General features: G+C 35.8%; 1 protein-coding gene and 1 pseudogene across 2 annotated transcripts; both read right to left on the minus strand.

Annotated features, from left to right (window-relative positions):
* Positions 1-12,704: 12,704 nt before the first annotated feature.
* On the minus strand, positions 12,705-37,340 carry LOC141492803 (TRPM8 channel-associated factor 2-like). Of its 2 annotated transcripts, none has more exons than XM_074193475.1 (8): positions 37,204-37,340; positions 34,425-35,061; positions 19,749-20,737; positions 19,285-19,376; positions 18,238-18,451; positions 16,675-16,914; positions 14,608-14,945; positions 12,705-13,574 (listed from the first exon to the last, which is right to left on the minus strand). In XM_074193475.1, the coding sequence occupies exons 2-8, from the start codon at positions 35,045-35,047 to the stop codon at positions 13,320-13,322; spliced, it is 2,751 nt and encodes a 916-aa protein (XP_074049576.1). In that variant the 5' UTR covers positions 35,048-35,061; positions 37,204-37,340; the 3' UTR covers positions 12,705-13,319. The 2 variants fall into 2 exon arrangements, with proteins under 2 accessions (XP_074049576.1, XP_074049575.1); XM_074193474.1 differs by having other exon boundaries at positions 34,425-35,064.
* Positions 37,341-70,901: 33,561 nt separating this feature from the next.
* The window catches only part of LOC141493758 (TRPM8 channel-associated factor 2-like), a 12,147-nt pseudogene continuing 10,959 nt past the window's right edge, over positions 70,902-72,089 (minus strand).

Raw genomic sequence — 72,089 nt, forward strand, 5'->3', positions numbered from 1 at the left:
GAGCTTGAGATGAGGAAGTAGAGTACTGAAGGTATTAAGGATAGCCAGTGCAAATACCTCAATGTGGCAGATGGAGCATCTAGTTCAAGAAACATACAAGAAGGTCATTAGTCATGGATTACAGAATATGAGGAGAAGAAGAATAAAAGAGAAGAGAATGTTTAAGAAGATCAAAATGGGGGCAGAGCAAGATGGTGTGAAGGCAGGGAATTCCCAGAAACTCTTTTTCTCAAAAACTGAAAAAGCCATCAATTATGACTCTAGCCAAAACTTAGAGGGGCAGAACCCACAGAAAGACTGAGTGATACAATTTTCCAGTCCAAGACAATTTAGAAGTTCTTCAGGAAAGAGTCAGTTTCACTGGGACGGGGTTGGAAAGAGCCTCAGAGCAGCTGCTCCACAGAGCAGCCGAGCCAGAGCAAACCAGCTCCAGCCTTCCAGGAACAGGCTGTGGGCCACCTGGGTCCATGGAAGAGGAGGAGATTTCCAGAACTCTTGGCCCACGGATCACTGGTGGTGAGAGAACTCTGCCACACTAGGTGGAGTGGAGTAATGGCCTCAGAGCAGCCCTACAGTGAGAATCTGCAGCAGGAATCAGCAAAGCTACTCAGCACTTTCCAGAGCTTCCACCATCCTCTTCAGGGGAAAAGATGGACTTTCAATGAAACTTTCAAACTTTCCTATAGAAACAACCAGACCTGAATAGAAAGTTTGATCTCCAAGTATAGCACTCAGGTTGAAGCACAGAGGGAGTGAATAAGAAGGACTAAATATAGGAAACTTAATTATGTGAATCACCTGTATTCCTGCATAGGAAGAAGATACTGATAATTCATGTGAACCTTCACATTTATAAGAGAAGTTAGAAGGAATATATATATATAATATATATATATATATATATATATATATATATATGTAAGGCACAGGAGTATAATGGTATAATATAGCATAAAGATGGTGATATGGGAGATAAAGGAAAGTACTGGGAGAAAAGGAGAGGAAGAAGGGGCTAAGAATATTTCACATAAAAGAGTCAAGAAAAAGCTTTTGCCTTATTTATTTATGCCTTTTTACTTTTAGTTTTTTTGCAAGGCAATGGTGGTTAAATGGCTTGCCTAAGTGTCTGAGGCTGGCTGGATTTGAAGTCAGGTACTCCTGACTCCAGGGCTGGTACTCTATCCACTGTGCCACCTAGCTGCCACAAGAAAAAGCTTTTGCAATGGAGTGGAATGGGGAGGGCAAGGGGGAATGAGTGAGCCTTCATTCTCATCAGAAATGGCTCATAGAGGAAATAACATACACACTTAATAGGGTATAGAAATCTATCTTACCCTAAAGAAAAATGAGAGGAAAGGGATGGGATAAGGGTGAATGGGGGGAGGGATGGAGGGAGTAGGTGATAGGAAAAAAGGAAGATTGTGGGAGAGGGAACTCAGATACAACACACTTCTGAACAGGGACAGGATGAAAGGAGAGAGAATAGAATAAATGAGAGCAGGGAGGAATAGAATGGAGGGAAATTCAGTTGGTAAAAGCAACTGTGAGAAAAATATTGAAGCAACTTCTCTGGTGGACTTATGATAAAGAAGGGAACTCATCCCAGAGACAGAGCCATTGGAATCTGAACACAGACTGAAGTACACTTTTTTTGTCTCTCACTATTCTCCAGGTTTCTTTATTTTTTTGGGGGGGGCAGTTATGTTTACTCTCATAACAAGATTGTTGTAATAATATAAAATAAATGAACTAAAAAAAAGCAAAAAAAAAGCAAAAAAAAAAGATCAAATGGTAGGAAGAAGACAAGCTATAAAAGGCTTTTAAAGTTCAAATGACTCCATTTTATTTTTGATCCTGGAGACAATAGTTAGTTACAAGTTGATTGAATATGGGCCAATATGACCAGATTCTAGTGAGGCAGTGGATTGTGCTAGATAGAGGGCTAAGAGTGTCAAGGAGATGTAGGTTCAAAGCTTGTCACATTTTAACTGTATGACTATGTTCAAGTAATGGTTTTAATTTTTTTGGAAGCAAACAGGTTGTGACTTCCCTAGTGTCTCACAGTTAGTTGGTTTTTGAAGCTGGATTTGAACTCAGGTCCTCCTAATAGCTATCTATTGTGCCATCAAGTTGCTCCAAGTAATGACTTTTCTTTTTTTTAATCTTTTTCTTTGTTTGATTGATTTTTTTTGGAGGCGGGATGCTTGCAAGGCAATGGGATTAAGTGACTTGCCCAAGGTCCCACAGCTTAGTAATTATTAAGTGTCTGGGTTCACATCAGGTCCTCTTAACTCTGGGGCTCATGCTTTATCCCCTGTATCACCCAGCTGCCCCACAAGTAATGATTTTTCAAGAAATACTTGACTAAGTAGCAGTTAAACTTCTGACTTCATTGGTAAAATGCATTTCCATACCAAGAATTCCTCATGTTGATTAAATTACAGCTCTGGAATAGATTGTTTAAATTCACTAACATAACAAAATGAAGGGAATTTAAAAGACTGGGTATTAATAACTCCTCTTTTATTTAAGTACTAATCGGCACCATCACTGTTTTGCTTCTCAGGAATACTTAAAGTCATACAAAATAATTTATAAGAGACTTCACTAGCTATCTATTCTAACCCATTCCTGGAAAGAAATCACTTCTCTGACATACTTGGTAAACTGCAATCAAGATTCTCTTAAATGTATGTATGCCTGTATGTAATACATTGTTAATGTATATAATATATTATTCACTAACAATCTGTGAGTTTTTTCCCCATTGTGTCAAATGACACATTTCAAATTCAGTTTCTGCTGTTTACTGCTTTGGTGACTTTAAGTTAGACACAGTTTTCTTCTCTGTCAAATGACGTGGCTGGACTTGTTCAGTTATTTTAGTCATGTGTAACTCTTCAGGACATCATTTTGAGAATTTTTTGGCAAAGATACTAGAATTGTTTGCCATTTCCTTCTCTAGCTCATTTTTACAGATGAGCAGACTGAGGCAAAGTTTTAAATGACTTGTCTAGGATCACAAAGGTAGTAAATATCTGAGGACAGATTTAACTCCATAATCATGATTCTCAAGTCCAGGGATCTTGAAGATATTTATGAGAATGTAAACTCTGACATGTTCAAGAAGGCTAGATTTTGATTTTCACTTTCCAAAGATTGTACTTTCCAAGGTCAGTCTAATCTACCTGAGTTTGGAAAGACTTAACATGACAGTCTTTAAATTAAATACAAATATCAAATGACCATTAGTAGTGCACAATCTTCCTCTAATTCTTCAGAAGTGATGGAGACAAAAATCAGTGTCTATATCAACTTAAAAGAATAAAAATGAGAAGATATAACATGTAATTAAAGATAATTTTAATCTTACTTATTTGAACAAGTATAAAAAATGAATATCAAGAGAGATTATCATCACTTCTCAAGGATATTAACTGATATAAACCAACCACCAGAAAAAAAAGGTCAAAAAAAATCTAGAAACCACCTTACTTGGCAAATAAGATTACAAATTTATTTATAAAGTTGAAAAGAAAAGGATGTGGAAGATATAAGCACATAAATGTAGGAAAGATATATTTACAGAAAGTTTAGCTAGAATCGCAAGTAATAATAATATATTAGTCTTGCAATATAGTTGTTAACATTTATCTGGAACTTCCTATATCCTAGACATTGTACTAAGTAGGTAGTTTAGAATTATTATTTCATGTGGAAATATATTTTGTATGACTTCATATTTATAATTCTTAACACATTCCTTGTCTTCCCAATGTGTTAGAGAGGGACAGAAGGGAAGAAGAGAACTTAGAACTCACAAATTTTAAAAATATTATCAATAATTACAGCCTATGATTACTGTTACATAAGGAAGTAGAAAGGATATGAAGGAAAACAAAGAAAGGAAGAGTAGATAAAAATATACAACAAGAATGGCTGTGCTGGATATGATACAATTTTGAGAACCTTGAGACACAGACTGTGAAGATATCTGAAAGGATGAAGGATATCAAATTCTTGGGGAAAATTATGAACAATGCTATTAACACAAAGACAATCAAGAGAACATCAACCTATATACTTGATTTTCCATCCCTACAATAGCTCTATGAGATGAATCTACATATTATTGAAGAAATAGTGAAGAAAGTGAATCATGAGAGGAAATATCTTCAACTATAAGACCACAAATCTATCAAAATAGGAAAATCAGAGGATCATTTATCACTGTCAAATTTGTAGTAATTGTTCTTCTAATTCAGTTCAATTTAATTCAATACGTGTCTATTGATATTAAGGCTTTGTGTATTCATTTTCTTTTAGTCTTATCTCTTCCATTCATGTCTTTGGCAAACTTTTTCTTCCTGGATTATTCAGGAAGCCATTTTAATCTAGCTTTGGTACTACTTTTGATGAATTCCAAATAAATAGTATTCATATAGTCAAGTTTTCACAAATGTTATTCTACAGAAAAATCACATTTTATAATCACAGAACTGAATTAAAGATGCATAGAATAAAAAATCCCATTGTACTTACTTTTTTGATTAGGGAAAAAAGTATTATTTGGTAGGGCAAAAAGTCATCTTAAAAGATTTCCTCTAACAAAGAGTCTCTCTCATGCAAATTTTTTTTAGGTTTTTGCAAGGCAAATGGGGTTAAGTGACTTGCCCAAGGCCACACAGCTAGGTAATTATTAAATGTCTAAGACCAGATTTGAACTCAGGTAATTCCTGCACAATCTTCCTCTAATTCTTCAGAGGTGATGGAGACAAAAATCAGTGTCTATATCACCTTTAAAAGAATAAAAATGAGAAGATATAACATGTAATTAAAAATGATTTTAATCTTACTTATTTGAACAAGTATAAAAAATGAATATCAAGAGAGATTATCATCACTTCTCAAGGGGTGGTGCTCTATCCTCTGTGCCCACTTACCTGCCCCTTCTCATGCAAATATTAAAATAGCATGTGCATCCTTGAATGATACAACAGATATATGACCTGTTATTTATTTCTTTCAAAGAAGAAATAAGAAATAAGAAAGGGAAGCACATATTCACTAATGACTTTTACTAATGACTTTTACCACCAAATCAGAAATTTTTCCATAGATAATGAAATCCAAGATTCTTTTGTTTGCAGAGGATATTATGCTAATTGCAAGAAGTCTCAGAACATCACAGATGCTCCTGAAATTTATGATCATTAAAAAAGATTTGACCTAACTATCCCTAAAGAAAAACTGAGGTGGATAAATAGTGCTTATTTTCCAGATAATTATATCTATTTTTTAATTCTTCAAAGACAGTTATATCTATGTCTCCTACTGTACAACAACACCAGTAGAATCTTGACATTAAGATGGGGCTTTTCACAGGAATCCTGAATTCTTTTGAAAAACTTTGTAATTTCTCAAAGACAATTCAGACCACTCTCCTCATGATACTGATTCTATGTAAGTAGTAGATAGAGGACATGGTAGATAGTGTATATAAGTGCAGGACCTGGATTAAGGAGTTCAAAACTAGTCTCAGACATTTCCTAACTATGTGAACTTTGGCAAGTCACTCAACATCTGTCTACACTGATTTACTTATCTGTAAAATAAGAATAATGTGAGATTTTGGAAGAACTATATATATGCTAGCTGTTAGCATTTTTATGTTTTGGTTTTTCAATATAATTATAAATCATAGGCTATTACAATCTCCAAGAAATCAAAATCATTCTAATGATAATGAATAGACATATCGCTCTCTATTTAAACTCAAGGAATATTATTAACCTAATTCGATACAAACAATATTTATGATATATAAAGATAGTTAAACATAATAAAGATATTAAGATGACTTTAAAAGCAGATAAATGAGTGTAAGGAACAACATTTGTATAGCTCTTATGCTCAGTTTAGATCTATATAACATCAAGACATTCTAAGGAAGGCTCCCATAACAATGAATGGACCTCTTATGAAGAACTTATGGTAGGATGTGGACAAGAGTTGTATAGGATGAGAAAATGTGGTTGGTTCCATTATGAATCATGAGAGGAAATATCTTCAACTATGTGACCACAAATCCATCAAAATAGGGAAGTCAGAGGATCATTTATCACTGTCAAATTTGGTATAATTGTTCTAATTCAATTCAACTTAATTCAATATGTCTTTTAGTCTTATCTCTTCCATTCATTTTTTTGGCAAACTTTTTCTTCATGGATTATTCGGAAGGTCGTTTTAATCTAGCATTGGTACTACTTTTGACAAATTCCAAATAAATGGAATTCAGATCTCCAACTGGATTCTATATCCTCATCCCCCAAAGGAATCTCCATATGCCTCACATACTCCACTAAGTTGTCTCAAGGTATTCTATTCCTTATGTATTTTCCCTTGAAAGTCTGCAGAGTATTTCTAGTATGATATTTTATTTCTCAAAACTTCCTCCCTTTTGCTCTTTCATTATCAGGAAACTTCTTGAAGACTTAACCACATGTTCTTAGACATAATATTGTAAACCAAGAAAGGAGGAAGCAACAGAGAGGATCAAATGGATCCAGTGGTCCAGATGGATTGACTAGGAATTAAAGGAAGGATGCAATCACAGTTCTTACCAGAGTCAGAGAATTGGCAACTATTGATCAAAAAGCACACAAAACAATTTGGAAGACAGATTTAAGACATTCAGATGGGCAACACTTTTATCTGTCAAATGACCTTGAAATTTTCATCTTGTTTAGAGGGAAAACCTCAAAATTAGTGATTGTCCCTTAGCCATGTTCCAGCTGGAAACTTACAGACTGACTATATTAACTTGTTCTTCAAGTCAGAGTGGTCTCTGTATGCAGCAATTCAGCACAACTCTCTTTCCTTTACTCAGCCTTCTTTGATTATCTTTGACCCTCTTCATAATAAACATAGTACATCCTTAGGTGATCTGTTTAAGTACAAGAGATCATGGGAACCTGAATTTCAAAAGAACCTAGAAATCATTTAGCCCAACATCATCATTATACAGATGAAAAAAATGCCTGTCTAAGTTTGTTTAAGCCCACAAATGCAGTGACAGAGTTGGAAATGGAACCTAGGTTTTCTGACCAAATCAAATGCCCTTTCCAAATTATAAGACTTGTTGATCATTGTAAAAGATACTAATTATGTACCATACATGCATGTATCATATATATGTAAAATTATTGTCATACATAAATAATAAAAATATCCCACATGGTATCAAACAATAATATCTGACATATCTATGCTATTTGAAATTATACCATCCTATGAAGATACCCCTACCATGTCTTTTTTCTACTCCATCCTTCATACTGTAGTTAAAGTAATCATTCTTATGCATATATCTTGTCATGTAAATCTTCTCCTCAGAAAGTTTCAATGACATACTAAAGTAGGGTTCAAGTCAATTGATCATTTGAAAGAAAAGGCTCCCTTAATAGTAAAACAAAATAAAGACTCATTTTACTCCCATTGATAGCCCCTCCAGATTTACCTTTGCCATAAAGGTCTTTAGATTCTCCTTTTACTAGAATGTGACCCCTGCTTTCCTACCTCTTCCTGGATTTCCTCAGTCTCTTACAAACCTTGCCCCATCCCATCTCACTTTGAGGGGTCTATATCCTTCTTTGCTTGGAGAAGCCAGAGGTTTCAAAACACCATCCAATGGCCAAATCCCCAAATGTGGGGATCTGACTCTTTGGTTAGGTACATCTCCTCTCCTTCCAATACAGGCTAGAGATATATCAATAAATGTGCTTATTAACCTAATTCTTTTTCTCTTTCTTTCCTTCCTTCCTTCCTTCCTTCCTTCCTTCCTTCCTTCCTTCCTTCCTTCCTTCCTTCCTTCCTTCCTTCCTTCCTTCCTTCCTTCCTTCCTTCCTTCCTTCCTTCCTTCCTTCCTTCTTTCTTTTTCCCATAATTCAGGACAGGTTCATTGACTTTGGTTCTCACAAATGTCCTCTTCTTGGTTGAACAGGTTGAATTTCTAGTTGCATCCGAATGCTTTTTCCTTTGTCTTCCTTCTTCTTCTGATCATTTTCTTTTACATGCTTCAGGAATCTATCTCTGCTTTCAGAGTGTTTAATATGCTCAGTACACACATTAATTCCCTTGGCTAGAATCTTGCCCTCAACCTGTTTGTTTACAACAAGGCAGGAAGGATGTTGTGGAACATTACAGACCTGTTTAGTCTTGCCATATAAGCTTTCTTATATATGGGCATATACCTAGCCCATGTTTCCAAAAGGGCCTCGAAAACATGTATCAAGTCCTTCTTCCTTTTTTTTAATGTTCATCACTTTGGCAACTCACTGGAATATGACAGAGCTGGTAGAAAGGAACTGTTTTGCTCTTAAGACCAAAACCTTTGGTAACTTTTGTCCTTGTTTAGGACAAATTATAAGGGTCAACACATTTATTTCTGACAGACTAAAAACTCAATGGAATTATCTCCTCATTTTGGGGAGCTCTCTCTTTCATACTATATAGTTCAGTTGGGTCTTATTAACTATCCAAAAATATATTTTAAAATAAAGGGTTTTCATTTATCCTCCTTTTCAATCCCATAGGGACTGTTAAAAAACCATATTTGTTTTTCTCTTAATCTCATCTAAACTGTAAATATCAATAGTAAAAAAATCAAATTGATTTTTTTTGACTAGGTAAAAGAGACCATTCTTTACTTCATTTCTTACATAGCCTTGAATGAATCATTGAATGAGTATTGCCTCAGTCAAACTATCTTAAAAAGACCAGGGTCTCCCACTGCATCTTGGGCCAACTCCAGGATTCCTGATCTATATCTTGTCACTGGGGTCAGATGGCTCCAGAAGAGAGAGTGAGATTGGTTTGTTTACACAGACCTCCCTTACTTAATTGCAATTAATTTTAAAGCCATGAAATCATTTTTCTGATCTTGGTCTTCTTCTAGAATAAAGGATGATCAATATCCCTGGGCAAGTCACTTAACCCTGTTTGCCTCAGTTTCCTCATCTGGAAAATAAGCTGGAAAAGAAAATGGTAAACCACTTCAGTATCCTTTTCAAGAAAACCCCAAATGGGATTATGAGGTAATAGACAACTGAACAATGCCAAAAATATCTATCCTTGATTTCATAAGAATGATACATTAATCAAACCAGTTGTTCTATCCCCAAGGAAAAAAAAGAATTATTTTTCTTCTCTCACCCCTCCATTTTCCCCTTGCATTATATTTCTCTTTCTTTTGTCCTTTCCTTCCTTCCTTCCTTCCTTCCTTCCTTCCTTCCTTCCTTCCTTCCTTCCTTCCTTCCTTCCTTCCTTCCTTCCTTCCTTCATCAGAGTTAAGTTATTTGACCAGGGTCATGGAGCTATTAAGTGTCTGAGACCACATTTGAACCCAGGCTCTCTTGATTCCAGGGCAGGTGTACTATCCATTATACCACTTAACTGTCCCACTTCAATAATATTTTCTGACTGTCCTAGCATCTTTGTATCACAAATCCATTTTTTGACTATTGTGATAAATTATAGGAGATAATAAAAACTTTATTGAAAGTAGAACTCAATATCTTTATAGACTTCTGTTACCTAACTTGTAACTTGTTTGTTTGAATTTCAAGAGTAGAAAGACTGCTGATAGTGAGCCAGCTAACTTACAAAGGTATGTACATGCTCCTGAAACCATTGAGATCTTTGAGAAAAGTCAGCATAGTTAAGGACAAAAGAGTCAATAATATCCCTGTATGCTAAAGTATTTAATTAGATGATTCCATATTAAAAATGGGAAGGTGGAATTCAAAGGACTTGGATTCACATTTCCCCTCTGCTTTTTCCTGTGTGTTCGGAAAGTCAAAACTCTTTGGGACTTCATTTCTATAGAAAATGATGGAATTACATAGCATTGATTTAAAGATGAAAAGGATCTGAGAGATCATCCATTTAAGATCCCTTCTAGTTCTAAATTTAGATTTTATTCAAATGTAGACTTAGGGTAATAAGAAGGTGGGGGGGAGAAAGATTAGTGCTGCCATGATGGTAAAATGCCATTGTTAATTAATATGCTAAAACCCTCTCATGAAAATAGTGAGACCTCCTCTGGGAGTAAGAGTTACTAGAACATAATGACAAGAGAGCCAGGAAGCCTGAGTTATTTTCCTGGCACTGTTATTATCTAGCAGTATGATTTGGAGCAAGTCATTTAACTTCTTGAGGTCTCAGTTTACTCATCTTAAAATGAATATGAATGGGCTAGATTTTCTTGAAGGTCCCTTTCAAGTCTTCCATGGTCTCAAAATATCAGGTTTAGAGTTATATCAACAATTCAAGCCCTAATAAGTAACAAGGACATAAAAATAGTAGTAGATGTAGAAGAAAGCAGTAGAAAAAATGAAATCAGAAGAAATCAGATGAAACCAGAATCATAGAGTCTTATAAACTCAGAATTGGAAAAGATGTTAGAGCTCCAACTTCTGATTTTACAGATGAGGAAACTGGGATACAAAGAATTTAGGTTTAAGATCACACAGATACTATGTAGTGATGCCAATGTTATAAAATACTGTATTATATGCTATATTGTAAAATACTATAATAGTAATAATTATATATTATTCTATTATACATATTATATTACTACAATACTATATTATATAAAGAATCAAAAACATAGACATTATTATAAAAAGTATTATAAAGCTCAGGAACTCTGCATTGTCAAATTGTACATTAATACTATAGTTCAACCCAAAAAAGAAATAGAAGTAAACAGAGGGGAAAAAAAGGAAATGGTAGAAATAATCACAAGAAACAAGAAGAAATAAAAAAACTTTCAAAGCAGTTCAGAAAACCGCAATTGTATATTTAAGATATAAATGAAAGAACAATTCTCTTGATTTCATCTTTATGAAAAGAATGTCTTGATTTTCAAGAATATCTAGGGATATTCTCCAGTAAAATTCTTGACACATAGTAGGTAGCTTTTTTCTTTGACTGAAAAGTGAAGGATATAATAACTTAGGGCTATGTAAGTCTTCCACAAATTTCATTGGCAACATAACCTTTATGTTGACACCTTTATGTGATGGTAGACATTTACTTATTTTTTAAATTGTCTTGTGTCAGATGACACTTTATTGTCAAGTCCTGTCAGTTTTACCTTTTCAACATTTCTTCAATATGCCCCCCTTGTCTCCTCTCACACTGCTACATGATAGTGCTGACCCTCATCACCTCATATCTTGAATATGGCAATAGGTGGCTACGAGTTTCACCTGCCTCAGGTCCTTCCCACTCCAATTCATTTTGCATTTAGACAAAAATGATTTTCCTAAAGTATAGTGTGTCTACTTAATAAATTCCAGTTGTCTCCTGTTGCCTGCAGGATTAAATATAAAATGCTTTACTTGGCATTCAAAGTCCTTTAGAACCTCACCTCTTCCTGCATTTCCAATTTATTTCTCACTCTCAGGAACATATTCTCTACACCAGTGATACCATGCTCCTGGCTCTCCTATGAACAAGATCATTTCCCAGCCTGGGAATTTTCTCTGGTTGGCTGCCATGTCCAGACTTTTCATCTCAATCTACTGACTTCCTTGGTTTCTGTTAAGTCCCATTTTTTTTTTATAGAAAACTTTTGGGGCGGCTAGGTGGCATAGTGGATAAAGCACCGGCCTTGGAGTCAGGAGTACCTGGGTTCAAATCCGGTCTCAGACACTTAATAATTACCTAACTGTGTGGCCTTGGGCAAGCCACTTAACCCCATTTGCTTTGCAAAAACCTAAAAAAAAAAGAAAACTTTTATCACACTTCTTAATTCTAGTGTCTTCCCCGTTAATTATTTTCCATTTATTCTGTAATATGTTTGTGTATATATACACAATATACATATGGTTACATGTTGAATTCATTAGATTGTAAACTTTATATTTTGCCTTTTTTAATGCCCAGTGCTTATCACAAAGCCGGGACCAGAGTAAGCACATAAAAATATTGACTGATTGAGGTAATTGAGCCATGGATAGAAAATCTTTTAGTTATCTCAGGTTCTACCACTGCTTTCTTCATGCAAAGGATACTGGGAAAAGGAATAATTGATGGGGAAAACCATAATAGACTTTGTTATCACAACTTATGATTTTACAATCCTTCCTTTAAAATTTAGTTGAATATCCTATTGATTGGGGTGGATCTTTCTGAAACTACATTTCAAAAACTTAGAAAAGCTCCTGAATGTCACCTAAAAAGGAGGTTTGATCATTAAAGGCCACTCTGGCTCACAAGATTATACAGGGTGTTCCAAAAGTCTTTTTTTTTTTTTTTAAGTTTTTGCAAGGCAAATGGGGTTAAGCGGCTTGCCCAAGGCCACACAGCTAGGTAATTATTAAGTGTCTGAGAGCGGATTTGAACCCAGGTACTCCTGACTCCAAGGCCTGTGCTTTATCCACTACGCCACCTAGCCTCCCTGTTCCAAAAGTCTTAATGGAGTTTAAGCTTTCAAAAGTTTAAAACTTCGCTAAGACTTTTGGGACACTGTATCAGTTTGGGACAATATCTAGATGTTTAGGATACAAATTCAACTTATTATTTTAGGAATCTAAAACTATTTTGTCTGAACTTTTATTTTGATTTTTGATATTTTATTTTGATTTGATTTATTTCATTTGATATATATATATATATTTGACTTATTTATTTTTATTTTATAAAAATAAAAGTTCAGACAAAATAGTTTTGGATTCCAAAAATACTAAGTTGAATTTGTGTCAGGGTTGTATTGTTTCAGGATTAGGAAGAAATTATATATTATTATAGGTTTAGAATCAAAGAGGTCTTCATGTCCAGTTCTCTCATTTGAAAGATGAGGATATTGAGGGACAAAGATAAGATTCAAACTAAAGCCCCAACTCCAAATCCAGTGCTATCACTATTAAGCTATATTGATGAATAATTGACTATTTAAATTAAAAATAGATTCCTAGACAAGCTTTGCTTGACACCAATTTGTCATAGGTTCGGAGATAGGGGAAAGGGGAAGGGGAAGAGATATCTTAACTGTTATTTAACTGGTGTTGCTGTATAGCTTTCCATATGGTTTTCTCCTTTTCCCCTTTAGCTAGGTGATACACTCCTGATGACTTTTCTTCTTCACACCAACAATAGTATGTAACATTAAAGAGGATCAATCAATATTTGCTGAATGAATAGGGAAGATTTACTGCATCCAGAGCTTTTTTTTAACCTAATCCATAGACTAAAATGTGAAGATTAAAACATATCTTGCCCACAGCTAACTGGGCCTGCTTGGGCATTCCTTAATTCTCCATGAGAAGGTACACCTTCATAGGGTTCTCTTCCCATTCAGGTAGGCAGGCAAGGGAAGCAGCCACTTGCTCCTGGACTGGCCAACCCCAGCTCTGGAAGAAAGGAACAAGATTCTTCTGCACTTGGTGAGAAAACTGTTTTACCCACAGATTCATCTTGCCATCATTGTTGTTGGGCACCCCAGATAAGGTCTGGTATTTCTTGAGGATTTGGATGAAAGGCTCCCATCCAAAGACCTCCTGTAGCTGAGAGAAGAGAAACAGAAAAGGAGAGAGTAAAAAGTATGAGTTTCCAGAGGCAAGCTGTATATGAGTATCAATGATTCCACCTTGCTGTGGTTAGTCTCCTTCTTGATTATTCATCACATTCCTACCATTCAAACAGGATTCCTTCCTCTCCTGCACCAAACATCCATTTAGATATGATCAGTTAGTCTTATTTTCTATCTACCTTGGCTTAATATCTATTTTCAAGAATGCTTAAACACTCCACTGGAAATTAAGCCTAAACCAAATTGTGACATAAAACTACCAAATAAATTAATACCATAATAATAAGAATACTAATGCCATAGTGGTACAAGAGGGATCACCCTTTAGGACTAGAATACCGAAGAATACTTTATGGTAAGTCAATAGGATATTCCCAATTATAATGAATTTATCTGGGTTACATAAATAAGAATATTTTCTTCTATAAACACCCTTAAAAGAAACTTTGCAGGGGTGAATAGGTGGCATAGTGGATAGAGCACTGGCACAGGAGTCAGGAAGAACTGAGTTCAAATTTGGCCTCAGTCACTTAATAATTACATAGCTGTGTGACCTTTGTCAAGCCACTTAATCCCATTGCCTTGCAAAAAAAAAAAACAAACTAAAAAAACCCTGCAAAATATTTTTCATTTACGCCCTCATTTATCTTTACCTTCTCACTAGATTTAGTTAGAGATGAGATTATCACTCCCATTTTACAGCTATAAAAGAGAAGCAGTGTCCAGACAGAATTCTAGGACCTTTTAGGGATGGGTACCTCAGGAAAGTCACCTAAACTCTCTCAGTCTCAGTTTTTTCATCAGTAAAATGTGGATAATAATAGCACTTGCCTTGGATCATTGTGAGGATCAAATGAGAAAACATATCAAAAGAACTTTGTAGACCTTGAGGCACTATGTAATTTCTGGAGTAGAAGGAGGAGTAAGAGTAGGATGGGGAGAAAGAGGAAGAGGTCTATGAGCAGTAATATTCTTCCTCCCCCCCCAAAAAAATTCATTTTCAGTACCTGTAGATAAGTCTCCAGTGCAGTCCAAACACTCCATTCTTTCAGGGGAGTCCCTTTTCTCAGATATTCTTTTACTCTGGTCTCTCTATTTGAGGGAGTCAATGCAGGGTGGGCCTGGTTCCGGGGGATCCCTAGCACCATCTCATGTACATAGACAGACCACAAGTTGCAGGTAGCCTCAGTTGTATGTGGGGGAAATTCCCAGACCTGTCTTTGCTGGTTGTGACCTAGCTCATGGATGGGACCCCAGAGGCCATTAGACCTTATTCTCTTCTCATTGAGTATCTCCTCTGCTGACTTCTTGTGGCACATGATGGGGTATCCTGAATGCATCCAACCTAGGAAGTGAAGGAAGGAAGAGAAGGCAATGAGAAAGCCCCATCTGTCATTCTTAGGTTATTCTTCTAATATAGCTCTCATCTCTATTTTCTCATCCTCAACATTTTTAAACTTATATGAGAACAAATGGTTTCCCTTAGTTAAAGCAGGGAAGAAAAATTATTTTCCCAGTTCACCCAACCTTCTCAGCCCTAATTTCTCATCTCTCACAGAAGGGTTAGATTGTTGGGGTTTTTTTTTTTTGTTCTTGCTAACATTCTGGTAATTTTGGAATTGTATGTCTGCTACCATAGTGATGCTCTATTGGGTAACTTTTTTCCTTTTGTAGAAGCTGAATTGTAAGGTAGATAGAGTGCTGAACTTGAAGTCAGGAAGACCTGCATTCAATCCAGATCCAAATACTTAATTGCTATGTGACCTTGAATAAGACACTTTATCTGTTTGCCTCCATTTCTCAATTTTAAGTGAAGGTAAATAAAAGCACCTTATATCCAGAATTGTTATGAGGACAAAGCAAGTTATTTGTAAAGTAATTAGCACAAACATGGGAGTGATGATCAATCTTGATGGACTTACTCATTCAATCAGTACAAAGATCAGGGACAATTTTGGGCTATCTGCAATGGAGAATACTATCTGTTTGCGAAGAAAGAATTGTGGAGTTTAAACAAAGACCAAAGACTATTACCTTTAATTTAGGAAAAAAAATTATCTTATTATGTAATTTTGTTATATCTTATACTTTATTTTTCTTCCTTAAGACTGTCTTCTCTCTCATCATATCCAATTTAGATCAATTTATACCATGGAAATAATGTAAAGACTAAATGCCTTCTGTGGGGGGTGGCAGGAGTGAAGCAAAATTAGGGGAAAAATTGTAAAACACAAAATAAATAAAATCTTTCTTAAAAAAAGTAATTAGCACAGTATTTGGAACAAAGTAGGTATTATATAAATGCTAACAACTATTTATACATCTATATGTTGGGAGGATAGGAACAGTATAGGTGATTTCCTCTTTCTTATCACCAACATCATTTATATGGTGAATTCTCCTTAAAGTGAGGAGCTATGATTTTTTCTTGTTTATGTAGCCTTTAATGCCAGCCAAGCCCTCTATAATCAGTGACTGCTCCTTTAACCTAGTGCTTTCCTCTGAAATTTGCTCCACTTTTTCCTGCATAGATCACCTTTATTTATGTTTTTTTTTACCCCAATTAGAATATGCGGTACTTGAGAGGATAGATTGTCTTTTTTCCTTTCTTTGTATTTCTGACAATTAGAATAGTTCCCAGAAAGCAATAGGTGCTTAATAAATGGTTACTGACTTGTCTTGACTAAATTGTTGTCTTCTGATTTGACATCTACCAATTATTCAAGGTCCATAATTCATTGAAGACTCCTTAACCTCCACTACATATTGAAGCCCCTCCTTTGAAATCATAGCATTTACTTCTTTTGTTCTGCACAGAGAGGTATACAATAAATTCTTAGTAAGTGAAGGAAAGATGAAAAGTGAAAGAATGCTATCATTTAATTTTTGTGTTACCTTTCAAATTTCAATGTGGTTTTTCTCTTGTCTTTCTAACTAGTTCATAAGCTCTTGCTCACTTGTACTATCATACACAATACCTCAAATAATGAAGATAATGTATAAATATTTGTGCACTTTCTATTGATTTATCACATTTGTAAAGTATCTCCCATCTCAATACTCTAAACACCCACCAGCTGAGATCTGTACATCAGCCACAATCCTCTCAGGCCGAGAGAAAGGAAAGCTTATTGATGCCAGTCTGGCCACGGCTCCCATCATCTCATCCCAGAGATGAAGCAATGATTCTGGGTCTTCCAGGTTTTGAAGATGTTCAGAGGGCACTGTGAGGATGATATTATCTGTTGCCAGCTCCCCCCAGGGTGCTGGATAGTGGCGGATGAAGTTCTTCCACTCCTCCAGAGATGTCTCCCCTACAGAAAGAGATTGTGATGTTAATGGGCCTCTCAAAGAATCTTAGGAGACCATCTACTCCAGTCAGTCTGAACAGATTAGTCACCCAGCCACCATATGAAGACCTTCCCCTTTTGGTAATTTGCTGTCTCATAGGACAATCTATTTCACTTACATTGAGATAAAATCTGTCTCTATAAATTATACTTCCTGTTCATAGTTTTGTATCTTGTATCTGAATAGACCAAGTACAATCTAATTCTATCTGACAATATTTTCAAATATTGGAAAACTACCATTTTTTTCAACACTTCTTTCTTTTAGGCCAGGGCCATCCAAAATACAGTCTATGGGCTGCATATGCTCTGCAGTATGATTGTCTACAGCCTGCTTGTGGATTAGCTAAATGCTTTAGTAAATGAAGCTGAGACATTGCAGAGCTCTCATCAAAATATGTTGTCTATTGTTTCATTAAAAACTTTTAAAAGTAAGGTTGGATGGGTCCTGTTCTAGGTTATCTACTTGCAGTTACTTTAATTAATCCCCATGTAATGTTCCCTCTGGTTATCTCACCTTCCAAGTTCATTTTCTATATATGGTATAGTTCATCAATGTCTATCCTAAAATGTAGCTGTGATCTTTCCTAACAAACATCCAATATATGAGATTAGTTAAAGTGATTCTATCAACTCCCTTCTTCTGGACATTATAGCACTTTCCTACTTCCTAAGGCTAAAAGTTGGAATTTTGACTTCAATGGGTGAGGAACATTAACAGATCAGAGATTTAGAGCTAGGAAGGACTTTAAAATTTCCTAAACTTTTTTGTCAAATGGGCACCTTTGGGAACCTGGTAAATTCTATGAGCTCCACAGTTTTTAAATACATAGAATTACAAAGGAAACCAACAAATTGAAACACTGTCATCTAAATATTCTTTAAAAACAAGTTTGTCTATCAGGTAGAGCTCTCATTTTACTGTTGAGATGGCTAAGGAAAAATATTTGATATCACACAGGTATTAAGTAGTAGAGTCAGGATTTGAATTCTTGTTCTTTGATCCTAAATTTAGTGTCTTTTTCTTCTACTCTCACCTTTTGTATGCATGCTAACCCAATTTCTGCAAGACAATAGACCATTTCTCTTGTTTCAGGATGATCCCCAGTGATCCACTCTCAACCTTAAAATATGGTAGGTCATCGCTTTCTTCTGACCCTAAATATATCCTCTTCCTCTTTTTCAATCCAAGCTGCACATTACTTTCCTCCTTTATAAGCTAGTTCATATATCTTTCAGGATTCTCCAGTTTCCCTTAGTTTTAGCCTTCCTGAAGCCTTTACTCACCCAACTTAAAGTAAGGAGCAGGCACAGCTCCAGAGATGGTGATTGACACAGGCCCCAGCTGACTGCCCTTGGGCACAAGTACATAGATGAGGCCCCCCCAGAGGGAGGAGACTGACAGCTCTGGTCTGTCCAGACAGCATCTGTGAATCACCACAGGAGCACGGTAAAGCTTCTTGGCTCCATTGAGATTATCAGAGTGGCAACCAATTTGTACCTGGAAAAAGGAAGGTATGAGTTCAGGTAGCAAACAATGGAAAGCATTTGCTAGAACATTCAACAATGTCTTTCAGGCAAAACTAGTCTTGAATTATGCCCATTTAGTAGGTCATGAGTCATTACTACCCAGGGTTCATACATGCTGAAAAAAATTATACAGGTTCAAAAAGGATTTACAAAGTCATGAGTGACAGGCCCATAATAAATTGCTAAGGAAAAATGAGATGTTTTGATTATATTTCTACTCTTCAATGAGGATGTTAGAATATGAACCCTATTGCAAACTGTCCCTTACTCTGTCACAGAGAACATATCCTTCATGGACATGGAATCCAGTGTGGCAAAACTTGGTAGTTATTGAATGTTTATCAACTAATGACAAAATAGATGTACTTTGAGAAATTTATAGGGTGACGAAGTTAGTTTCATTGGAGTGATTTAGATAACAATATTATAAAGAAAAACAACTTTTGCAAAATTTGACAACTCTGTCCAATGCTACAGACCATAACTGAAGAGGACTAAGATGAAATACACTGCTCACATCCTGACAAATGAACTCAAGATACAGATTTCAATATATATATTTCTGGACATGGTCAATATGGAAATTTCTTGATTATGTGTATTACCATGGTTTCCTTTTCTTTTCTTTCTGCTTTTCAATTTGGGGACAAGATTGAGGAAAGAGAAAACAAATGCTTGTCAATAATTTTTTTTAAAAAATAACTTTACAACAACAAAAAGGACCAGAAGATTATGGTAGTGGCAGTCATGAAGACCATAAAGATTAGAGAAAGGAGAGGCAATGGACAGGCAAAGAGGAATCACCTGTAGACCATTAGTAGAAGCACATGGCATCATGATGCTGGCAGTAAAGCCTTCAGGGAGGTAGAGTCCAGTGCTCACCCATGTTGTGAGATCTGAAGAGAAACATAATTATGGATAGAATTCTTCTACCCCGATCCTTTCATTACCCTAAAGTCACTCAGATGTCTTATATCATCTCTCAGACTCTCCAAATAACCTCCTACATTCCTCATATCCCTTTCTAAAGCCCTGAAATCATCTCCATGAACTCAGATCCCCTTTGTAGAGCCCCATATTTCCTTTTGGAGTTTCATGCCTCCTTCCAGAGAGTTGCTCTGTTCTCTTTAAACCTTAGATATACTCAAGCCCCATTTGCTTAAAGGCATAGGCTCTTATTATGGCAACCAAAATCCTGTGATACCCTACTGGATTCATTCAGTCCATTATCTTCCAACTATCCTTTGACTCTCATCCTTCATCTTTACCTGGACTGGTACCATTGATCTCAATGGTAACAGGGGGTCCTGAGGAATGTGGCTGAGCTGGGCAAGTCCCATTACTAGCTCTGTGGACCAGTGAAAAGCAATCAGTCCCACTTCGAGCAAGTTCAGTAGCCACACAGAGCAGGGTGGCCTCACAGGAATTGCTTTGCACAGGATGGTCCTGGCTGACAGTGGGGAGGCCAGTTTTTTTGAGGACCTTCTTTAAGAATCTATGTAGGGAGGCATAGGCAGGGACCGCTTCTGCAGGAATCTTCAGGAAGTCCCCACAGTCCTTTCTTAGCTTAGATTGCCAGCCTTCTTCTAAGACCTTGCCTCCTTTCACTTCATCCTGGAACTGAGACAATGCTGAGCGGAAATGATAGTTCTCTTTCCTAGGCTCAAGGACAGGAAACTGGCCACTTTTGAGACTACAACCAAGGATGCTGAGTCCAAAGGGGTTGAGGATATGGTTTCCAGGATAATCAGCCACAGCAGACTTGCCAGGATTCTGGGAGGCCCACCACCAGGCTTGGCCTCCAATCAGTAAACCTCCACCCTCTGCCACAAACTCATGCAGCTCTTTGGCCTCTTTGTTGCTGTGGGCTGAACAACAATAAACACTTAGCCCAGGGGTCAGATGGGATTCTAGGCTGCATTTCAAGCCACTTCCAGATACCAGGGAACACAGGTTTTTAAAATTAGGATTAACTCCAATTCTGCCTGTTTGACCCCCTGCCAACCAGGTAACAGCATTGCAAAGAAAATGGCCCAGCTTGGGGGCAGAAAGCATGCCCTCATGAGCAGCCAGCACCACTCGTCCCTGGCCATAGCGGGCAGCTGCCAGGAAGCAATTGAGGGAAGAGTCTATCCCCAGAGGGAAGGCCAAGGCTCCATGAACCAGAAGCTGAGAAGGAAGTCCACCAGTGTTAGTATCCAGCTCTGTGATTCCATCTAGCAGTAGTTGTTGGTCCTGAGAGAGATTCTCCCCAAACCTGAAAATAAGACATTTGTTTCTATTAGTGCTTAAAGGAGTGATGTGGGATGGGGATATAGGAGTATTCTGGAAAACGTCTGTAGTCAGTCTTCTCCATAAGCTATATTTCCTAGGCCTATTATGTCTAGGGGCAACTCAGATGAAATTGTGCAATCTAAGTGCTGCAAAAGCCCTCCAACTTAATCTAGTACTAGACCCACCAGAAAGAGGTCATCTAATCACTGCTTATCTTAAAATAAGACATTGTTTTTCTGGGCAATTATTATGTGCCAACTATCATGATACTGACCTACCTCAGAGAGACTGAGGGTGCAAAAGTGAGAGAAGACTTCTGGCATTTAATTGCAAAGGGAATTCACCTGAAGAGGTTAAGACCATCTGAATGGTTATCAGGTAGGATGTTCTCTGGTGCGACAGGTAGGATGTCATTGATCCATCCAGATATAGTATAATACACTTTGTATGACATGTGAGGAAACAATGTATTTTGTGCAAATAACAATAGTAATAACAAGAACTATGATAATAATGATATTTATATAGCTAAAAAAGGTTTCCTTAAAATGAATTGTACTCTTTTCCCATATAATTTTTACCATTATACCTAGTTTTGTCCTTCAGGACTAAGAAAACAGTTAGATTCCTTCTTTCATATGACAATTCTTCAATTACTTGAAGACAACTATCAAGGTATCATGTTGCCCCTATTCCTCTATAACAAACATTCTTAATTCCTTTAGCTTATAATCATGTGGCATGTTTTCCAGTGTTTTCTTCATCCTGGTTAACCTCCTTTGGACTCTATATAGTTTACCCACTTCTTTCTACATAAGTACAGTCAAGTGTTCTCACTCTTTTTATCATTTGAATAGCAAAAATTATTGAATCATAGATATTATTTTCAGCCATTATTTTTTCTTGTAGAGGAATGGACAAACCAAGCATTAGTATTTTAAACAGTGTGTTTTATTTAATCCTTCAAGAAAACTTCTTCATTCTGTCATGGAGATGGTTAAGGTTTTGTAAACTATGTTCCAAAAGGTTCTATTAAGCCTGAAAATAAGGCTCTTCCAATTCAACCGAACAGGTTAGTTCACTAAGCCAGGAGTAACTCTGTTGGCCACAAAGTTATGACTTCTTTTTTGGTCATAAACTAGATCAAAATACTAAATAGTCTTCAAACTTTTATGGCCCATGTCTGCTTCTGAAATAGTGGAAACTGTGTTAAAGGGGACAGGAATGAATAATAATCATATTGTCCTTGTGTTATCTTCATGAATATTTATTTGTCTAATTGTTGTTTCTCCTAATCTTTGATACTGTTCAACAAAATTAATATTTATTAGAAGAAATGAAGCACTTCAATATTAAAATTCTTACTATCATTAAAACCAAGAATAAAAGTTATATAAATGGGAGAGCAATTCTTAGTTTCTTCTTGGTGAAGGCAGTTAAAGGAGTTTGATTTTATTTCCAAATTCAACAATAAACAATATTTCATGGGACATTTGGTCACTTTACCTTGCTCAATCCATGATGAGCACAAGAAAACAAATCATTCTAAAGATAGTTCATAGAATGATACATTTAGAATTAGACACAACCCTTGAGATTTTTATAGATAAGGAAGCAAGGGTTTTGAACTGGTTAAGAGACTTACTCAGCATTTCTCTGATCAATAATGATTTGGAGCATTTTTTTCAAATTATATATAGCTTTATTTTTTTTATTTGAAACCTGCCTGTTCATATGCTTTGATCATTTATCAATTGGGAATAACTCATAACTATATAAATTTGATTCTATTCTCTATATATTTTAGAAATGAGGCATTTATCAGAAGTCTAGCTGTGAAAATTGTTTCCCAATTTTTTTGTTTTCCAATTTGGCCACATTAGTTTCATTAGTGCAAAAAATTTTTAACTTGATATAGTTCTAATCCTTCATTTTGCAATTTATAATGTATTCTGTTTCTTGTTTGGTCATAAATTTCTCCCCTTTGAATAGATCTGACAGAGTATTTCTTGATCTGATAATTGGTCTATGGTATTTTTTATGTCTTAATTCTGTACCTTTTATGACCTTTTTTTTTTGTTATAGGGTGTGAGATGTGGGTTTTTGTTTAGTTTTTGCCAAATTATTTTCCAGTTTTCCCATCAGTTTTTTGTCAAATAGTGGATTTTTAAACCAGAAGCTATTGTCTTTGGGTTTGACAAATAATAGATTGCTATAGTCATTTTTTGCTGTAACTTTTGTACCTATACTAATTCACTGGTCCATTACTTTATTTCTTAACAAATACCAGGAAGTTTAGTGACTACCAGTTTATAGTATAGTTTTGGATCTGCCCCTTTCCTTTGCATTTTCCCCCCCAATAATTCCTTTGATATTCTGTAAGGGACTGTTGTGTGTGGGAGTACTGTAAACCGTTAATGTGTCCTCTAGCACCAGTGTTGTTTTACTAAGTGCCAGGGGAGTGGGTGTGGACCAGGGAGTGGACCAGGTACTGGGGAGGATATTTAAGCACTTGTATTTGGTCTAATAAATGGAGATCTCAGAGAACTATAGGAACTTTCCATCCTTGTCTCCTGTCCCCTCCATGTTTGCCTGGGTAAGGATAGACTAGCTGGCAGGAACCTAACACTTCCTGAGCAGCTAGTCTAACTGGAACTTAACAATATTCTTGATCTTTTATTGCTCTGGATGAATTTTGTTCCTAGTTTTCCTACCTCTATACAATAGGTTTTATTTTATTTTAGATTTAAATTTTTTTTACTTATTTAAGTCAATGGGGTTAAGTGACTTGCCCAAGGTCACATAACTAAGCAATTGCCAAGTGTCTGAAGTCAAGTTTGAGCTCAGGTCCTCCTGACTCCAGGGCTGGTACTCTATCCACCTAGCTGCCCCTACAATAGGTCTTAAAGAGATAATTTGGGGCTACCTTGCTCAAATATGCCAACAAATTCGATAATATAAATGAGATAAATATTTATGAAAATATAAATCACCCAAATTAACAGAAGAGGTAATAAAATGCTTTAAAAAACCTATTTCAGAAAAAAGAAATTGAAGAAACCAATAAACTGTGTTAGATGTGGCTCTCTGTCTAGTTTTTGCCATGCTATTTTCCAGTTTTCCCAGCAGTTTTTGTCGAATAGTAAGTTCTTATCCCAGAAGTTAATGTCTTTGGGTTTGTCAAACAATAAATTTCTATAGCCATTTAGTGCTATAGTTTGATTGATAACACTGAATAAATAATTTAATTTGGGTAGAATTGACATTTTTATTATATTAGCTTGATGTAACCATGAGCAATTGTTTTTTCAATTGTTTAGACCTGACTTTATTTGTATGAAAAGCATTTTGTAATTGTGTTCATACAACTTTCTGGATGTGTCTTGGGAGGCACATTCTCAAATGTTTTATGTTGTCTACATTTAATTTAAATGGAATTTTCTTTTTTTTATCTCTTGCCCTTGGACTTTCTTTTTCATATATATATATATATATATACATATATATATATATATATATATATATATTATCTTGGTACTTTACTGAAGTTTTTCTTTCAATTAATTTTTTAATTGATTTTCTATGATTTTCCAAGTATACCATCATAGCACCTGTAAAGAGTGAAAGTTTCCTTCCTCATTGCCAATTAATTCCTACAATTTATTTTTTCCTTCTCTTATTGCTAATATTATATTGACTAGTAACAGTGATAATGGTCATCCTTCTTTTGCCCCAATCTTATTGGGAATGCTCCTAGTTTATCCCCATTATATATAATGTTTCTTGATTTTTTAGATAGATATTGATTATTTTAAGGGAAAGCTGCATTTATTCTTAGAGTCTCTAGTGAATGTATTTTACCAAGACTTTTTTTCAGCATATATTGAGATAATTATATTGAACCATCCCTGCCTACCTGGTATGAATCCTATCTGATCATGGTATATTATCCTAGCAATAACTTGCTGTAATCTTTTTGATTAAAATTTTATTTAAGATTTTTGCATCAATGTTCATTAGTGATATTGGTCTATGAGTTTCTTTGCCTATTTTGTCTCTTGATGGTTTAGGTGTCAGCAGCGCATTAGAATCATAAAGAAATTTGGTAGAATTTCTTTTATTTTTAAAACAGTTTATGAAGAATTGGCATTAATTTTTCCTTAAATGTTTGGTAGATTTCACTTGTAAATCCATCTGGGGCTGGAGACTTTTTCTTAGGAAATTTACTGATGGTTCTTCAATTTCCTTTTTGGAAATGAGTTTTTTTTAATGTATTTTATTTCCTCTTCTGTTAATTTGGGTAGTTGATATTTTCATAAATATTCATTCATCTCATTCACATTGTCAAATTTATTGGCATATTTGGGCAAAGTAGTTCCAAATTATCTCTTTAATTTCCTTCTCATTGGTGATGAATTCAACTTTTCATATTTGAAAGTGGTAATTTGGTATTTTCCTTTACTTTTTAATCAGATTAACCAAAGTTTATTTCTTGATTTTTTTCATCAAAGCAAGTTAGTTTTATTTATTACATCAATAGTTTTCTTTCTTTCAATCTTAGAAATCTCTCCTTTGATTTTTTAGAATTTCTAATTAGGGATCTTTGTTCTTTTTCTAGTTTTTTTTAGTTGCATGCTCATTTCATTGATCTCCTCTTTCTCTATTTTATTCATATAACCTTTTAGAGACATAAAATTTCCCCTAAAAACTGCTTTTCTTCATCACATATATTTTGGTATGAGTCTCATTGTTGTCATTTTCTTGAATGAAATGGTAGATTATTTCCATGATTTGCTGTTTGAGTCACTCATTCTTTAAAATTAGATTATTTAGGTTAGAATTAATTTTTGGTTTATCTTTCCATGGCCCTTTATTTTATTGCAGCATGATTTGAAAAACATGCATTTATTATTTTTGCTTTTCCACATTTGTTTGTAAGATTTTATGCCCTATTACATGATCAATTTTGGTATAGGTGCCATGTGTTGCAGACAAAAATCTATATTCTTTTCTATCTCCATTCAGTTTTCTCCAGAAGTCTATCATATCTAAGTTTTCTAAGATTTTATTCACCTTCTTAACTTCCTTCTTGCATATTTTATGGTTAGATTTATCTAATTCTAAGAGAGGGAGGTTGAGGTCCTGTACTATTATAGTTTGGCTGTTTATGTCTCCTTGCAATTCTTTCAGTTTCTCCTGTAAGAATTTGGATGCTATACTATTTGGTACTTACTCAGCATTACCAAGTAGTGAATTTCTGCAGTAGAATCCTAATCTACATCCTCTCATACCAAGTCCATTGGTCTATCCCCTACATGAATCTACCTCTTGTATCTCCATAAATGATCGCTTATTTGTCAACAGAAAATTTAAAAAGGAGAAAAAGTCTATGAGGAATTTGATAAAATTCACTGAAGTGAACATTCAGAAATCACAGCATTTTGCCAGTTGGAATTTATCTAAATGACTAAGTGGATAAGACTTCCTGACTCTAGGGCCAGCTTTTATCCACTGCAACTGAGTAGATACTAGCTCCCTTGCATCACCCAGATGCCCTACATATCAATACTTATCAATTAATAGAAAATGGATTTTTAGAAAATGAATTTTCAATGTGGAACTCATTTCAAAATTAATTAATCAGTTAGGTGGCATAGAAGATGGAGGATGGGTCTATGATCAGGAATACTTGAGTTCAAATTTGGCCTCAGACACTTACTAGCTGTGTTTAATCTCTGTCTGTTTCTTTATCTATAAAATGGGGATGATAATAATAATAACATCTATCTCCCAGGGCTATTGTGAGAATCAAATGAGATAATATTTGGACACAGTTTATCAAAATATCTGGTACATAGTAAGTACTAAATAAGTGCTCACTAGTCTTACTATTAGTTATCTCAAATACGCCACTTTAGAGACTCCTGAAGCAAGTTTGTTCTATTAGCCATAGATTTGTCCCACTTGAACCAACAATCCATAGTCAATTCTATGAAGGGTATAACCATCAAAAGAACACATTCCTTTATCCAATGTGAGGCAGAATACAGGGATATATATATATTTTTTTTAAACAAGATTTTTTTCCAGTATTATAGCACTGGAAAGTTTCAATATGAAAATCATATGTGTAAACTTCCATATGGATATTTTAATATCCTAAATGGAAAATCCAAAATGATGAGAGAGACCCTGTCAACTGCAAGGTTTACCAGTTGCTCCTGCTTTCAGATGATATTGTACTGATTTCACATAATTCAGAACTACAATGAATCTCCTTAATAAAATCCATAGTCATTCAAAAGTGATTATCAAATTAATAATGAACATTTACATAGGGCCTACTATGTCCCATACACTGCATTAATCTCTTTAAAAATATTATCTCAATGAATTCTCACAATTTTATGCCTATTTTACAGATAAGAAAACTGAAGCATACAACGGTTAAATGATTTGTATGAGGGCACACAGTAAGTGTCTGAGACCAAATGACTAGTACACCACACTGGAACCATGACAAGCAGATGCATATGCAGTCCATTACATTAGTCAAAAAGACTGGTCACTAGGGGTGACCGATTTATTTGGCATTTGTAACTCATAAGATAACAATATCAACCAGCCTTCAGTTCTTCATGGACAGGACCTAATTCCTTTTGCAATACACAGGTGCACAAGATAGATAATGAATTTAACCCAGAACTGAATAAAAGATTGAGCGTAGGTTAGTTTGCTCAGGAATTGGAGTTCTAGAACCTTCACAGCATAATTTAAAGAAAATAACCCTAGATATCAAATCAGAGAACCTAGGTTTGGTCCCTAACTCTGCAACTTAAAAATTATGTGATATTGAGCAAGTAACTTGACCTTTGGGGGCGGGAGAGCTTAGGTTGGATGCTAATGTAATTTTAGTTCTAAATTGATGATGCTATAGGTTTAAGATATTGTTAAGAATGAGGGATTATATGTGATTAGTGATCATATATGATAGACATTTGAATTCAGGTAGCAAAATAGTCCCAGAGAGCAAGAGGGAAGATAGACTCCTCCATGTTCCTAATTGGGATTTAGAGATCAAAGATTAATAAAAGAAGAAATCCATGGATCAGTTTCTGTTGTGTTGTTGCCAGGATTTTTTGAGACAGGGTATCCCTATCTTGCCCAGTCTGAAAGTGCAATGAATATCCACAGGCCCAATCTCAACCATAGATGCATTAAACTGCTTTGTTTTTTCAACCTGGGGTGGTTGATCCTTTTTGTTTTATTTAACCATTTTTTAATTTAATTGATGTTTTTTGCAATTCTATATTTTATAATTTGGGGTTTTTTGGAGGCTTGGCAGCTAAATTTGAATTCAACTTCTCCTGATTCCAGAGTTAGTACCACTATACCACCTAACTGCCTTGGTCAGTCCTTTCTTTTGAATCAATTTGGGGGTTTCCAAGGTCTTATCATATTAATGTGGGACAGTATAAGATTGATTTAATCATTATTGAAACACAGAGCTCCAGAGTTCCTCTAGTCTCAATCTCTCCAAAAGCACAGACTTTAGGCATGTGCCTAGAAGGGCCTAAGATAGGCAAGGCCTAGATCAGTTTCAAGGAGTCCTAGAAAACTGATAGTATCAGTAAAGTCCACTTTATAATGTGTTCTCTCTTATAGTTATTTAGATGGTAGGATAGAGTGCTGGACTTGGAGTCAGGAAGAGATGAGTTTAAGTCTAGGCTCACCTGTTTTCTAGCTGGGTGAGTCTGGGCAAGTCACTTTATCTGTCTGTCTCATTGTCCTCATCTATAAGCTGAGGATGAAAAGTGTTTTCTCTCCAGAGTTGTTGGAAGGACCATAGGAGATAATATTTGTAAAGCACTTACCACAGTATCTGGAATATAGAAGGCACTTAATAAATGTTATTTCCTTCTTTCTCTTAGAATATCAAATATCATAGAGTAACTAATACTTTATTTAGAGAGCTCAGTTAGGAGAACTTGACCTTTCTCAGTTGCGGCTCCAACCAAAAATAAAGAAGCAGTAGGTTAATGACCACAACTAGCTGCTTCTTCAATCCAAGTGGATAAAAAGGACAAAAAGAAAAAAATCTTGAGATTACTAAAATTTTAGTCCAACTTTTACAACGTACATGTCAGTGTCTGACTGAATGTCTTGCTCCTTTAATTTATAGAAGAAGGGCTAAGAATACTTTGACATCATAACCCCCCAGGTTCTAGCTCAAATAAACCATCCTCTCCTTTTCACATGTGTACCAGAGCAAAACAAGTTTCTAGGTTTATATTCTGAAGAAAGGCTCTAAAACTTCTCAGATAGTAGAGGTTATTTGTTACAACGTTTCCCATCATCTGTAAGTTAAATCCTTTAATAAAGATTAGAGGCACTTTGGGAGGGAAAGAATTAAGCTCCTTTTCCCCATCATTTTTAAGATGGAAAAATCAAGATTTCTCCCCAAATATTCTATTCTTTTCCCTACCCATTTTGCTAGTTGTCACCCACAAACATGAGCAGAAGTTTGTTTTAAGACTTGAAAATTCATGTCTTTAAACCTGCCCAGTCGAATCCAGCCCAGCCTAACCAAGCCCAGTTAAAACCTATAATTATCTCAAAATCTTAAAACTACATATTTTGAGCTTTTAAAAGCTATGTATGGATTGCCCAGTCAAACAGCTTTCTTGTATAATAGTGCTACAGAAATAAATGACCTCTATAATGTTGTTTCAAGTAAAATCATATTTTCCCAGAGCCATTGCTGATGGTAGATGGGTTATTCCTATATAGGTTAAAATGAGGGTGTAAGGGTAAGACATCCAGAAAATTAAGAAGCGATCAAAGGCAGGTGGGTTAATTAGGGTAAGCTCATCAACAAGGAAGAGATCTTGTTAGGACAGTAAGAGGCTGGGAAGTAAAAATCTGGAATTAGTGGGATTGAAAAATATTTTGGTACAGTGGAGAGAACACCAGTTTTGAAGCCAGAAGATGAGGGTTTGAATCCTGGCTCTGCTACTTATGCCACTTGAGGGTCATTGTATAAATCACTTAACTATCTTGGGTTCCAATATTCTCATTTATAAAATGAGGGGTTGTACTAGATGACTTCTGAAGAGTTCTTCTAGCTTTAATGCTATGACTTCTGTTTTTTTCACTACCTGCTTAGACAATAAAGACAGTAAAGGCTTCATGGGGGCTAGGCCATTACAAAAGCCATCAATTCCACTGATTTGAAGAATCATGGTGACAGACATAGGAGTGTTTACTACTACAAAGAGTCAGTTGGAGCTGAGATGTTGGAAACTAAGAGACCAGCAAGGTGAGGGTACTGTAATACATAATTATTATTCTCAGGGCCTGAGAATTAGCAGGTTGTTGATGATGATGAAGGTGACATTTGTCCTTAGTTCTTTTTATTTTTTAGGTTTTTGCAAGGCAATGGGGGTTAAGTGGCTTGCCCAAGGCCATACAGCTAAGTAATTATTAAGTGTCTGAGGCTGAATTTGAACTCAGGTGCTCCTGACTGTGCCACCTAGCTGTCCCTGTCCTTAGTTCTTAAAGAGGACCATGACATCAGGGAGGTGATGCCATGACAGGCAAGTGTATTGAATTTGAGTGAGGGAGTACTGTATTAAGTCACCAGCATTTTTATCCTCTGGGGTCAAGTGAATCCAGTGGCCAACTATGAACCAGATTACTTAGAGATGACCCTGAATTTGAGTCAATCAAGTTTAAAAGATTTGTCCAAGGTCACTACTAGAAAGTCAATTGTCTGAGGTCAAATTTGAACTCAGATCCTTCTGATTCCAGGGTTGGTCCTTTATCCACTGCCATAACCTAGTATATTAAATTTGTAGTGGACCCAGTCTACATGATTCCAACTTCCAGAATTGCTCTACGGGGGAATAAAGACAGACAGCTTGGATGGTGAGAATTACTTGAGTTTGGGGAATCTGAGGGTGGAAAAACAGGTTTAGTTGGCAGGATATGACTCTGTTAGAAAAATAACAAGAAACTGGATTTGGACACATGATTAAGAAAATGTCATCTCCTGCTTTGGAATCAACATAGAATAAATGAGCTTCTAATCAGATGCAGAAATAATTTTTTGCAAATAAAACTTAGCGATGAACTTAAGAGTGTTAACAGTAAACTGCTAAGAGACATCAAGCTCAAGTGTAATTAAGGTAGTTAGTAGCAAACACCTCGATTTAGAATTCTAAAGAAATTTGGGTGTGTCCCAGGATTGCCTTAGGAGAAAATATGACTAAATATAAATAAAGTACTAGCCAGTCTCTTTTCTGACTGCATTTTAGCTGCCAAAAAGAAATTGAAAAAGTCATACAGGTATAACCACTTCTAGAATTAAAATTATAAGAAAAAAAGAATGTTAATTGATTTAAACCATTATTCTGCTTCTTAATAACACTGTTCTATTCTCCCAGCCCTAAAAGATTCTTATGATATGATCTAATCTAACATCAGATTTCCACTCCAAATTTTACAGATGAAGAAACTGAGAGAGATGGAGGTTAAATGATTTGCTAGGAGTGACACAGGTAATAAATGTCTGAGACTTTACATCCAGGTGTCTTCCTTCTGATGGTACATTGGAATTTCACCTGAACCCGATTTGGAGGTAGGTTGGCCTTAAGATGTGACTGATTGTACCTGTCATTGACCCTCAATGAATGCCAGATGTTACATGATAGACAGTTATCTCTTTTTGGACAAAAAAATATTCCATTTCAATCAGGTCTTCACTGGATTGGTCTCCTCCTGGGCAGACCAGGTCACCTCCAACTTCGATGAGAGGAAAAGCAAGGACAGAGGGTTAATCCCTGAGGAAGAACTAGCTCAGACTGGCTTCTGTTTACTGCTTAAAGAAAACCAATGGTTTCTACTCTGTAGCAGTGAATATCAATTTCTATGTCTTAGGCTCCTTTCCTATGGGTTCTTCCCAGTGGAAGTGAGGAGGCCCTGGTTCTCAGGGAAGATGGACAGCACCTTGTAACCATCAAGCTAAGGGACCAAATGTATGTCTTGACCTCACAGAATAATTTAAAGAATCACATAATACCTAGATGCATTCTGACCAGGTTAGAGCAAAGAAGGAGCATAACACTTCATCATTGTGGAAACTAAGCTTTGCAATGAAGACTGTGAACTTGCAACCCAATAAAAACCCTAAATATCTTTTTTGCTGAATATCTATCTAGACAAACTTGTCTCATTCTTCATTTTTCAAGTTGAATTTTTGAACCAACATAAAAGACTTTATATTTATCCAGAATTATTTTAATTTTCTTGGAATCAGACCAAATTGATTGAATGTTGAATAGCATACAACTAGACATAGATCTATAGCATGTAACAATCAGAAAACTCTATCAAGAAACCATTAACAACTATTCCTCAGGTGTGACAATCTGAACCAATTCCAAATCCATGCCTTACCATCTTGTCTATAAAGGAAGCACCAGAGTAAGCATTTCTGAAATGCTTTACTAATATTTACTTATAATCTATCCCTCGATGCAATTAAGAGGAGCAGTAGATAAGATAGAATATTGTGCATGGAAAAGGAAGACAAGTTCAAATCCAACCTCTGATACTTGGTAGCTTGGGTGACCCTGAAGAAGTTACTAAACTCTCTAAGTTTCATCATTTATAAAGTGTGGATAGTAATAACATCTATCTCCTGTGTTGTTGTCAAGATCAAATGAGATAATATCTATAATATCCCATTGATAAAATAGTCTAGAATTTGGCTAGGAGTTCAAATCAATCTCATAGGCCTACATAGTATGAAAACTACATACTTCCCTTTTTTGAACATCAAAATGACATTAATCTTTCTAATGTCCTTCCAGCCTCCCTCCTTTTTTCCCCACTTTTATTCAAAGATACATATCAATAGCTCAGTAATGATATTTTCTGGCATTTTCAGTACCTAGATTGTAAAGGTCACCTTGGACTAGTGACTTAAATCATCAAGAACACAACTACTGCTGTACCAACAATGTATTAGTATCCCAGATTTCCCACATCAATTTCAACATTGATCATTATCCTTGCTGGTCATATTGGCCAGTCTGAGAGGTATGAGATGGTACCTCAGAGATGTTTTAATTTGCACTTCTCTAATAATTAATGATTTAGAGCAATTTTTCATATGACTATGATTGCTTTGATTTCTTCATCTGTAAATTGACTTTGCATATACTTTGACCATTTGTCAATTGGGGAATGGCTTGTCTTTTTAAATTTGACTCAGTTCTCTGTATATTTTAGAGATGAGTTCTTTGTCAGAAACACTAGTCATAAAAATTGTTTCCCAATTCACTACATTTCTTTTGATCTCCGTTACAGTGGTTTTGTCTGTGCAAAACCTTTTTAATTTAACATAATCAAAATTATCTGGTTTATTTTTAATGATATTCTCCATCTCTTCCTTGATCATAATTGTCTCCCTTTCTATAGATCTGACAAGTAAACTACTCTTTTATCTTCTAGTTTGCTTATAATATTGTTTTTTATGTCTACATCATGTATTCATGTTGATCTTATCTTGGTAAAGGGTGTGAGGTGTTGGTCTAATCCATACTAACTTCCAATTTTCCCAACAGTTTCTAGAGAGCAGTTTGGAATTATGCCCAAAGGACAATAAAAATGTGTATACCCTTTAATCCAGCAATACCACTACTGGGTCTATACCCTGAAGAGATTATGAAAAAGGGTAAAAACATCACTGGTACAAAAATGTTCATAGCAGCCCTGTTTGTGGTGGCAAAAAAATAGGAACGGAGGGAATGTCCAATTGGGGAATGTTTTAACAAACTGTGGTATATGTATGTGATGGAACACTATTGTTCTATTAGAAACCAGGAGGGGTGGGGATTCAGGGAAGGATTTGCATCAGACATGATGCTGAGTGAGATGAACAGAACCCAAATAACATTGTACACCCTAAAAGGAATGTGAGAGTGATGATCAACCTTAATGGACTTGCTCATGCCAACAGGGCCACAATCGGGCACAATCTTGGTATGTCTGTGCTGGAGAATACTATCTGTATCCTAAGAAAGATTTGTGGAATTTGAACAAAGACCAAAAACCTTTAATTTAAAAAAAAATGTTATCTTATTATGTAATTCTGCTATATCACATACTATATGTTTCTTCCTTAAGGATATGATTCCTTTCTTATCACATTCAATTTAGATTAATGCATACTATGGGAATGTTGTAAAGACTAGCAAATTGCCTTTTGTGGGGGGTGGGAGGAGGGAAGCAAGATTGGGGGGGGAATGGTAAAACTCAAAATAAATAAAACCTTTCTAAAATTAAAAAAATAAATAAATCAAAGGTATTATAAAAAAAGAGCACAACTACCATTTCTTTATTTGTCTCTCTCTATTCAGACCTTCTTTGTTTCTTTTCCAAAATGGATACAATTGTTTATTATGATAGTGATCCAATGGCTGTCCCTCTAAACAGCTATAACCTACTGATGATAGACTGCTAGTAACTGTCTGTCTAATACATGCCTGTTACCTGATAGTACAAATGAGACTTGTTCTTCTCACAATGCCTAGCTTTAGTTCTGTTTCATCAAGACGATTATATTGACTTCTTAATATAATCCTTACCATACCCCTGATACTCACCTGACTGTAAGTGGAATTTTAGGCACTTTCTTAGAGACCTTGAGGAAGCTTGTATCTCCATAAGCATCTGTGAAATACACACCAGCTACACTGGTCACCTGGTTGCCAGGGAAATTACACAGAACCTTGTCATGTCCATGTTGATGTGCCCAGTACCAGGCTTGGCCCCCAATGAGTAAACCTCCACCATTTTTGACAAATTGAATCATCTCTTTGGCTAAGGTGCTATGGTAGGCATTCATGCAGTAAACTCCTAGGGAGTCCTTAAGGCCATCCATGGTCTGCACCTCCATCCCAGAGTCACGGAGAATGCCAGTGAGAGGTTTGACAGAAGTGTGCACCCCAACAGGAGTTCCTGGTCTTTGGTTGAGCCATCCCACAGCATTGCAAAGAAATTGAACCAACATGCCATCTTGCAGGTAGCCTTCATGGGACATGACTACCATGCGGCCTTGGCCATAATGGGAGGCAGCAATTAAGACCTGGCCATTCTTATCCACCAGTACTGGGAAAGCAGCTTCACCAACCAGCAGTAGTTCACAAGGGACAGGACCAGTGGGTAGATTCCAACTGTTCAGCCCCTTCATCAGTACCTCAAAAGCATCTGATGGAGACATCATCATGGCTTTTCTTTTGCCTGCTGTGAGGAAAGAAACAAAGCTTCAGATTGGTGACATAGCTTTAATCCTGTCCCTCTCTCCATAGAACCTGACACATCATTCTGTTTCTTGAATTCCTTGTTGATGTACCAGTCTACTATCCCTATGAATAAAGAAAATGAGGTTAATCTGTCATAATCTCTTCTGGATGAAATCATACTGACTCATTTTGGTCAACATTTCTATTTTGAGATTGTCCACCATTTAATTTTTCTGAACATTTCCTAATGATCCATTTTAAAAAATGTTTGTTTTCTGCAAAGCAACTGCTTTAAGTGACTTGCCCAAGATCACACAGCTAGAGAATTATTAAATATCTAAACCTAAATTTGAACTCAGATCCTCCAGACTCCAGGGTCAGTGCTCTATCCACTGCACCACCTCACTGCCCCGCAATGATCTTTTTAATAAAATATTCTATGTTTGGATGAGGGATTAAAAAAAAAACCCTCAGTAGCCTATATAATATGCAAATTCCACTCACTTTCCTTTTTCTTGAAAATCAGAAAACATTCATTTCAGTTGTCCTCTTTACCCCAAGTACTGAAGAAGAATGATGTAAACAGCAGTCACTCTCTGGTTTATATAGGTTCATTGAAAAGGATTTAAAGAGAATAATTCATTTCTCCTCTGAACATGGAATTTTTTCCCCATTCTGTAAGTGAGATAACTGAAGCAAGGGTCACAGACTCAGCCACAGTCAACAGGGAAGGCAGCAGTTGACACCAAAAACACTGATTTTTATCTATGGGTATAGTCACACTCAGCCACACACAATCCTTTTGTACTTTGTTAACCCCTGAAGGCGAAGGTAAGGGAACAATCATTTATTAAGTACCTGTTAAGTACAAAGCTCTGGGCTAAACACTTTACAAATATCTAACTTAATCCTTACAACAACCCTGCAAAGGAGATACTACTGTTCTCATTTTACAATTGAAGAAACTAAGGCAAAAAAGCTGTCAAGTGACTAATCCAGGAAAGCACAGCTACTAAGTCTCTAAGGCTGGATATGAACTTAGATCTTCCAGACTCCAGGCCAAGGTTCTAGGATGCATGTCCCAGAAAAGTGTAGGGGGTAAAGGAAAGGACAAGCATTTCAGAAGCCCCACCCCCCCATAGATATCATCCCAGGCTGAATTTAAACTGTACTGGAAGCTCCCCAGTAGGATTTCAGGAGAAAGGAGATTAGAAACAACCCAATTATAAGAGAAACACTTCCCCAGATGTATCAAAGATGTGCACATCATATATTACCTTCTACTCCATATTTTCTCTCTCCTTAATTCCCCTCAGTCTATCTTCTGGCCTACCTGCTCTCCTAAAAATGTGTTTCCTAAGGGCATCACTGATTTCCTAATTTCTAAATCTCCTGGCCTTTGCTCAGTCCTCATTCTCCCAACCTCTCTGGAACATCTGCTACTTTTCATCTGGACTCCTTCCTTTTGCTTCTTACAAAGCAGAGATTGACAGTCTGTTGGAAGAATTCTTAAGAGCTCCTTGAGTCCATTTGTGCCCCTTTCCCCTACAACTTGGTTCCCTTTACAGACAATGAATGGAGGATGAGAGGAACCTGCTCAGACCCCAAAGCAAGGTGTGGCTGACCAGAGTAGCCTATTCAGTCTGACTGTCATTAAGTCTCAACCCCTCATTTTTATTGAAAAGGGAATTTCACAGGGTCACATAAGAGTGTGTACAAAGTAGACATTTGAATCCATATAATAGTCTTTCTGTGTTTTTCAGTCTGGTAATCAGAGACTTGTTCTGGAACTAGTTGAGTGACTAGATACAGAAAAAAATCATTCTATGACACAACTCTGGGAAGGGGATGTGTTTCAGACTCTGAAAAGGGTAGTCAATATTTGGCAGGAGCCAGAGACCCTTAGAGCAGAGGGCACATATAAAGAGACAGAGTCCTACCCCCTGCCACTTTTGGGGGTGCCTAGCTTATTCATCTGCACACACATCTCATTTGCAAGCCTAAAGACAATCAACTGCCCCAGTGGTAAGTATTTTCTGCTCACTTCCTGTCCCAGCCCGGAAAAGTAGAATATCATCCTTTGGAGGGACCGGAGGGGGAGAACCTTCTGCCAAAGACCCAGAGAAAGGAGAAAACTCACATTTCTGTCCTTCAGCCCCCGCTCTGGCTTCACAAGGCTTCCTGAGAAGCCACAAGGAGCAGGAGGAGGTGTTGCTGAGATTCTTGCTCCTCTCTACTTCCTAGTCAGCTTGGCTAGGGATCAGAGTGAGGTGGAGCTTGCCGGGAGACAGAGGCCGGAAATCTGAGCTGAGCTCAGCTGAGCTTCCGTGCTTGCTTATTTCTCTGCTTCTGATGTCACGCAGGGACTGTGGGCCCAAGCACAAGTAACCAGAGAAGGAGAAGGACAGAGAGGGAGAAGGAGGGAGAGAAAGAGTGGGAAGGGGTGAGAAGAAGGGAAGAAAGGGATTGGGGGAGAATGAGAGGGGGCAAAGGGAAGGGAAGAGGAAAAGGGAGAGAGAGGTGGTGGTGATGGTGAGACAGAGAAAGTCAAAGAGGGGAAGATGGAGAGGGAGGGGGGAGACAAAGAAAAAAGGGAGAAGAAGGAGGGAGGGAGAGAGGGGAGGGAGAATACTAGAAAAAAATTCACTTGGCATTGATTGGACTGTATTCAATCGAAATGAATTATAAAAATATGATAAAAATATAAAAGAACTGAAAAACAATCCTTGTGAAGGAATAATTTGTAAATATCCAAATTGCTTCTCACTTATGATTATCATTTTATAATTTATAGCTAAATATGTTCCATAATGTATTCATGTTTGTACTCTGGTCACATTTTCTTTTTTTTTTTCAGAAAGATTTTATTTATTTTGAGTTTTACAATTTTCCCCCCCATTCTTGCTTCCCTCCCACCCCCACAGAAGGCATTCTATTAGTCTTTACATTGTTTCCATGGTATACATTTGATCCCAGTTGAATGTGATGAGAGAGAAATCATATCCTTAAGGAAGAAAAATAAAGTATAAGAGATAGCAAAATTACAATATAAGATAATGGTTTTTATTTTTTTATAAATTGAAGGTAATAGTCTTTGGTCTTTGTTCAAACTCCATAATTCTTTCTCTGGATACAGATGGTATTCTCTATTGCAGATAGCTCCAAATTGTCCCTGGTTGTTGCACTGATGGTATAATCAAGTCCATCAAGGTTGATCCATCACCTCCATGTTGCTGTTAGGGTGTACAATGTTTTTCTGGTTCTGCTTATCTTGCCCAGCATCAGTTTATGCAAATTTTGATTACTTTTTCTTAAAATTCCCTGCCTCTAGAGTCAAAAATAGAATTCTTTATTTTTTAGGAACCTAAGATGATGATGGAATCAAAATTCTCAGAAGTCTTGTTCTATTGAGAAGACTGCCAACCTCAGAATTATTGAGCTCAGAACATATCACCAGAAAATGTAAATGCCTGAAATTGGTGAAAGCAGTCAGTTCTTGTGTTTTCAATCTAGCATTGCCTAACTACCAGCTATGTTAGACAAATAAGAACCAAATATACACTTCTTAAAAAAAATCTAAATAGTGTTTTATTTTTTCCAATTACATGTAAAGATAAACAATTTTAAGTTACAAATTTTTCTCCCTCCCATCTCTATTTTCTCTCCAAGATAGCAAGTAATCTGATATAGGTTATACATTTACAATCAGGTTAAACATATTTCCTCATTAGTTATGTTGTGAAAGAAAAATCAGAACAAAAGGGGAAACCACAAGAAAGAAAAAAATAAAAGTGAAAATAGATTGCTTTGATCTGCATTCAGATGCCATAGTTCTGTTTCTGGATATAGTTATCATTTTCCATCATGAGTCTTTTGGAATTCTCTTGGATCATTATATTACTGAGAAGAGGCATGTCTATTATAGTAGATCACTACAAATTGTTGCTATTACTATGTACAATGTTCTACAGGTTCTTCTCATTTCACTCAGGATTAGTTCATTACTGTAAATCCAGATTTTTTCCCCCAAAACCTGCCTCTTCAGCATTTCTTATAGTATAATATTATTCCATGACATTCATATATCATAGCTTGTTCAGTCATTTCCCAAAGACCTGCTATAGATATTTTTCTAAATGTAGGTCCTTTTCCCTTTTTTTAGTGATCTCTTTGGGATACAATGGTTGTAGTAGTATTACTGGATCAGAGGGCATGCCTAGTTTGATAGTTCATAGTTCTGAATTGCTTCCCAGAATAGTTGGATCAGTTCACAACTCTTTCACCAATGCATTAGTGTCCCAGTTTTCCCAAATCCCCTTCAATATTTATATTTTCTCTTCTGTAATGTTAGTTAATCTGATAGGTATTAAGTGATACCTCAGAGTTGTTTTAATTTTTATTTCTCTAATCAAAAGTGATATAGTCTTCTTTTGGGAGCCAAGATGTCAAAGAGAAGCCTGTAACTTCCCTAAGGTCTCCAGGCTTCCCTCAGAAACATTGTTAATCAACCCTCTAAACAGATTCTGAAGTGACAGAACTCACAAAACAACAGAGTGGGGCATTTTCTAGCAAGTATGTCTCATTAGGGTAGAGGAAGAGTGTTGTCAGGAGCAGGGAACAGACTCCAATGCAGGGAGCTAAAATCATAGGGGGCACCATAGGCCACCACAGCAGAGATCTGTGACAGGGACCCCTGCCTCCTAGATCAGCAGGCCAACAGCACAGCAATTCAATGCGGAAGGCTCCAACACAGATTCCCTATGCCAGAGTGACTGGGCTTGATGGTTCAGTCCAATAAACAAGTTGCTAGCAATCTCAGTCGGTAAGATCTGTATAGTCTCTTGCCAGTGAGCAGGCCTCTAGCATCTTCTCTCTTTTCCGAATTGAAATTTTATTTTGTTTTTCTAAATACATGCAAAAATAGTTTTCAACATTCATTCATTTGAAAATTAATGATTTTCAAATTTTTCTACCACCATTCCTGCCATCTCCCCTCCCCATGGTGGTGAACAAGCTGGCAAAAGTTGGATTGTACAATATGTTTTACATATTTCCCTATTGATGATGATGTTTGCCCTTCATTCTTTTTTATTTTTTTATTTTGAGTTTTACAATTTTCTCTCAATTGTGCTTCCCTGCCCCCACCCCCCACAGAAGTCAGTATACTAGTCTTTACCTCATTCCCATAGTATGCATTGATCTAAGTGGAATGTGAAGAGAGAGAAATCATATCCTTAATGGAAAAAACATATAGTATGAGATATAGCAGAATTACATAATAAGACAACATTTTTTTAAAAAGTAAAGGTAATACTCCTTGGTCTTTGTTCAAACTCCACAATTCTTTCTCAGGATACAGATAACATTCTCCATTGCAGATATCCCAAATTGTGCCTGATTGTTTCTCTGTTGGTATGAGCAAGTCCATTAAGGTAGATCATTACTCCCATGTTGCTGCTAGGGTGTAAAATGTTCTTCTGGTCCTGCTCATCTCAGTCAGCATCATGTATGATGCAAATACTTCCAGGCTTCCCTGAATCCTCAGCCCTCCTGGTTTCTAATAGATTAACAGAATTCCATCACATACATATACCATGATCAATAGTGTTCCATCACATACATATACCGCAATTAATTAAGCTATTCCCCAATTGATGGACATTCCCTCAGCTTCCATTTCTTTGTCACCACAAACAGAGCTGCTATGAACATTTTTGTACAGGTGATGTTTTTACCCTTTTTCATAATCTCTTCAGGGTATAGACCCAGTAATAGTTATTGCTGGAACCAAGGGTATGGGCATTTTTATTGCCCTTTGGGCATAATTCCAAATTGCTCTCCAGAAAGGTTGGATGAATTCACAGCTCCACCAATAATGCCTTAGTGTCCTAGATTTCCCACATCCCATCCAACATTGATCATTGTCCTTTCTGGTCATATTGGCCAGTCTGAGAGGTGTTTAATTTTGGTAGAATTGTCACTTTTATTACATTTGCTTGGCCTATCCATGAGCAGTTGATATTTTCCCAGTTATTTAAGTCTGATTTTATTTGTGTGAGAAGTGCTTTATAATTGTTTTCAAATAGTTTCTGAGTCTGCCCTGACAGGTAGATTCCCAGGTATTTTATATTGTCTGAAGTTACTTTGAATGGAGTATCTCTTTCTAGCTCTTTCTGCTGCATCTTGCTAGTCATATGTATGTTGAGGATTTATAAAAGTTTATTTCATATTCTGAGACTTTCCTAAAGTTGCTAATTATTTCTAGTAGTTTTTTTAGATGATTTTTTTTGGATTCTCTAGGTATACCATCATGTCATCTGCAAAGAGTGAGTTTTGTCACTTCCTTCCTTATTCTAATTCCTTCAATTTCTTTTTCTTCTCTTATTGCTGAAGCTAACATTTCTAATACAATACTGAATAGTAGTGGTGATAGTGGGCTTCCTTGTTTCACTCCTGCTCTTATTGGGAATGCCTCTAGCCTATCCCCATATAATGCTTGTTGATGGTTACAGATAGATACTATTTATTATTCTAAGTAACAATCCATTTATTCCTACACTCTCTAGTATTTATAGTAGGAATGGGTGCTGTATTTTGTCAAGAGCTTTTTCAGCATCTATGGATATAATCATGATTTCTGACAGGTTTTTTATTGATATAATTAATTATACTGACAGTTTCCCTAATATTGAACCAACCCTGCATTTTTGGGATAAATCCTACTTGATTATAATGTATTATCCTAGTGATAACTTGTTTTAGTTGTTTTGCTAAGATTTTATTTAAGATTTTTGCATCTATATTCATCAGGGAGATAGGTCTATAATTTTCTTTCTCTGTTTAAACTCTTTCTGGTTTAGGTATCATCAGCATATTGGTGTCATAGAGGTAGGCAGAGTTCCATCTTCACCTATTTTTCCAAATAGTTCATATAGAATTGGAACCAGTTGTTCCTTAAATGTTTGATAGAATTCATTTGTAAATCCATCAGGCCCTGTAGCTTTTTTTTCTTAGGGAGTTCAATAATGGCTTGTTGAATTTCTTTTTCTGAGATAGGGTTATTTAGGTATTTAATTTCTTCATTATTCAACCTGGGCAACTTATATTTTTGTAAATATTCATCTTTTCATTTGGATTATCCAATTTATTGGCATAGTTGGACAAAATAATTCTGAATTATTACCTTAATTTCCTCCTCATTGGTGGTGAGTTCACCTTTTTCATTTATAATAGCAATTTTGTTTTCTTTTTTCTTTTTTTAAATCAAATTAACCAGAGGTTTATCAATTTTATTTTTTCCCCCACAAAACCAGCTCTTGGTTTTATTTATTAGTTAAATAGTTTTCTTGCTTTCAATTTTATTAATTTCTCCTTTAATATTTAGAATTTCGAATTTGGTATTCAACTGGGGGGGTTAATTTGTTGCTTCTCTAATTTTTTTAGATGCATAATTAGCTCATTGATTTCCTCTTTCTCTAATTTATTCATATAAGCATGTAAAGATATAATATATCCCCTGACAGCCACCTTGAGTGTATACCATAGGTTTTGGTAGATTTCATTATTGTCATTATCTAGGATAAAACAATTAATTCTATAATTTTTTGCTTGATCCACTCATTCTTTAAAATGATGTTATTTAGTTTACAGTTTGTTTTGGGTCTATATCTCCTTGGCACAATATTGCATATGATTTTTATTGCATTATGGTCTGAGAAAGATGTGTTCACTATTTCTACAATTGATTATTAGGTTTTTATGCCCTAGTACATGGTCAAATTTTGTGAAAGTGCCATGTATTGCAGAAAAGGAAGTATATTCCTTTCTATCCCCTTTCAATTTACTCCATAAATCTATCACATCTAGGTTTTCAAACAAGCTATTTAACTCCTTAACTTCCTTCTTCTTTATTTTATAGTTAGATTTATCTAAATCTGAGAGCAGAAGGTTGAGCTCTCCAACTATTAGAGTTTTTCTGTTTATCTCTTCCTGTAACTCCTTCAACTTCTCCTCTAAGAATTTGGATGCTATACCATTGGATGCATACATACTAAGTATTGAAATTACTTTGTTGTCTATGGTACATTTTAGGATGATATAGTTTCTCTTCCTTATCTCTTTTAATGATAACTATTTTTGCAGCTGCTTTGTCTGAGATAAGAATTGTTACCCCTGGTTTTTCACTTCAGCTGAAGCAAAATATATTTTACTCCAACCTTGTACCTTTACTATCAGATGAGTTTCTTGTAAGCAGCATATTGTAGGATTCTGATTTTTAATCTACTCTGCTATTCACTTACATTTTAAGGGAGAGTTCATTCCATTCACATTTAAAGTTATAATTACGAACTCTTTATTGCCTCCCATGTTATCTTCCCTCTGTTTGTATTTCCCCCCCTTTCCCCCTTTATCCATATTTCCCAGTGTTTTGTTTCTGAATACCACCACTTTCAATGTGTTTGCCCTCCTATATCCAACCCCCTCCCCTTCTTCCCCCCTTTTTCTTTGCACCTTCTTCCTTCCCTTCCATTTGTTGATTTTTCCTTTTCTTCCCCCTCCCCCTTTCCCCTTTTAACAACTTTAAGGTAAGATAAGTTTCTTAATTTAACAGAATGTGTGTATGTTAACTTTAAGCCAATCTGATGAGAGTAAAATTCAAGTGGTTCTCATCTCCCTTCCTCCCCTCTATTGCAACAAGTCATTTGTACCTCTTAATATAATAAGATTTACCCCATTCTCCCACCTCTTTACTGTCCTCCTTTTTAAGGAGGTATTGTCTTTAAATCATTCTATCTGAGTCACAGAAAGCTCATGAGTGTCCATCACATCTGGCTATTTTCTCTAGTAGAATTATAATTATTTAGAGTTTTTAGAGTCTTTCTCCTAGGTAAGGATAAGTAGGGATATTGCCAGTTTTATCTTATTTGATAACAGTTCTCCCCCCCCTTTTAATTTTACATTTTCATGTGTCTCTTGAGTCTTCTGTTTGCAGTCCAAATTTTCTATTAAGCTCTTATCTTTTCATCAGGAAAAGTTGGAAGTCTCCTATTTCATTAAATATCTATCTTTTGCCCTGGAAGAGAAGGCTCAGTTTTGCCGCCTAATGGATTCTTGGCTGCATTCCAAGCTCCCTTGCTTTTTGGAATTTTGCATTCCAGGCCCTTTGATCCCTTAATTTTGATGCTATCAAGTCCTATGTAATCCTTACTGTGGCTCCTTGGTATTTAAATTGTTTCTTTCTGGCTTCTTGCAGATTTTCTCTTTTATCTGAAAGTTCTGGAATTTTGCTACAATATTCCTTGGTGTTTTCATTTTGGGATCCCTTTCTGGAGATGATCAATGTATTTTTTAATAACTATTTTGCCCTCTCATTCCACAGCAATTTTCACTCGTTAAATCCTATAATAGTGAGTCCAGGATTTTTTTCTCTTCAATGTTTTCAGGAAGACCAATAATTTTTAGGTTATCTTTCTTTGTTCTGTTCTCAAGGTCAGTAGTTTTGCTGATGAGGTATTTAACATTTTCTTTCATTTTTTCAAGTTTTCAGTTTTGTTTAACAAGTTCTTCTTGGTGTCTCATGAAGTCATTGGTTTCCCTAGACTCCATTCTTTTTTTTAGGGAAAAATTTTCTTCACTTACTTTTTGCAACTCCTTTTGCAATTGGTCAATTCTATTATCCAATTGTATTTTCCAAGGATTTGTTTTCTTGTTGCAAGGTGTTAATCTTCTCTTGGGTTTCTTTTCCCAAATTTTCCAAGTGATTTTTAAATTCCTTCCTGATTTCTTCAATGAAATCTTTCTGTGCTGGAGATTCAATCATATTCTCCTCAGGGGTTCTATGTCTCTCTGGATTAGGGTATTTTCCTTCTAGAAATTTTTCTATGGTTTCCCCCTATCACTGGCCTTTCTTCATTTTTCTAAGATCTTGTGTTGGGGGAGGAGCTGGTTCACAGTTGTTTGGTATTGAGATCCCTAGAAGCTTTACTCACTGATTGTAATATCTCCATCTGGTCAGTAGGGTGTGCTAGAGGCTGGAACCTACCCTTCAGACCTTCCTGTAAGTCCCAGTCTGTCAGTCCCATGACCATGCCTCCACTCTTTGGTTATTTCTCAGAGCAAAGAAGTTCCCACAGTGAAGTGGTTCCTACATCGCAAGCCCCTGGGGCTGATCTTAGGTTAGTTTGGCTCTCGCTCCTCCCCCACTGGCTGTCAGCACTCTGCACTTGCCACACCCCTGATCCCTGATGCATGAACATACCTTGAGGTATGTGTTATTCTTCTAGCTTCTCTTTCTGGCTTTTGATGATAGGACTTCCATTAAGAGATTTATTTCATATTGTTTATGAGGGAAGATCAGGAGAACTTAGCACAGGACCTGGCTTCTTTCTGACATCTTGGCTGGAAGTTTGTCCTTCATTCTTCAAGATCATGACATCAGGGAGGTGATGCCATGACAAGCACATGAACTAGATGTGAGTGAGGGTAGTTCTATACACCAACCTCACTTTCCCCTCTGGAACCATGTGGGTCTAGTGACCAGGTATGAATCAAAATGATTGAACATGACCCTGGATGAGAGGCAATCAGAGTCAAGGGATTTGACCACAGTCATGCAACTAAAAAGTGTCAAGTGTCTAAGGCTGGATTCCAACTCCCATCTTCCTGACTCCAAGGTTAGTGCTCTATCCACTGCATGATCTAGCTGTCCCTAATTTCCATATTAGTTATGTTGTGAAAGATGAATTAGAACTGAGGGGAAAATACCATGAGAAAGTAAAGAAAAAAATGAATAATAAGTTTTAAAAAACTGAATCTAGTATGGTTTGCTCTGCATTCACTCTATTGTTTTTTTTCCTCTGGATGTGAATGACATTGTGCATAGAAGGATTGTCCTTGATCTCTGAACTGCTGAGAAGAGTGCATCCATCATAGTTAATCATCTCACAATGTTGTTAATGTGTACACTGTTCTCTTGGTTCTATTCATTTCAATCAGTATCGACTCATGTAAGCCTTTCCATGCTTCTCTAAAGTTCAAATGCTCATGATTTCTTACAGAATAATCGTACTCCACAACATTCACATACCATAATTTCCCAATTGTTTTGCATCCCCTCTATTTCCAATTCTTATCCATCATGAAAAAAAAGATGCTACAAATATTTTTGAAGAGACTTTTTCAGTTTCCATGAAATCTTTGGGATATAGACCCAGTTGTGGTGTTGCTGGATCAAAGGGTATGAAAGTTTTTGCCCTTTGGCTATAATTCCATATTACTCTCCATCTGCCAACATGAGGAATTTTCACTGATTATCATTCATACCTGAGTACTCTACTTCCTCAACTCAACTTCTTATCTTTTCTGGTTACCAACAAGTCCTCTTTAATCTAACAGTCTTGACCTGAGACTCTATCCAATTTTTACTGTGCATATATGAACACACACAAACATATATTGTTTGTATCACATTATTTACATGTTATTTCTCCTATTAGATTTTGGTCTCCTTGAAAGCAAGGAGACCTTTACTTTCTTTTGTAATTCTAGCAGTTAATAAAGTACCTCGTAGATGCATAATACATACTTGTTGACTTGGCAAGATGAATTTAATCACTGTAGAATTAATTCTTCTACAGAATTGAGTAGGAGATGAGACTAAGAGTGTTGAAAGAAGGATTATGATGAGAAATATAGAGAGTCACTTTTCTCAGAAATTAGAGGGAAGAAAATGATGATGAGCCAACTTACAGAGAGATATTTCAAAGTAAAGAAATGTTTCTGTTCTTTTGTGGGGTCTGTCACTTCAGAATTTGTTTAGAGGGTTGAATAATGATGTTTCTGAGGGAAGCCTGGGAGAGCTTAAGGAAGTTCCTGGGTTCTCTCCTTCATTTTGGTTTTCAAAAGAAGACTTTATATCAATTTTGTTATGAGAAATGCAAATTAAATCAACTCTAAGGTACTATCTTATACCCATCACATTGACTAATATGACAGAAAAAGAAAATGATAAATGTTGGAAGGGATTTGATAAAACTGGGACACTAATGCCCTTTTGGTGAAGTTGTAAATTGTACATATAGAATTGATATTATATTGTTTGTCTTACCAAGGAATAGGGGAGGCAGAGAATATGGAATGTAAAATTTTAAAATATGAGTTAGATAAATGAAATATAGGTATGTAAATGATTTTTCATTCCATTTCAACCTTACAACAACCCTGGAATGTAGGTGCCATTTTAATATTCCTTCTTTTCTGATGAATGAGGGAAAGAAAGGCTAAGTGCTTTGTTCAAGGTAATACAAAAATTATATGAGTCTAATGAATATAATGCAGTCTGTCCTCTGCATTAAAGCAGATCATCCTAGGAACATTCAAGATTGAAATTAGAATAAAGATGATAAAAAAGAAAATGGAATAGAGCTATCAAGATTTACATAACAACAAATTTTCTTATTCAAAAATCACCATCTTTGTGCTTTGTGCTATATAAGAATACAGAGAGAATTCCAAGGAAAACAAAAATAGGAAGAGAAGATAAAAATATAGAAAGAATGCCTTTGCAGAATATGGCACAATTTTGAAGACACTGAGTCAGTGATTGTCAGGATATCTGAAAGAGTGAAGGGATATCAAAATCTTGAGGAAATTTTGAACAATGCTATAATTAAAAGATAATCAAGAAAATATCAAAACTATATATATATATATATATATATATATATATAATATTGAATTTTCCATTACTTCAGTATCTCTATGAGATGAATCTACATGTTTTTGAAGAGAAATCTTCATGAAACTATGAGGAAGAAATAAGCAAGCTTTTACAAATGTCATTCTATAGAAAATCACATTTTATAATCATACAACTGAATTAGAGGTTCATAGAATACAAAATCCTATTATGTTTGCTTGATGATTAGAAAACAAATATGATCTGGTAGAGTAGAATGCCAATGTAAAGCTCTCTGATAACAAAGTATCTCCTATGTATATATTGAAATATCTTGTGCTTCCTTGTAAGATACAATAGTTATAATTGTTCAATGACCTGTTGTTTATTACTTTCAAAGAAGGAATTTTAAAGGGAAGCACATGCTCCCCAATGGTATTTACCACTGTTATAGACAATATCTAGCATAGTGTTTATATCAGTTTTCCTATGCAAGATGTTCCTGTTTGCCAACATGTTACTTGCAGTGAAGTTCACACTATCACAGATGCTCCTAAAATCTATAATCATTGAAAAGTATTTGATCAAACTATCACTTTAGAAAAATAAGATGGATAATTTTCTAGACAATTATATTTATTTTTTAATTCTTCAAAGACAGATGTATGTGTCTCCTGCTATATAGCAACACTGGTAGAATGTTGACATCCATATGGGGGCTTTGCTTTCACAGGAATCTTGAATCTAGTAAAAGAACTTGGCAATTTCCCAAAGATCATTTAGGCCATTCTCCTATTGTTTGACCCTAGGCTCAACTCGGATTTTGTGTAGGTAGGAGATAGAAGACAGAGTAGATAGAGGATATAGGTGATGGAACTAGAGTCAGGAAGACCTGAGTTCATACTAGCTATGTGATCCTTGACAAGTCACTTAAGCTCTGTATATATTAGTTTTCTCATCTGAAAAATAGAGCTCAGAGAAGGATTTACCTCCTAGGGACGTTGTAGGGATAAAGTGAGATTCCTGGAATATATTTTTAAAAATTCTAAAGTATTATATAAATGTTAGATATTAGCATTTTAGGGTTTTGGTTATGTAATAATGACTTTAATGGCTACTCAAATTTCTAAAAAGAATCATTCCAATGGTATGATATATAGTAGATATAAACTAGTCACAGAATATTGTTAATAAAATTTAATACAAAAATATTTATGAAATATGAAGAAAAATGGAACACATCAAAGAGATTAAGATGACTTTAAAAGGTGATGAACTGATCAAGTAGCAAGAACAAGAAACAACACATAGATTCTTCTTAGATCCCCATAATTTCAGGACATCTAGAGGAAATCCTCATCACACTGAGTGGACTTTTTTATGGAGAATTTATGGGAGGACATGGTCTAGAGTTGCATAGGATGAGAAAATGTGAATTGGTTCCATTATGAAACAATGATGGAAATATTTTTAACTATAAGACCAAAGAGCCATCAAACCAAGGATGTCAGGGAATCATTTATTAATGTAAAATTTGTTGTAATTATTCTCCCAATTCAACTCAAGTTAATTCAACTCATGCCTAGTGATGCTAACTATGTCTAAAGCTTTGTGTTGGGTAGATTCCACTTCTTTTCATTTCTTTTTAGGCTTTTGCAAGGCAAACGGGGTTAAGTGGCTTGCCCAAGGCCACACAGCTAGGTTATTATTAAGTGTCTGAGACTGGATTTAAAACCCAGGTACTCCTGACTCCAGGGCCCGTGCTTTATCCACTATGCCACCTAGCTGCCCCTTCTTTTCACTTTTATCTTTACCCTTCATGTCGTTGGTAAACTTTTTCTTCATGGATTATACAGAAGTCTGTTTTAGCCTAGCTCTACTACTAATATTGACAAATTCCAAATAAATGGATTCCAGATCCCCACATTGGATCCCACATCTTCATTCCCTAAACATGTTTTTCTTAAGCCTCTTAAGTTCTACTAGGTGGTATAAAGGTATTCTATTACCCTATGCAGATCCCTAAAAGTTTGCAGAACCTTTTTATTATGTTGTTTGAATTCTCAAATTTCCCTACCATTTTGCTCTTTCATAATCCAGAAATATCATGGAGGTTACATTGACAGACATGACTGTATTTTCTTACACATAATATTGTAAACCAGGAAAGGAGGAAGCAACAGATAAGGTTAAATGGATTCAGTTCTCTCGATTTATTGACATTAGGACTTAGAGGAATGATGCAATATAAGTGCACACCAGGAGCAATGGTTTGGCAATTGTTTATTTAAAAAGTATTCAAAGTAATTTGGAAGACAGGTCTTGACATTCAGATTGGCATCACTTTATTAATCAAAAGGTCTTAAAATTTTCATTCCATGTTCAGGGGAAATCATAAATATCAGTGATTGCCCCTTGACCATGTCCCAGCAGGAAACCCACAATCTGACAGCATTAGTCTGTTTCTCAAGTCAGGACTGACTCTGTGTACAGCAATGCATCAAGGCTCTCTTTCCCTTATTTCTCTCATCCAAGGATTTGAAGTCTCTTCTTTCATTAGAGGCTTATCAACCTAACCTTTTATTTCCACCCTTTTGTATCTTTAACTTTCTTTATAATGACTGCAATATGTCCTCTGTTTATATCCTTATGTGCAAGAGATCTTGGGAACTTGAATTTAAAAACAACATAGAAATCATTTAGCTTACCCTCATCATTATACAGATGAGAAAATGCTAGAGTTAGGAGATTTGCTTGTGAACACAAGGGCAACAAGTGATAGAATCTGAACCTCAGTCTTCTGACTCCAAATCAAATGTTCTTTCCAAGTTATATGGTTAGATATGTTGAGAATTATAATACATATACATTATGTTTCATAACTGCATATATGTTCCAAATATACATAAAATTATTATCATACATAAATTGCAATATGACACATAGGCAATTTATATTTATTATTAATCAAATATATCTCACATAATATCAACAATAATAATAGGCCCTGATATTTCTTCAGCATTATAAACTGTACATACTGTACATACCTCTACCATATCCTTCTTACTGTAGTTAAAATAATCATTCTTATGCATAGACATTGTGATGTAACTCCTCTCCTCAGAAATGATCTGCCAAATAGTATTCAAATTACTTCATATAAAACCCTCATAACAATTAGTGCTATCCAAAAATGAAGTTGACCTTCTTGGGAGGTAATGGGTTTCCTTCATTTTGAGGTCATCAGATCAAAGCTAGATGATCATTTATTGGAAACATGATAAAAAGGATTGTCAGTCAAGTGCTGGTAGGACTATAGGTCCCTTTACAACTCCAAGATTTCTAGCATCTAAATAGACTTATGACTTTTTAAAGAAAAAGTTTTTATGTTGATCATCTACTCCTATCCTCTTCTTGGGAGCATACAGTCTATATATGCTCAGTTATCTTGGTCAGAAGAAACAGAGGGTTTGACTATATCCACTTCAAGTGAAGAGAGTTTTTTTATTGTGGAAATTTAGTATAAACAATATCAGTTTGGAATCAGAGGATCTGGGTTAAAATATTGACACAGCCACCTGCTACCTTTGTGGCCTGGGGCAAGTAAAGATCTCTTTGGGACTTAGGTAACTCATCTGCAAAATGAGTTGAGGATCAATAAAAAATTGGGGAACAATAAAAGTTCCATGGCAGAAAATAGTACTTGATGCATATCTTTGGACAAGATGACTTCTGATGTGTCTTTCAGCTTTGAAGCTATGATCTTATGATTGATGAACCAAAGAAGAGGTTTATGGCATATAGCTCTAATGGGCCTTATCTACTATCCAGAAATCTTTTAGAAAAATTCATCCTTATCTTTTTACCCTTTTTCAATTCTAATAGTGACTGTTCCAAACCATATTTTTCCCCTATTAATTCCACCCAAACCACAAATTCACATGTGAGAGCATATAATTTAGCCTTCAATTACACTGAAAATATTGAGGTCAGACAATGGGAAGTCCCAATATCTATTTACCTGTATATACTACCTTATTTCACCTGCCAGTAGTCTTATACAAGTAATTATTACTATGTCTCTGTTGTTAACAATAAGATAATACTTATAGATATTCCTACATCTACCATGGCTCTCTTATACTCCATCCTTCATACTATAGTTAAATATGTAGTTAGTAACAAATACTAATTATGTATAAATATATAATTTATCTACATATTATTAAAGACAATTAATAAATATAGTTAAAATAATTATTCTCATGCTTAGATCTTATCATATAACTTCTAAGCTCAGAAACCTTCAATGACTCCCCAATTAATGTTCACAGTCTTTTTTTTTAGCATTTCATGCCATGCTGATATAAGTCATCCATACTTTTATTTTGCAAGGCATGGGGTTAAGTGACTTGCCAGAAGTCACACAGCTAGGTATTTATTAATGTCTGAGGCTGGATTTGAACTCAGATCCTCCTGATGTCAGGTCTGGTACTCTATCCATTGCACCACCTAGCTGCCTCTCATTCATACATTTTATTTTTTTTCTAACTAGGCTCTTTTTTTTGCCCCCTAACTAAATTTTCCTTTTTCTATGTCTTTACTCACATTATTCCCCATGCCTGAGCAGATTTCATAGGTATCATTGAGACCTTATAGGAAGGAAAAACATGACTTCAACAGAACCTATTCTATTCAAAAGATGACTGCTTAGTAAGATAAAGTACTTATGTGAGGAAATCAGTGAAGCATATTAGATGTTTGGGTGAGTATCACATTTTCATATCAGTATAGTGGAAATAAGTTAGAATAAGCCAAACAGCCTCTAAGAAGATTTGTGATTACCTCAGAAGAAATATGTGATTTTTGTTGGATTTTGAACAAGGGAAGGCAAGGGGCATCATCCCAGACATCTAAGAGAGGAAGGATATTTAAGCTTGTAGTGTCCATATTTGAAATTGATGTTAGTGATTGAGGTTCTCTTGCACATAAATAGTCCTGGAATTCGTGCTTCCTGGACATGCTTTTGATAGACCACAGTTGGTTGATATTGTAGCAGTGGCAGAAGCATCACTAGGGTTCAGACAAGCAATGATAAATGATCAAATATTTTCTTATTACTGACTACATGCTGGGCAATAGAGATAAAAGTACAAAAAGGAAAATATTTCTACTCACAATTAGTTTATGTTATATTGGGGAAACAATACACCCCCCCACATATAATATTATTATTATCTCTCAAATAATTAAATTCAAAGTGGTTTCAAGGGAGAAAAGTTGGGGATCAATAAAAAATTGGGGAACAATAAAAGTTTCATGGCAGAAAATAGTACTTGATGCATATCTTAAATGAAGAGAGGGATTCTAGAGTCTAGAGATAAAGAGGGAGTACAGTCTAGATATGTGGAACAGCTAGTAGGAAGACATGAAGATGGGAGATGAAACATTGAGTGTGAGGGTGAGAGGAAGTCAGTTTAGTCAGATACCAGAATGTGGAAGGGGTAGTTATGCCCAAAGAGATGAGAAGACAAAGTGAGGTCAGATTAGGCAGGACTTTAAAAATTAAACAGAAGAATTCATATTTTAAAGAAGAATCAATTGAAAAACACTGCAGTTGATTAATTCAGGGAGTCATATTTATCCTTAAAACAACTTTGAAAGGAATGTGTAGAATGGACTGAAGTGATAAAATATGTATGGCAAGATCAATTAGAAAACTATTGCAATTATCTGGGAATTATCAATGAAAAGTTGAAATAAGGTGGTAACTATTTGAGTGTCAAGAAATCAAATGTGAGAGAAGTTGTGAAGAGAGAAATGAGAATTTTTAGCCACTGACTGGATAGGTGAAGTAAAAGACAGGTAGCGATATAGGATAGAAGCTGAACCTGGGGGGCCATAAGTATGGTGGTGCTTTTGATAGAGATAGGAAAGTTTGGAAAATGGAAGCCCTGGGATATCATGATGTTTATGCCATATCAGGAACAAGCTAGAGACATTTTCTCTTTATTCAGTGGGGATATTCAAATATACAATGACAAATAAAATGAAAAAGCAATGCCTAATGCCTAATGTCGGGGTCTTTGATAACAGACAGCACCTGTTAGAAGATGTTCAAGAGCTTCCCAGAATAGTGAAGACATGAAGAGGGTGTACTGCCTGACATTCCTGGTACCTGCTGATGAACTGTGGGAGGGTGGCACCTATTGCTAGCTCTGCTAGATAACGCTTATAAGTCACTGAAATGTTATCCAGACTTTTGGGAGAAGGTTGCTTACTGAATGCTATCTATTTCTCAGAACTCTAATTTTTGTTTTCTCTTATTTCTTCCTTCTTTCAACAAAATTTTCCTTGAAAAATTTCCATGAGTTTCCTTAAACCTCTGGATGTTTCCAACATCATTTTCCCCCTTAATCAAATAAGCTATCTGATTTCTTTTCACACAAATCAAGATTCATCTCTAAAGCTGCATCTTAAATTAATGGATAGTTGTTTTTTCCCCCTAGGATTAGCTTAGCTGATTCTCAATCAGTTTTTTTCTTTCTGGTCTTTCAGGATATCTGACAAACTTCTTATTCATTAATAGGTAGTTGTGATGGATTGGATTACCTTTGACCATTCTCTAGGGCTGTTTTGTAGACTGAAAGATTATCTAATCTTTAAACTATTCTTTTATGGGCTAATTTTCCATAAGTCACCTATTTCATGTTTTCCCTAGACCACATGACTCTTTAGCAGGATTCTTCTTCTTTGCTGGAGTTTCTGATATGAATCCCTAGGTTTATAAAAGTGCTTCTACCATCATGAGCTTTTTTGAATTGAGGTCATAGCTAACTAGATAGTAGATTCATCATAACTTATTTTTCAGAAGAGACACCATAGTCTTGCGAATCTATCTTTCTCTATATTCTGAGACTAAAATGAAATCAATAGTAAGCATGAATCTCATTCAAATATCATCATATCTGAGGTATAAAGTCAAACATTCAACTATAGGGGTAGGGAAAATCTCATTATCCTCCTATTTCCTCACTAAATATGATGTGACATGCCATTTTTCTTTCATCTAGTTCTGTCTTATCAAAACTCATATCTGCTGCTTCATAATCTTCTCTTCCGAAACTACATAACTGAGCCTGTACCACCCAAACAAATCCATCCATTTGCGAAATACCTAAAGACGTGGGTAGAAACCAAACAGCCACAAATGGCATAGGTGATTGACTATATGGTCCTAATTACAATAGGAACATAATATTAGAGCTGACAAATACTTTAGCAATCCAGTGACTTCTGGGGTAATAGCTTATATGTGTAGATAAATAATAACTAAATCATTTGTTGATGCCTATTATTATTAACACTCTGCCAGACATTGGGGTACAATTATGGGAAAACTAGTAGAGTTTTCTGTGGTTCAGGAAAACAAACATAAAAGAGGGGGAAGAGAAGGGAGGTACCTGTATAGGGATAATGCTGCTGGTGAGAAGCAGAGGAAGTCTGGAGAGGTCGTTGAGCCAGGAGCAAAGTAAATATGCCTGGGGCTCCTCATGAGTCAGAGACTCTTCCATCAGGTGAGGCCTTACCCTCCAAGTTGCAAGCACCTTCACTGCTGGTGAAAAGGTACAGTAATTTACAGAGTTGGTATATGTAAACAGATAAAGCCCATTAATGAACTGCATACAATGTGTGCTTTGTATGAACTGATAATATGTGATGTCATGTTTAAATATCCTATATATTTAAAGTATGCTCTTTCACTGTATTAATCATATTTGCTACAGATATTATTACTAAATGTATATTACAGTATTATATGCACTCTCATAGGTGATTCACTGTGCTATATATTACATGTGATCTAAATATTATTTATAGTAGTGGTTCTCAAACGTTTTGATCTCATGATTCTATCAAACCCTTTGAAAATTCTAGAGCCCCTGTTTATGTGGTTAGATGACTGCCAATGATAGTATTATATTTGAACTTATAAATCCCCCTTTTTTCCTTTTCTACCCTCAATGGAGAGTTGATACTACCACTGTTAGCTATTCTCAAATGGAGTAGTGTTTCTATATCAAGTAGGAATAGCATAATAAGGATTATGATGGACAAGTTGTACATTTATACAGTGATGGACCAGAGAGGAGATAACAGTTGGGAGAAGGCAGTTAAATGGTGTATTTGAAGAGATTTGGATTTAGAACCAGAAATACATGAATTCAAATCCAGATTCTGACACTAATTATATGATCCTGGGCAAGTCATTTAATCTTTGTCTACCTGAGTTTCATCTTAAAATAGGGATGATAATAATAGGACCTGTCTCCCCCATTTCTTTTAGTTTTTTTTTTTTGTAAGGCAAACAGGGTTAAGTGGGTTGCCTAAGGCTACACAGCTAGGTAATTATTAAGTGTCTGAGACCGGATTTGAACCCAGGTACTCCTGACTCCAGGGCTGGTGCTTTATCCACTCTGCCACCTAGCCACCCCATCTCCCAAAATTGTTAAGGGGATCAAATAGAATATTATTTATAAAGTGCTTTGTAAACCTCAAAACATATAAATGCTAGCCATCCATGACAACTGGACCATGAATCTGGGTTTGGGTTGAACTTTTAAACATCTATTTCCAGGAAATTAGAAAGAAAAGTTTTGGTTTGGGCCAAAGGCATTGAGAATATTTACTCTATGGGTGTTTTCCTTACTTTATTATGCTTTTCTATTTTAAATAAATTGTCTAATTTCTTTTGTTTTAATCAATACCATGTGATATTAAATGGTCAAAAATAAAATAGTTTTTTCTTTCGAGGAAAAAAATGCAGAGGGATTAGAGGTTTGTAAACATTAACTTGAAAAGATTAATTCTGAACCCAGCTTTAAAATCTAGGGAGCAATTACTGAGTACTGGTCTCTGATTCTAGATTATATTTCTGACTGAAAGGAAAGATGCTTGGCGGAGAATTGGTTTAAACTCCTCTGATACTAAGCTAGTATCTCTATTGTTGCATGTCACTGTGTTTTTCATAATTTCAAAATACATATGAAATGTATTTTCCTCTTTTTTGAGGAACTTTAATCTATATTTTGCTCCAACAAATAATTTTTAATGTAAATAGTAAACACAGTACTCAGTTATTTATCTTTAAATATATGTTCTGCTATACATCACTATGGTAAAATTTTAACTGTGTGGATCAATAAGAAAATGTGGCAAGTCTTTAAAGAGAGGGAGTACCACATTATCTTGTCATGTAAGGAACCTGTATACAGGCCAAAAACCAGTTTAGTTAGAACTGAACATTGAGCAACTGATTGGTTTAAGAGGAAAAGGATTATGATAAGGTTTTATATTGACACTTTAGTCATATAATTTATATGCAGAGTTCATCATACACAATGACAGGCTGAACATATCAAAAGACAGAATTAAAGTTGCTGGAGAAATGTCAACAACCTCAGATATGCAGATGATAACACTCGTGGCAGAAAATGAAGAATTAAGAAACTTCTTGATGAGGGTGAGAGGGTCAAAGATGACTTGAAGCTTACCAAAAAATTAAGATTTTGAACCTGATCCCATCCCTTCTTAGCAGATAGAGGAAGAAGAAATAGAAGATCAGATTTTATATTCTTAAACCCAGATCACTACAGTTGGTAACTGCAACTATGAAATTAAAAGATGCTTGCTTCTGGGGAAAAGATAGTGGATTAAGGGAAATCACCAACTGAACTCCCAAAATTCTCTTCCAAACAACTTTAAAATCATGCTTCAAATTGAATTTTGGAGCAGCAGAGTCAATAAAAGACTATATAAGATATTTTTCCACCCTAAGTGAACCTGATAAGTTGGGAAGTCTGTGGCACTGGGGTAAAGGCCTGTCCAGAGCCTATACGTGGCAGTGACAATAGTAGTCAAAACAGCAGCAGCAACTTCAGGAGCTTTTGGCCCAGAGATGGTAAGGGGGCTGGACAATGGGTCAGATAGAGATTACAAATGATCCTTTGCTGGTACTGGGTATAGCTGATTGATCAGCAGCTCTATTGACCCTGTTGACTTCTCAGTTGCAGTTGTAAGGCATAGAGGAACAGTGATAGTAACAAGGAAACAGTGGCCCTGCTTACATTCTAATTTTTTGGCCCTTTATTTTTTGAAGAAGTTCATGACATCAGGGAGATGATTTCATGACAAGTATATGGATTGGATTTGAATGATAGGGAACTGGGTTATGTCACCAGCATTACTCTCTCCTCCAGAGTCATCTGGATCCAGTGGCTAGAAATGCATTAGTATGAATGGAGATGGCCCTGGATGCCAGGCAATCAGGATTAAGTGACTTGTCCAAGGTCACACAGCTAATAAGTGCCTGAGGTCACATTTGAACTCAGGGCACCCACTGTGCCATCTAGCTGATAAAATGAAGAGGAATATTATTATGTGCAACTACAAAGGAACTTCCTAGAGATCAAAATACAGACCAGGAGAGCAGTGACCATTCCTGTCTTAGGATAACACCAAATGATTTGCACCAAAAATTAGCACCAAAAATAGCAAAAAGAAAAAAAAGAAGAAAAAAGAAAAAGAAAAAAGAAAAAAAGCTAATTGGACCCAAACTCAACAAGAATTCTTAGAAGAAATGAAGAGTGAACTGAGATGTAAAGTAAAAAAAAATAGGGAAAATTGAGGGTAATGCAAGAAAATTATGAAAAGAGAATTAACAGTACTGTAAAGAGGTAGAATAAAACGTTCTAAAGAAAATACCTTGAAAATTGACCCAATTATAAAAGAGGCACAATCACAGAAGAAAATAACTCCTTAAAAGGCAGAATTAGAAAACAAAATGGAAAAAGAGATATAAAATTTTACTGAAGAAACTAATTCTTTTAAAAGTAGAACTGGACAAGTGGAAGCTAATAACTCCATGAGACATCAAGAAACTGAAATAAAGTCAAAAGAATGAAAAAAAAGAGAAAATGTGAAATATCAAAGAAAGGACTAATCTAGATGAGATAATTTGTAAAATAATCAGCCACTTGAAAGTCACCATCAATGAAAGAGCCTGGAAATCATATTTCAAGATATTATGATGGAAAAATATTCCATATCTTAGATCCAGAAGATAAAATAGAAATGTAAAAAAAAACTCTTTCTGATTTGTTAAAATATTAACATTTCCCTCACAAGACTGAAACAAGTGCTTTGCAAACCTTAAAGCATATAAATGATAGCTATTTGATTCTCAAGCTAATTTGTGAGGTAGATGTGGTTATTATTCTCATTTTACAGGTGATTAAAATTATGGTAGAGTGAGGTTAAATTACTTGCTCAGGGTTTTACTCACTTAGTAAATATCTCAGGCAGGATTCAATGGGAGAAGTTTTAACTTGAAGTTCAGTGTCTGATCTAGTAGGTTCACTCAGGAGATTAGTGTGGTTTACCAAATTATTGTTGTTATTCAGTTGTTTCAGTTGTGTTAAATTCTTTGTGATCCAGGTGGAGTTTTCTTGACAATGAAGAATGTACCTTCAATGGAATAAAAGTGTATTTGCTTCAAAGAAGATCTTGCTTAATCAAAATTATGTGATCTACCCAGAGACATATTAAAATGGGTCACCAGGAGAGGGCAATGGAGTTTATGTTGAAGTATCTAAAGAAGACAAGTTTTCTTTGTATGCTAGTGAAGCAATATTCAACTTACTCCAACATCTTAGGTAGTAGGTGTCAAGTGTCTGAGGTCAAATTTGAACTCAAAATTTTTGACTCCAGACCTGGTGGTTCTCTATCCACTGCTCCTGCTAGCTTCTCTGTAAATACCAGGACAGCTATTTTGTGGAGTAACCTATACTGATTTCTTTCTTTCTCCCTCTCTCAGTCACTTTTTGCATCTTCATTTCATCTCCCTTCTCTCTCTCTCTCTCTCTCTCTCTCTCTCTCTCTCTCTCTCACACACACACACACACACACACACTTTTAATTACTGCTTCTAAGTTTTAGTCTCTTCTCATTTTAATCTCTCTTTTAGTACCTTACTCTCCTCCATCTAAAAGCAAACCTAGGTCTCCTACCCTAAAATAATAATACATTTAGAAATGAAGAGACCTGAGAGGTCCATTTCACTTTTGCAAAGGAGGTAAACTAAACCTCAGGGAAGTTATTTGATTTGGCCAAGGTCACGTAGGTAGTAAAGCATCAACCATGAGATTTGAGCCCAGGTTCCCCAAATCCTTCTCTGCCTCCCTTATCCCTGGCATGTTCTTAATCTATCATTCAATTTCTCTTCCCCTTCACTGCCAAATATCAATACAGAGTAATCAATCCATGATTCCTTCTTTTCCAGTCCCCCTTCTCATCCTCTGACTTCTCAACTAGTCTACTAAGGATTATTTCATTCTAAATTAGCAACTATCCCCAGCTCACAATTTCTCTATCCTTAGTGTTCTTCTATGGAATCTGATACCAGTGACCATTCTTACATCTTGAAACTCCCTTCTTCCATGGCTCCCATGATACTGCTTCATTCTGACTCTTTACTTCACTCCTTCTTACTTTTTCTTGGCCTGTTTCATGGATGTTCCTCCTCTAAATGCCTCCTAGGGTATGCATCTCCTAGGTTATGACATTAGCTTTCAACTCTTTCATCATTTTGATGGAAGTATCTACCTCCACATCTTCTTAGATGTTTTAATTGGTTCCTCTTCCTGCCCTCCATATTTTCAATTATTGCTTATTGACTGATGTTGAGAAATGACTTCCAAATCTGCATATCCATTTCCCATAAATTCCAGACATTCATTTTCAGCTGCCTTGATGATTGTATCCATCTCGATGTTCTGCCAAAATTTCCAAATCAACATATTCAAAATTGAATCTATTATTTTCCTTACAAAACTGGCCTAATATCCCTCTTTATGATTATGATATCATCACTCTTCCATGTGTCAAGCTGAGAACCTCATTTTTTCCCAACTCTTTTGGTCTACTACCTTCTCCTACATCTGCCTCTTTAGGACATACCCAGTTGACATTCTAATCAAAGGCATGCTTCTGGTCATTTATAATGGTGAGACATGGACCTGCCTTCCCCTTCAGAGCAACCATAAATATCTTCTACTTCCTGTTACTCACAAACCCCAGGGGTTTGCCCTGTGTATTGATAAGTCTTTTAGCTGGCTATGAACCAATACTCCATAGAGAGACAAAAGGGATCCCTATACCTCCCTTCTTTTCTTTCTGGTTATGAAGAAAAGGTTGGGTCTCTGAGATGCTTAAAGGATCTGGTGAGCTAATATAATTAGTTCCCATGGTTAGCCCTCATTACTCCTCAGTTGTACTATTGTAATAACCTCTTTAAGTAATCAACTCACTCTCAGTTTTTCCTCAATCCATCCTTCACAGAACTACTGAAATATTTTTTCTGATATACAGGACTGATCAGCATCCTCTTATATATACTGTCAGGAAATTTTATCTTTCTATTAAAAGATAAAATGTTATATTATATTATATTATATTATATTTAAAATCTTTTTTTATTGAACAGTATTTTATTTTTTCCAATTACATGTAATGATAGTTTTCAATATTCGGTTTTGTATGATTTTGTAATTTTTTTTCCTTGCTTCCCTTTCCTCCTGACCAAGACTGAAAGCTGTCTGACATAGGTTAGTTATACATATGCAATTGTGTAAACATAATTCCACATTAGTCATGTTGTAAAAAAAAGAAACAAAATAAAAGGGGGGGAAAGCACCAAAAACATCAGCAATGACAAAAAGACAAACAAAAATAGTATGCCTTGATCTGCATTCATACTCCATAGTTCTTCCACTAGATGTCGAGGTTATTTTCATCTGCAAGTTTTTTGTCATTGTCTTTGCTCACAACTACACATTATTTTTAAATCTCAATCTACCTTCTCCAACTTTCAGATATTTGCACAGAGTGAATAGAGAGTCAATCTTGATATTAGGAATTCTTGCATTCAAGTCTCACTTTTTACAAATACTGGCTGCAAGACCCTTTACAAGTCACTCAGTTGCTTTGGGTGCCTCTCTAAGACTTTCTCTTTCAGGGATAGAGATGACATCCTTTAGCACAGAGAATTCCCTAACCAGGATAATTTCTATAAATGAAATCACATCTCTAACTCTCACCTGTGGTTCCAAGAAGCTGTAGCATGTGCAGAGGCCATATTTCAGTAAACAGTCTCAGCAAACAGGTTAAACAAAGTTGACAGTACCCAGTATGCTTTAAAAATGTTGGTGAGCTAGGGATATGCCTACCTTCTTTTTTTTTCAAGGCATTGGGGTTAAGAGGCTTACACAGCTAGGTAATTATTAAGTGTCTGAGGCTGGATTTGAACTCAGGTCCTCCTGACCCCAGGGCCAGTGCTCTATCCACTGTGGCCACCTAGCTGCTCCAGTATGCTTATCTTCTACTGGCTAATTGGGTAAATGAGAACAATTTGTTTTGATGACTATAAAAGTAGTTGAAGCAAGTACTGTGTGGAGCACTTAGTGTTTGGTCAGACATTCCAGGGTCATCCACTATATCCTGGGCAATTTACAGGATGCTGAATTTTGTTTTTTCCATAAGATTTTGATGAATCTGGAAGAGAGAGTGAGGCTAATGATTTTTGCAGCTACACTTCACTAAAATCAAATTAATGAACAAGTCACAGCATCCTTGCTCTGTTCATCATTGAATTTCTTTGAAAATGGACAGACAAGGGGCAGCTAGGTGGCACAGTGGATAGAGCACTGGCCCTGGGGTCAGGAGGACCTGAGTTCAAATCCAGCCTCAGACACTTAATAATTACCTAGCTGTCTGGCCTTGGTCAAGCCACTTAATTCCATTTGCCCTGCAAAAACCTTAAAAAAAAGAACAAAAAAAAAATGCAAAAGAAAATGGACAGACAGTAACAACAATAGTGACTATATATATTCTTCTCTGATGTGTACTATATGCTATGTTGTTAGAGATGGCCTAACCATTTGGCTATTGCATACAACTCTATTATTTGTCATGGGTCATATATATATATATATATATATATATATGGCACATTGTACTTTGTACTGAACTAATATGTGGACTATGTAAAATGCCAAAGTATAGATTTTGTTTAGCACAACTACACGTATCCTAGTTTCTCCCAAGTGATTTGCAATGATGAAAATTTTTCACTGAGTGGAGAATGTAAATATGAACCACTTTTTGACTGGTAAAATTGAAAGTTATAGGAGAAAGAGCCAAGACTCTGATATATAAGGATACAGCTCTTTCAGTGGCACTAAATCTATTGCACTAAACCTCTTAAAGAATTTGAAACTTTGAACAGCTCTCTCTCTCTCTCTCTCTCTCTCTCTCTCTCTCTGTCTCCCTTTCTCTCTGTACTCCATTCCTCCCTCTTGTTATCTCTTTCCTTTCTCTCTCTCTCTCTCTCTTTCTTCTCTCTCTCTCTCTCTCTATATATATATGTATATATATATGTGTGTGTGTGTGTATACATATGAGAGAGTTAAATATTTGTGAATTATATATATTTTAATATGGAAATAGTTATATAGATATAGATATAAAGATAAGCTAGCATCCAGAAGAGATAGTGAATGTGACCATAGGGCAGTACCCTTTCTTGAGCTACTCAGTTGCTAATCAAACTAAACAAAAAGTTGGAAATGTGAAAACTAGGGAATTCTGAATTTTGAAGCTATTTGGTGATTATATAGCTGATGATGATTATCCAATTATGGCCTAGATTGAAGAAATGAAGATTTCTGAAAGATATTGGAAATTTACTATAATTCAGAGTGAAGTCTATATCCTGGATACTGGAACAGTTGTTAAAAGGAAAGATCATTTCTCTCCTATCTCCTTGCCTGGTGACAAATTTCAAAGCTGAAGACCTTAAAAAAATTGTAATTTTAATATAGATAGAAGGATAATTTTAAACCTAGGTTCTCACCATTCTTGAAAAAGCACAGCAACTCCTCAGCTAAAAGAACAAGCTTCTCAGAAGAGCCAAAGTTGGAGCTGAGGGAGACTATTAAAGACTAATATTAGATAATCAAGCAGACTGACAATTCATCAGAGTCTGTGAGGAACAAGCCCTGATAAGCCACCCAATTCAGCAAAGATATTATGCCCTGCTGGGAGTTAGCCTTGACTAACAACAGAGGATCATCAAAGTTCAGTCAACACACCATGAAGCCAACTTCATTAGGAATCTAGAAAGAAAGTATAGCAAGGTTCTTGAGTTTCAGGGTTATGAGTTGTCTCAAGCACATGTTAATCCTCTACAGATACCTCACATTATATTTTCAGTTTGTGCCTATTTTCCCCAGTGTACTCTGGGTTTGGGGAAAAAGTACATGGAAGTTTTTAAAGGAAGTAGTGCATGAATTGCCCCATTTTTCCCAGTGTTTTTTTCTATTTGAGTGATGCCTATACTAAAATCTAATTGAGTCTACTAGGTATGTACACTGGTGGGGACTTACATGCTCAAGGTCAGGAGTAGCTATTCATATAACCCAAAAACCAGAGGTAAGAGTTGCAGTCTTTGAAATTTGAATTATGAGTGCAAGTGCAAGCTTGGGGAATGACTTCAGAGTAATGTAATTAAATGTAATTGTTATTGACTTTTTCCATAATTAGGTATTTTATGACTTATTTTACCCATTCATTATTTAGGATATTATTCACAGCCTTCATTTAAATGTGACTTTTCATTGTAACCTGTATTTTCCCAGGAAAATGAAAGGAGTGGGGGTTGGGAGAGACATAAAAGAAACAACAAATTCGAGATGGAGCCAAGGTATTCATCTCAATTCTTCATTTCAGATCTCTGCTTTTATTTTGTTTATGTGAGTAACAATAAATCCTATGTATTTAGAGTCACCCAATTTTAAAGTGTGATACCCCAAACTGCATATGTCAGTCCTTGTATGTTCTACTAACTAGGACAGAATACCTGAAGACAAATCATCTCCTGAAATTTGGTTAATAATTTTGGATGCTAACTCTCCTTCCTAGATCTTCATCACCTATAGATTTGATAAACATGCTCTCATTCATAAACTGGCAAATAGAAAAAGACTAGGGCTACTTCTTGGGGAGTTCCAATAGAGTCTTTCTTTCAAATCATCATCAAATCATTTCTGTCTAATTCAAGTCACCTGTTTTCATTTAGTCTACAAGAATTTATTTTACATTTTACAATAAAGTTTTGTTGTATTTAAAAATATAAAAACCTTTGATATCATAAGCCATACAAAAGGGACATCTTATTGACTCAGTCTAATTTTTGACTCTGGCCTTTCAACCAAATAAATTCATCTAATTTTGCTGTCACACAACCTGTAAGTTTTTAATCTTATTCACAATGTCAGGACAAACCTTAGAAAATTCTTTTTTCAAAAATCTAGGTTAAATACAAGGTACAAGTTACTCTTTAAAAAAAGTTGATGGGGGGCGGCTAGGTGGCGCAGTGGATAAAGCATTGGCCCTGAAGTCAGGAGTACCTGGGTTCAAATCCGGTCTCAGACACTTAATAATTACCTAGCTGTGTGGCCTTGGACAAGCCACTTAACCCCATTTGCCTTGCAAAAAAACTAAAAAAAAGTTGATGGGATCTGGCAAGATCTTATCATGAAGAAACCATATGATCATCCACTAGTCAACATCAGACATTTAGACAAGCAGTTATTTATCATTTGTGATGGGAAATGAGTAGAAATTTCAGCAAATAGGCATAGCACTATGCTAGAGTAATTTGGCAGGTGACAGGCAAAAGGGGAATGCAGATTTCTGTCACCTTCAATGTATTACTAATAAACAGTCATAAGGACTAGAGTTTGGGAGTGGGACTATTTTTAAGTTGAGCTAGGGAGAACAAGGGGTCATGTCTTCGACCTAAAGAGACTGACTGGGGTAATGGATAGGACACCTGATTAGGGTTTCTGGCATAGTAACAAAGGAAAGAGCATTGAATTTGGAATTCAAGAATACTGGTTTAAGTACACCAACACTTATTCTATGACCTTGACTAGGTCATATAATCACTCTTTTTCCCCCTAGTTTCATCACTTATAAAATAGAAAAAATAATAGTTCACATTTATGTGGCACTTCAAAGTTTGTAAATTGTTCCAAATAAATGTCCTCATTTGAAATTTTATTTGTATTACTTATATAACAAAGTCTTAGTGATCGTGGTAAACAAATCTTAAAAGCATCATAAGTGAGCTATCACTATTACTTTTAAAAGGTGAACCCAGTGATTAAAGTGGTACTGCTAGGCCTAAGGCTGAGGGAGAAAACAAGAAGCCAAATATTAGATCCAGGTTCTAATTCAAGGTTTATGGAAAAATATTTGTGAGGTAACTTGATACTAAACCAACCAAGCTATGGATCCAAGAAGACTTCTGTTTCCCCATTCTAAGGGTAAATAAGTCAGTCAACAATCATTTAGTAAGCACCTACTGCATGCTGTCTGTTAGATTCATCTTCATTTAGTACAGGGAGGAGACAATTAGTTATCTACCTTTTTCCTGGATTAAGTTCTTCTTTCCCTGATAGAGAAATCTGAATTTTTTTCCTATTTCTTTTATTTTTGTTTGTTGTAAGGCAATGGAGTTAAGTGACTTGCTCAAGGTCACTCAGCTAGGTAATTATTAAGTGTCTGAGGCCTGAATCGAACTCAGGATCTCCTGATTCCAGGGCCAATGCTCTATCCACTGCCCCACCTAGTTGCCCTTCTTTTTCTATTTCTCTATCACATCCTGCCAATATAATTGAACTTCTTTCTCTTATGTCTAAATCCCCAAAATGAAGTAGGCTCTTTTATTGGCTCCCCAATAACTGTCCTTTATTTCAGAAGATTGGTTTTGTTATTGTTTGGCAGCCAGGTGGCAGAGTGGATTGAGGAACTCAGGAAGACTCACCTGCCTGAGTTAAAAATCTGATCTCAGACACTTATCTTTCCAGACACTTATTTTCAAGGGGATCCTCTTCGGGAATGAAGGACAAACAACAAGCATCAGTCTGTGAGCTGCCCCACTCAGGACCCAACTGACTAGTTTCAATTAGGCAACTCAGCCTCTCCTGCCTTCCTTCCTCCCTTCTTCCCTCCTTTTCTTTTCCTTTCCTTTTCCCTTTTCCCTTTTCCCTTTTCTCTTTTTTTCCCTTTTCCCTTTTCCCTTTTTGATCATTGAAATCTTGTAAGATATCTTGAGGTTTATAGGTTAGATTTATTTTCTTTACTTTTGTTATTTACCATCTATATTTTGATTATTCTGTATCTAGAGTTCTGCCAGTTTTTTAAAAAATTTCTTATTTTATTTTTTCCAATTACATATGTACATACATAGTAATTTAAATAGTAATGCAAATGCTCATTTTTAGTAAGATTTTGAGTTCCATATTTTTCCCTTCCTTCCTTCTTTTCTTTCCCTTCCTCAAGTCAGAAACTGATCTGATATAGGTTCTATATGTACAATTAAGTAAAGCATATTCTCATATTAGTTTAGTTGTGAAAGAAGAATCAGAACAAAAGGGGAAAAACCATGAGAAAGAAAAATTCAAATTTTGAAAAGTGGGAATAGTATGCTTTGGCATGCATTCAGACTCCATAATTCTTCCTGTAGATGTGGATGGCATTTTCCATCAAAAGTCTTATGGACTTATCTTTGATAGCTGTATTGCTGAGAAGAACTAAGTCTATCATAGCTGATCATCACATAATGTTGCTACTGTTGTGTGTAATGTTTTGGCTCTGCTCAATCTACTCACCATCAATTCATGTAATTCTTTCCAGGTTTTTCTGAAAAGGGCTGATTTCTTTTTAGGGACCACGCTTTAAAACCAAAACACTCTTATTATCATTGATTTGCCAGCAATAGATCCTAGGTCAAGACCCCATGTGATCATTGTTTGGGCTCTGATGAGTGAGTGTTAATAGCAACTACTTCTATTTAGGCTGATTTTTTTTGACTAGGTAAAAGAGGTCATTCTTTACTTCATTTCTTATATAGCACTGAAAAAACTACTGAATGAGTATTGGTTGTCTCAGTCAAAATGAAATCTAGGAAAGCCTTTAATTTAAAAAAAAAACAAGGATTCCCCACTGCATTCAAAGTCATCTCTAGTTATCCTGATCTATATTTTTTTATTGGACCCAAATGCCTCCAGAAGATAGAGACTGGTGACTTTGCACAGCCCTCCCTCACTTAAATCCAATTACCTTTAAAGTTATGACATTACCTTCCTGATGTCATGGTCCTCTTCAAGAACAAAGGATAATCAACATCCCTGAGCATGTCCCTTAATTCTGTTTGCCTCAGTTTCCACATCTGTAAAATGAGCTGGAGAAGGAAATGGCAAACCACTCCAGTATCCTTTTCAAGAAAACTTCAAATGGGGTTATGAAATATCAGATAACTGAAGAACAAAAAATTATCTTTAAATTCATAAACATTGTACATTAAGTCAAACCAGTGGTTCCATCCCCAAGAAAAAAAAGATTCTTTTTCTTCTGACTCACACCTCCATTTTCCCCATGATAATATTTTTTCTCTTTCCTTCCTTCCTTCCTTCCTTCCTTCCTTCCTTCCTTCCTTCCTTCCTTCCTTCCTTCCTTCCTTCCTTCCTCCCTCCCTCCCTCCCTCCTTCCTTCCTTCCTTCCTTCCTTCCTTCCTTTTTCTTTTTCCAATCACAATTAAAGTATTTATCCAAGTTCATACAACTAGTAAGTGTCTGAGGCCACATTTGAACTCAGGTCTTCCAGATTCCAGGACTGGGTTTTTATCCACTAAACCATTTACTTGCCCCCTTGAATAATGTGTTCTGACAGTTCTAGCATCCTTGTACCCAAATCCATTTATTAACTCTTGTGACAAGTTAAAGGTGATAATAGCAGTCACATTGAAAGAACATTGTATCTTCACAGATCTGTGTTACCTAGCCTCTAACTAGTTTGTTTGAATTTCAAGAGTAGGAAGAATGCTGATAGTGAGTCAGCTGACCTACAATGGCCCAAAGCTTATTGATGTCTTTGAGGAGAGTCAACAAAGACAAAGCAGTCAAAAAAATTCCTCTATGCTAACTAGATGATTACAACCTCCATCCTAGGAAGGCATTTGGAACTTTTGCATTTCCATTCTGCTACTTACAGTGTGTTTGGTTAGTTTCACCTCTTTGGGCCTTCATTTCTATAGAAAATGAAAGAACTACATAGCATAAATTTAGAGATACAAAGGACCTCAGAGATCATCTAATTAAGGTACTTTCAAGTTCTAAATTTAGATCATATTATTCAAAAGTATACCTAGTAGAGAATAATAAGAGAAGTCACCTCAAACTCATGAGGAATTCCAATGAACTTCTTCATCTCTGCCCCTTGAAATCTTTCTTTGATCCCAAAGATCAGCATTAGTGCTGTCTACCTTGTTTTAAAGTCCATTCTCAGATCTACCAACTAAAAATATTCTACCTATGTATTTTTTTCAAAATAGAACAGTTTATTTGCCTTTATCTTTTGTCCTTATGACACTATTACATATTATATCTATTAGTAGACTTTCTCTGCTTTCCTCCAATCTATAAACACCCAGAAGGCAGGGACTTATTTTCTCTTTTTCTTTTTGTATTCCTGTTACCAATTCTTATTACTTCTTTAATAAAAATTTGTTGCATTGCTGTTAAACTATTTTCTCCTTGACAATCCAATACTAACCAGAGATGAGATTAAAATTTATCTTGCTCAAGGGGCGGCTAGGTGGTGTAGTGGACAAAGCACCGGCCTTGGAGTCAGGAGTACCTGGGTTCAAATCCGGTCTCAGACACTTAATAATTACCTAGCTGTGTGGCCTTGGGCAAGCCACTTTAACCCCATTTGCCTTACAAAAAAAAAAAAAGATATGTTTAGAGAGCCAGGAGGCCTGGGTTCTAATCCTCATTCTGGCATTGTCTAACAATATGATGTGGAGCAAGTCATTTCACTTCTTGAGGTCTCAGTTTTCTCATCTGTTTTTCATCTCATCTGTTCTTAGGTTCTAACAATTAAAACTCTAACACAGCTTTCTTCATTGGAAGATGAAATGAACTAATAGGGACAAATCATTACAGATTTTGTTATCACAACTTGTGATTTAACAGTTATTATCTATATAACTTAGTATTAATTAATATTTCCTTGGAACTTATAATAGCATGAAGGATATTTCAGAATCCTTCCTTTAAAATTTAATTGAATATCCTATTGAATGGATTGTATCTTTCTGAAACCACATCTCAAAAAAAACTTAGAAAAAGTCCTGAGTATCACCTCCATGATCATGAAAGGTTTGATTCTGACTCCACAAATTAAATGGTTTCTCAAAAGTCTTAATGGAGTTTAAGCTTTCAAAATTTTAAGCTTTTCAAAAGTATGTAGCTGCTTTCAGAGATTGGGGATGAACTAGCTATGACAACCAGTCAAGGATCTGCTGATTCTTCTGATACTCTGATGTTTCATCTTGGAACCATATTCAGATGTCTAGGACAATGGGTCAAAAGTAAATGCTCAGACAAAATAGTTTTGGAATCTTAAAAAACACTCACTAAACTTGTGACAGGGTTGTGTTGTTTCAGTATTAGGAAGAAATTTCATAAGATCATAGGTTTAAAATTAAAGGGACCTTAGAATTTATCATGCCCAATTATTTCATTTAAAAGATAGGGAAATTGAGACTCAAAGAGATTAAACACCTTGCTTACTGTCACAAAGGTACCCCAACTCCAAATTCAGTGCTATCACTATTATGTTATATTGATGTATAGTAATTTAAATTAAACAAGCGGAATTCTAGAAAAGGAATTACTTGGTACCAATTTGTGATAGTTCCTAATGCCCCTTGTGGTGGCAGAAGGGAAAGAAATATCTTCATTGTTATTTTACTTGTATTATTGCACAAATTTCCCTTTACCCTTCAGATAGGTGATACACCCTTGATGACTTTACTCTCTCAGGCCAACAATAGTATCTTGAACATCATAGAGGATCAACAAATATTTACTGAATGAAGGTGGCTGATTCATAGCCTCCAGAGCATTTCCTACCCTATCCATTGAGTGAAATTTAGAAATGAAAATATATTGTGCCCACAGACACATTGGGTCTTAATTCTCCATGAGAAGGTACACTTTCATGGGGTTCTCTTTCGACTCAGGCAGGCAGGCTAGGGAAACAGCTACCTCCTGGACTGGCCAGCCCCAGCTCTGGAAGAAAGGAGCCAGGTTCCTCTGTACTTGGTGAGAAAACTGTTTTACCCATAGATTCATCTTGTCATCATTGTTGTTGGGCACCCCAGATAAGGTCTGGTACTCAGTGAAGATTTGCATGAAAGGCTCCCATCCAAAGGCCTCCTGTAGCTGAGAGGAGAAGAAAGAGAAAGGGGAAGGGGGGCAGAGTCTGAGTTTCCAGATGAAGTCTAGCATATGAGTATCAATGTCTCTACCTTACTAGGCTAAGAGGCTCCCTTTGGAGTGTTAGTCATATTCCTACCTGTATCATACATTCATTTAGACATGATCAATTAGTCTGAGTTTTCTACTATCCATCTTTGGTGAATACCTGCATTCAAGAATGTTTAATTGCTTCAGTGAAAATTAGATAGCCAGGGGACGGCTTGGTAGTAGTGGATAGAGCACTGGCCCTGGAGTCAGGAGTACCTGAGTTCAAATCCGGCCTCAGACACTTAATAATTACTTAGCTGTGTAGCCTTGGGCAAGCCACTTAACCCCATTGCCTTGCAAAAAATAAAAGAAAACTAGATAGCCAGATTTTTACATAATAACACTATATAACAAAGAACCATAATACTACTACTACTAATAATAATAATAATAATATAATGGTACCATAATAATGGTCATCCTTTGTGACTAACCCTTCAAAGAATATTGTAATTTCCAACTATAATTAGACATAAAAACATTTATCTGAACTACATAAATTAGAATGTTTTCTTATGTGAGACCCTTAAAAATTATTGCAAAATACTTTTCATCTTCTCTCTTATTTTATCTTCACCTTCTTACTAGGAGATAGTTAGGGATGGGCTATCATTACCATTTTACAGCTATAAAAGTAAGGCACAGAGAAGCAATAATAGAATATCTAGCATCTTGAAAATTCAGATAGGATTCCATAATCTGATAGGACAGGTCAACTTAAACTCTTTCAGCTTGTTTCTTCATCTGTCAAATATGGATAATATCAGCACTTACCTTACAGAGCTATTGTGAGGACCAAATGAGAAAGCATACCTTAAAGTGCTATTTAAATGCTAGAGTAGGAGGAGTAAG

This window comes from Macrotis lagotis, chromosome 7 (genome assembly GCF_037893015.1).
Source record: "Macrotis lagotis isolate mMagLag1 chromosome 7, bilby.v1.9.chrom.fasta, whole genome shotgun sequence".
NCBI lineage: Eukaryota > Metazoa > Chordata > Mammalia > Peramelemorphia > Peramelidae > Macrotis > Macrotis lagotis.

Coding starts and splice junctions, on each gene's coding strand:
- LOC141492803 (XM_074193475.1), bottom strand. CDS start 35,047: ATGATGATGTCTCCATCAGATGCTTTTGAGGTACTGATGAAGGGGCTG. Junction 20,738..34,424: donor AAAATTCCACTTACAGTCAG/GTGAGTATCAGG, acceptor TCTTATTTTCAG/GTTTGGGGAGAATCTCTCTC. Junction 19,377..19,748: donor GATCAATGGTACCAGTCCAG/GTAAAGATGAAG, acceptor GTTTCTCTTCAG/ATCTCACAACATGGGTGAGC.